The sequence below is a fragment of the Patella vulgata genome, chromosome 8 (assembly GCF_932274485.2).
Source record: "Patella vulgata chromosome 8, xgPatVulg1.2, whole genome shotgun sequence".
Classification (NCBI taxonomy): Eukaryota; Metazoa; Mollusca; class Gastropoda; family Patellidae; genus Patella; species Patella vulgata.
In genome coordinates this window covers 14,850,224-14,915,430 of record NC_065886.2, presented here as the reverse complement: position 1 = coordinate 14,915,430, position 65,207 = coordinate 14,850,224, and the positions used below count along the sequence as shown (strand labels likewise).

The window sequence follows — 65,207 nt, the reverse complement described above, 5'->3', positions numbered from 1 at the left end:
TATATAATACCAGTATACATTTTATATATAATACCAGTATACATTTTATATATAATACCAGTATACATTTTATATATAATACCAGTATACATTTTATATATAATAGTATGTGGATTTGATTTGCAAATATAGTGTAAATATTACTTTAAATATTGCCAATTTATTCTTTAATGAAATAAATGTGTGTATTTTTGAAAAACAACCCAACAAAACTATGCAATTAAAACTAGTGATAAAATGTTTTTAACAGATCATGATATTAATGTACTTGTATATATTGAAATGAAATGGTGTCTCTACTGCTCCGACTGGGCTAATGAAGATGGGCATATGAGGGAAAGTTTACCCGGACAGCAGCGCTACAGCCTACTCTTATATTAAAATCCAACTGCCAAGGGATCTTTTATGGTATTTCATTCCATCCTAACAACTATACGCTGTTCCTTGCCAGACCCTCTGTCTGGCACCACTGATAAAGGGGAATCACGTCAAAAAATCCTGATGAACTAGAGGAAGAAAAGATATTCTATGTTTGTGAGAATGTAGGGAGTAGGATCCATCCATAACAATAGTCTGCCAATAAATATTCCTGCTAAACAATGCCATGCAAGATTTGTCCACATTTTTCAATACATGGATGGAGTATAGGGAAAATCAAAGGCTTAAACCCTTCTTTATTCCAATTAATGCTTCACATCGACTGTTAAAACCAAAATCTTTGGGATATAAACTTATATTTTAAGTTTCATCAAAATCTGATAAAATGGTGACCTCTAGAGGGCCACAACCTTGGTATTACATGCTTTTACTCTATTTGCATAAAGGGAAGCAGGAAGTTTCAGTCTGATCTTCACGAAAATCGAACTCAACCACAAGCTAAAACTAAAAACATGATTTTTCGTACAATCAGGAGACAATCCAGGCGGTTATAGTCCGATATGCACCAATTCAGAAAGGAAACAATATCTGAATAAAATTTGTGACCTGTAGAGTGTCCACAACAAAATGTGACCAGACAGACAGGGGCGACAACATAATACGTTCACATATGAAATGTGTACAATAAATTGTTGTATTAAAGAATTAAAGCTGAACAGGACAACAGAGGACACACCAGTCGGGGTGTGGGGGGGGGGGGATAAAACAGACAAGAGTAGAAATACTTATATATCTTTATATAAACATCATTGCTGTAATTCTAGGAACACAAAAACGTTGAATACATTTCTCCAATAACAATTAATCATTATGAAAGTAAAATTTGAATAATCATGCAAATTTTCACATAATAGCTAAGCCAGGTACACCAAATAAAATACTTTATTTATATTGAATGAGAGACATACAAGCAGTTGTATCCAATGCAAGAACTGCTGTGTTCAAATGTTTCTGACTCTTTATAATTTCTTCAAGCAAACCAGAAAGTTATATGATACTTGATTTGCAATTATGACTCAATCTTATTAAAATTATATATCTTTATTTCATTTAATTTTTATGGTTTTGATTTTCTATACAATATAAGATCTAACATATATTAAAAGGAGCTCATTACAGATGGCCGACATCGGCGGCATTATGTTTGTGACTTTGGTGAGTTAATACATCAGCTGGGTTTTCATTGGCTGTTTACAGTACACAACTTAGAACATAAGACATTGATGAAACTTGTCAACTGAGCCCGGTAAAATATAAAACAAAAGAAAACAAATTCTAATATGTAATTTTAACAAGATTGAAAGAGAAATGACGTAATTTTGAAGTTGGAATGTGTTGTCAGGATACACTAGGTTGGTCTCTTAAAAAAACAATGGGAAGCAACTCAAGCAACTGTCCCATTTAGTTAACCTATTTGTCTGATTTGATTTGGTGTACCCAAGCAAATATATCTATCCATTCATATACATCATATTATATTTGTACAATAAAAAATACTGAAATTATTGTTTGTTAAAAAGGTATTGTTCTCCGAATTGTGTAAAATTAGGCACACTAATGAATTATAAAAAAGTTCAAAAAATAAAAATAATAGAATAAATATTATGTATATAAAATTATAATAATATATCTAACAAACTGTCAGTTATTTTTGTTATAATTGCTTCAATAATTATAGACTATACAAACAGTGACAAACAGAAGTCTGGCGATGCCCAGGGCCAACTCACTTATTGTATATCCCCGAGACTCAAATAAAGGGTGTAGTACACAGAAATGTGAGAAAGGAAGACATTTTATATACGTAAAAACAGATTCATATTAATTAGGACTGCTTGTACAACAAACTTGATTATATTTTCACTCTTTGATAGGATGCCCCAGGTCGTCGGCCAATCTGCACATCACTGTATAGAAATTCCTGGCATATAACCATGTTATTAGATAATTTTTAGAGCGCTGATGATATTTTTGACAATGTACATGAAAATTTGAACTAATATTTTGATTTTACAATTGCGAGTCTCAGTTTTCAGAAATCTATAATGTCTATAAACACCGAGACTGGCGATATTACACTAGTTTGATTTGAACGCTATAGCTTTTTTGTATTTCTGGCTTAAATTTTAAGAGCTTAAAATTGCATATTGGTCTGGTTAACACACTTATCAGAAATAAAATTTAAGGATTTTTTCTTCCAGTTAGTCAATTCAATAAAACTTAGTTTATTTTTATTTAGTTGGAATTGTTAGTCTATGTAAGATCTTACTACTTCTCTACCAGTTAGATGTTCTCTTTTAAGTCTGATTGGAGTCAAAGCAAAATCATCTCTTCCTTGTTGGACCTTAATGTAGTGTTAATATAAATGTCATAAAAACCATAGTACATTCAGCATTTTTTTCAAAAATTGTGACACGACTGGTGCTTCATACTAAAAGTATTACCGCACGCTAAGATGGATTAATTGTATAAGAATGATACAATGACAGGAACTATTGTGGTATATATAATTAGAAATATATAGTTCTTCAATCAATAAGGAATCAGAACTTAAAAAGAAAAAGCGTTCATTTCAAACTAGTATGACGTCAGCCAGACAATAGTTTCCGTAAAAAAAAAAAACCTTTCATTCCAAGAACTGAATCTCTCTCGGTCTAAAATAAACCAATATTATAAAATAGAAAGAAAACTAACGACAATACCCTGGTATATATTCATTTGACACTGGACGATAACATCATAACACACAATACATAAATAACATTGAATATATATAGAGAATAGTCATGTTCATAGTACCGCAGTTAGAAAATTTTGAAAATATCAGATTTCAAGTAGATTCAATATACCTTGCACTTTGAGCATGCTCATGCTCATGCATATATACATCGCAATATAAATATACTATTATTATTATCCCAGTTATATTCTGAAAATACTGTAAAATATACTTCACTGAAAATATTATCTATAACTTAACTAAGTGAATCTAATCAGCAGAAAAGTAGGACAGTAAACGCTATATCATTTCATTTCTAATCTGAACAATCATAAAAAATACTCTTAGTAAAGCTATATTTGACTGATATATATATATATATTACAAAACTTTTTTCTTGATATATAGTAATGGGGATATAATTTGTGCACTTATTCATTCATTCCTTTATTAATTAATTCATTCATATGTCTAATGTGTTGTTTTAATAAATTATTTAAATTTTTATAGATTTCTTTTAATACCAATTCTACTTTGAGCCATCAATTTTATATGACTAAATGCTTGGTAACTGACGGTGGACAGCCAACTCATTAATAATTTGAATTGTATGATAAGCTTAATCCTTTTTATTTCCCTTTTTGGTAATTAATGTCTTTTATTTTTATTGTTACCCACGTTTTTTAATTGTGTAAATTTAAATTAATCCTTAGATACTAGCTTCTTTAATTAAATACCAAATTGTATATTCATTCAAGATTCTAGGTTTTATCCCGTTTCCAGGACAGTCACTCGGCCTGCGGGACGTTTATATGATATTTCATGTTTTCTGGTATTGAACAGTTTAAAGGATAATTCCAGTGTTTATTTATTACCAAAGATTCTCGCTGCTACAATACATGTATATTATTAGTAGCAGTATTAATAACATCACAGTATATATTAGAAATATTTTTCATCCTGTATTTTGACTATGGAATGATATGAGTATTGCATCGACTGATAAATTCACATTACATATCTTGTTTACCAACAAAATCAAAAGTTAATCCTGGGTCAAAATATCAGATTAATATTCAAAGCATTATTAAAATATATACATTAGACATATATATAAAACTCCAACCTCGCCAAAATAAATGAGTAATTATTCTTCCATAAGTATGTGTTATAGATTATAATAAGACGTCTTTCTCAATCGGCTGAGTGAGGCATTTCTTTTTTTTTTAAAAAACTATAGGCCATATGGTGGTTATTCTAATTTCCATTACAACAAGTTATTTTTAAAACATACATATGTATTCTATATATTACAGAAAGATTAAACATACATTATGCAAGAGCTGAATCTGCCTATTGCAGGTCTTTCTTATGCTTTAAATGTTGTATAAACTATTAATTAGATATTAATTAACATGATAAGACCATAATCGACACTCGATGCCATCTGATAGGTCCGATTTTAAGTAGATTAGAGCGGTTCAGCCATTTAATAATTGACCTACCAATCAGTGCACACAGCTAGTTACACGTTCAAAAGCTATTATCTTTGCTCAGAATAAAGTAATTTGAATGAAATTTTCAATATATTCATTTTGCTTTATCTATTTTTGAACTATTATAGCAAGAATGGCCAGCTCTTTATCTAAATCTTACACAATGTATCTTTAATAAATAAATAATAAATGTCATATAGGTTCAAAGGCGCTTACAATCAGTGGCTTTGGTTTCTAAACCTTGTCTTATTATATTCCTAATTAAATATTTTGAGTGGAAAACTTTATTCAAGCCCCCTACCACCACTTAAATTCACTATCTTGGTAACAGAATGCAAAACACTTGGACAAGGAAACAATTTTTTTTTTTTAATATTTGATATTTTACCCTTTCGTTTCATGATTAGTGCTTAATTTTCTATCTAACGTCTCAATCAGTCACTATTCCTTCCTATCACACAAAAATAAAGATAGGTTGCCAGGCAACGAAACATACGCCCACAGCAGCTAAATCGTCCGGGGAGTCAACACGAGTCGTCGCATATTCTTACTTTTTTCGATAATGAAACATTTATAATACACTAAAATCTGATTAAGAGCAACAACTCATGAAGTAATTATCAGAAAACCATTAGAATTTGTTTGGTTTTTATAAAGTTCTGCCCCATGCTTACCTTTTGTATACAAAACTTTTAATATCATGGATTTGTTCAAGTCATAAAAATTCATTGAAAATCAATATACTTGTTTGTCTCAAGATCTTAAACTCTGTGTATCAATCTGAAGTCAATCGGATGATAACTTTAGCCTTTAGAGCGGAAATCGTTGAAAATCAAGGGCCATAACTCTAGCAGTAATTATTGGAAATCGCCGAAAACCAATAGGCTTCTTCGTCTCATGACCTTAAACACTGTGTATAAATTTAAAGTCAATCGAATATTAACTTTGGCCTCTAGAGCGTCCACAAGATTTTTCAAAGTGATCAAGGGCCATAACTCTGGCAGTAATTATTGGAAATCGCTGAAAATCAATAGGCTTCTTCGTCTCATGACCTTAAACACTGTGTATAAATTTAAGGTCAATCGGATATTAACTTTGGCCTCTAGAGCATCCACAAGCGATTGTGGACGCCGGAACGACGGATTGACGGACGGACGGACGGGGGCGACGACAATATACGACCACATTTCAATGTGGGCGTATAAAAACCCTACCAACAACGGTTTATGGTTCATACTATTTCAGTCTGATCACTGAATATATATATTATCACAAATTCTGTAAACTGATTCACACTCAATTAATAGTTCCTAGAAAGGCAATTTTTGATTTTTGTCACAGTATTAGAATGGCGATTTAGTAAGTATATAATATATATATAAGTTTATTGAACAAGATAAGGATTTAAAAAAGACATTACCATTGTCAACTCTGATTCAATTGATACAGTATATACAGTTAGATTCACTGTAATGTGTCAAGACTGATAATAAACATTAAAACGCCTATATCTTGGCAATTGATTAGTAGATCTATATCAAATTTGGTGTGCAATCAAATATATATACACCCAACATCAACATATAGACAAATCACAGCATATAAAAATTATTAGTGATGGTACACTTTAGATGTGGTCTAATTTGAACAAACAAGTGACAATAATAATTAATGGTGGGTGTAAAATACAAACTTCAAAACCCAAATTAGTCTTGATCATATAGTGATTGTATCCATACTAAAGTATTCTAGTATTATATAACAACTTTCTTTAACATAAAACAATCATGTATACAGATTATGATAAAAGTGACGTGAATCAACAAATCATGTCAATTTCCAAATATATCAGTCTTGCTGCATATCAAATATAGTATGAGCCTTGATGGATATCAAATATATCCACCTTGCTGGATATCAAAATATATCCACCGTGCTGGATATCAATTTACCTGGCTGGATATCAAATATATCTAACTTGGCAGATGTAAAAAGATATCAACCTTGCTAGATTATGTAGATCTCACACAAGGTTTGGTATTATGCCCACTAAAGCTAAAATTCCACTTTGCTTGATATTCCTGACCAGTCAAGTTCTAGGGATGATCTTCATGCCACTTCACGACCAGTAGGGCAGGCAAAAGACAATGTTCATTAACCAATTAAATAAATATCAATCGATATGCAGAATGATGCACTTTGAGTAGATACTGTGCTATTGAGCAAGTTTACATAATAATAAATATATACATTATACATGTGTTTTAAAATATTAATAAATATTGATTATGGTATATGTATTGTTACTATTCACAGGCATGACATTAAATCTGACTAATTTCTCCCGATAATAGTGAATCAAGGGCAGTAAGTACATGTAGATACTAAAAATTAACGAAAGCAAAAGGAAAACACAAGTTATCCTTCTATATAACTTAAAGAAGTGACGAGTGATAACAGATACTCATTTCTCCCCACTAATAGTAGTTCCTTCGAAGACCAAAAGTTGTGATATGAGACTGTGGGAGGATATCTGACAATTCAAAAAAATAATAGACTGTCACTAGATAAGAGAAAACCAGAAAATAGAAATAGTCCATACATTTGCTTGTTTTTATTCATTCTATTTTTTTCATTTTCTCTTATCTAGTGACAGTCAATTATTTGTTTGAATTGTAAGATATCCTCCCACAGTCTCATATAACAACTTTTGGTCTTCGAAGGATTTATTAGTGAGCAGAAAATCGCCCGAGTATCTGTTATCACTCGTCACTTTTTTTAAGTTATATAGAAGGATAACTTGTGTTTTCCTTTTGCATTCGTCACTTACGCATCTATTGTAACAATGATCTCTGTGTTAAAATAATATTTGGTACACATATATGACTGACACCAATATTGTCTTTTAAAAATGAGAATTTCAAATTGTCAAAAAATCAATTTTAACTTTACTCTTTGATGTGATGGCCTCCTGAAATGGTTGCCTGGGCCCAAGGCCATATTTTTTCTTGTCACTAGTTTTTGAGACATAAATTTGCACATTTGAACACAAAGATCTAGTACCACTATCTCCTCACATTAATAAAAAAATCTTGACACATACACTCATTAAATTTTATTTTAACTATCTTATTATAATAACCCTATTGATAAGCCATTGAAAAACCAACAGTGGGAAAATTCAATGCCATTTGAGTAAAAAAAAAAAACAATATAAGAAACATCTGTCATTGCCTAACTTCAGTTCAAGGTGCCGCCAAACTTTTAAAGTACTGTAAATAAATACATGGAATGAAAAGCTTGTATAACACATGCCATATCAACAATTATAAACTGGTCCAGTCGAATTTCAATATAAAATTAATAATTTAGCATTTTATTCTGTTTCATTTTTGATTGTGAAACCAAGACCATAATCAACTCTCGATGCCATCTTATGCGTCCGGTTCTCATTGGATTTGAATCGATCTGCATTGATGATTAACCGCAAAAATGTATAATCGAGACTTTGTTAATTATTATGACAGCGGTAACTATGACAATCAAGGCGACAGTGAATTTCAAAATAAGTTTTTTTTCGGCTTAGAGTGAAGCAATTTGAAATTTTCAGCATATTCGATTTACATTATCTATTTTTTTAACTAAAAAATTAAAGAAATTAAATATATATTTAAAGAAATTGATACCAAGTCATGTAGAAATCATTCAGAAAATATTTGGCTGAATTGGTGTTTTGTAAATATATTTTTAACAATTACATACATGTAGATTTAGCAAATAACTATATTAAAATTCATGTAAACAATGAAACTAAAACATAAATATATTAAACAAGACATAAATAAACAAGACATAAATAAACAAACAAACAAACAACAAACTGTACATTATGTAAAATGTACATTATGTAATAATAAAAAAACTTATAAAATGAAAATGGAAAAAGAAAATGGAAAAAATATCGTAATTTTTTTTTTCAGTCGAGTTACTTTAAGTTAGCAGAGTAAAGAGGATTGAAATATTCTGTTTAACCTCCATTCAGAGATGCTGTTCCACCCGTATATGCTAGACATGTTCAACACGAGTGGATAAACATCGTTCAAGATATGCCGAATAATATCCAAAATATTGACTGTTCTATTAAAGGGAATGGAAGCTTTATTTATCCTATTACCTGAAGATGACGACGACTTCTGACTCTGGCCTCTGTTAACTTTAAATAAAATGTCTGATAAGCAATATTTTGAAACAGCATCCCTGAATACGACCCTAATAATACCCAATTGTTGATGTAAGTTTCTGGTCTTTAAAACAAGACCTTTTAAATTGGTAATTTATCTTTAGTAAATGGAAAGTACAGTTTTCTTCAATGTGCTGACATTGAAATTTCTTGTAGCATATTGCCGAACAACAAAAGTTCTGGTTTGGCCTTAGTTTAAGGTGCATGCAGAAAGGATTACTGTATTTGAGGATAATCTCCACGATCTGCCAATCCTTGTAGCTTCCGTAATATATCACTAAATGCAGGTCGATTCTCTGGTTTCTGTAATAAAAACAACATATAACCAACTGTTTATCTTTAAAGATGGCTTTTTTGTGCCAAACATTTTTCCATTTCAAAATGAAATAAAATGGGGTTTAAAGCCCGACTGTTCTGCTCCAACTAGGCTAATAAAGATATAAGGTTCACAAAACAATCGTTGAGTTGCCTAACGAATGAGTTACTAAATTAGATTATTGATCTAGCTTTCTGTAATGTTTCGTAGAAAAGTCATGATTATCCCGGCCTGTCAGCTTCAAAGAATAGTCAGTAGATTGGTTAAGAGGGACTAATTTCAAATCATGGGCAATCACTTGTTAACTTTTTCAGTCTTTTTTTTTTCATTGATGTTTAAATGGTTATAACTTGTTAAATACAACACAACCGTTTATTTAGGGACTTGTTATATATATACAGTGCTATAATTGTCAAAATATATGGAGACATTTGGAGATACTTATTTATGGTGGGGCACCCTAACATAGGGCCATAATTCAGTAACAAAATACCACAAAACGTGAACTTAATCTCTAAATCTGTTTTATACAGTAGTGTACCAAATTTCAATCAAATATCCAGAAAGCAAAATAAAACCAGACAGATGGACGGAGAGACAATTTATAGCATAGTCTCCACCAATTTCCCTGGAGGGCACTAATCATTTACATACCGCTTTCCAACATTCATTCATTAAAATGTATAAGAATTCTGGACATGAATCAGGTTTTTCTAATCTTTTATTGTACTCAACAATATGGTCCACTACCTCTGCATTCCTCATTTTACCATAGGGTGTTTCTCCAGCTGTAAATATCTCCCATATTAGTATACCTGTTATAATACAAATGATAAATACATGTTAATACCCAGCAATATTACAAATGATAACTTAATACCCCAAAATGTTTATATTATCACCATATATAAATGATAACTTAATACCCCAAAAATGTTTATATTATCACAATATACAAATGATAACATGGTAATACCCCAAAAATGTTTATATTATAACAATCTATAAATGATAACATGTTTATACCCTAAAAAATGTTCATATTATCACAAAATAATAACAGCATGTTTATACCAAGAAATGTTTATATTATCACAATATATAAATCATAACTTCACGTTTATACCCAGAAAGTGTTTATAATATCACAATATACAATTGATAACAGCATACACAGCAAGTGTATACCAGGGATAAGAAGGGAATTTCCACTCTCTAGAGAACCTCACATTACTTCAACTCCCATGGAAAATTCACATAGTCACTTTTTGTTACTGCTTTTTAATGTAAAACTTACCAAAAGCCCATACATCTGACTTGCTGCTGAATAAAGTAAAACTCAAGACTTCGGGTGCTGCCCACTTGACAGGAAACTTTGTTCCCACAGAACTTCGGTATTCATCATCTAACACATATCTAAAATATATTTATATATGATAAATACCAAATTATTTTGAAAATTTGATAATAATATTTATCAGCAAATCATGATTTGCCTAGTCTTTCAGCATACTGCACGCAGCGACCCATCTACGTCATACTTCCTATTCTCAGCCGGAGCTAGCTGTAGATAGGCAGCCTAAGTTTGGGATGAGTCTTTCAGATGGGACAAAACAAAAAAAACGAGTTCAGCTCGTGTACAGATTCATGTCCACTTTGAAGAAGAGTTAAAATTTCTAGAGATAAAGAGAAATGGGGTTTAACGTCCACTCAACACAAACTAGGTCATTTCGGGACTAACACATGGTTCAATTTTATTTCAATAATTCGCTTGCGCGTAGGGGTCCTAAGCAGTGGGAGGAAACTGGAGGACCCAGAGAAAACCCACGAGGTTGGACAGGCGACCCTACTCCTTGTCACGTACAATCGGGGAATCAAAACTCCGCCAGTTGACTCAATGACAGACCGTATGATACAGCGCGCGTGCTAACCATTCGGCCATCCAACCCCCCTAAAACTTCTAGAATTGCGCACACGACTATAGAGAGATAACAGATTTAATGTCCACTCGACACAGTGGGGGGAAGTCGGAAGACGCAGAGAAAACCCATGAGGTTGGACAGACGACCCTATTCCTTGTCACGTACAACCGGGGAATCGAAACCACGCCAGTTGACTCAATGACAGACCTTATAATGCAACGTGCATACACTAACCATTCGACCATCCAACCCCCCAGAGGGTCACGGTGGCTAAGTGGGTAAAACGCTGGCTCGCCTAGAGGTCGGGTGTTCGATCCATGCTTTGGCCGAGAAAGTTCACCAGATTTTCTGGCGTGGTTCTCCCTTGTCAGTGATGCAGGACAGAGAACCTGACAAGGCCAGCTGTTTAGTCATTCGTATGAGACGAAAAACCAAGGTCCCGTGTACACATTGGCGTGCACATAAAAGATCCCTTGACAGTTGGAATTTGATATAAGAGTACGCAGTAGTGCCGCTGTCCGGGCAAAATTTTCCTCATAGCACACTGTATGGCGTATGCCCGTCTTCATTAGCCCAGTTCAAGACTAGTTCGGAGCAAAACATTAGGACGTTAAACCCAATATCATTTCATTTCATTTCCAACCCCCCACATGACTAGAGAAAAGTAACTAAATGACTAAAGTATAGTTTGGCTAAGACATCACAGCTCCATTTCTTATAATTTCTAACAAAATGGCCTTCACACTATAAAGCATAATACTAGAAGATGCATAAGAAAAACCTATTGTGATAATAGAATTTAAAACAATAATATCCACTTACGCATGCTTGTATATTTTACGTGTTGTATGAAGCCACAGCGAATGGAATTCGACAATCAAAATATAATTTTTTTAAGACGAAACGATATATCAAATAATCACCGCTTGGATTAATTAATAATAATGACTTGCAATCAAACAATCATTAATCCATGACAATTGATTAGTATTACTCAATGACATGGTCATGCTAGTTGATTAATTTATAGCATGCCAGTACACAGTTTCGGTTGACACTCAACGGCAATCTATATGTGATTAGAATTTTATGATTTTTTTCCGCCACTTCTTATAAACAATCGGAAGTACCACAAAATATTATTGCCAAAATCAAATTTGTATTGCCACTTACATTTCTTTATCGCAAATTGCGACCTGACAGTGTATACTGTGGTATCAAGGCAGGGTCCAGAGCTAACACTGTCAGGTCGCAACCATTCAGCCACCAAAACCCTCACAGAAGTATGGACATACCTAGTTAAACCAAAATCAGCCACTTTAACCACCTGGTTCTCTCCCACCAGACAATTTCTAGCTGCTAAATCACGATGTATAAATCCTCGCTGTTCTAAATAAACCATTCCTGAACACACTTGTAAACAAAAATCTAACATGGTTGCCGGCTTCTTTAATGTTGCTGTCCTATGACGTTTCAAATAAGTTGATAATGCGCCTGGAAAGAAAAATAAAATGCATTTTTCAAAACAGGTATGCATGTGCTATAAACAAGGAACCAACCTGCCATCTTGAAATTGTGATGTCATATCAAAATTCAAAGAGACAGAGAGAGAAATGGGGTTTAACATCCACTTGACACAAACAAGGTCATTTAGGGACTAACATATGATTCAGTTTTATTTCAATAATTCACTTGTGTGTAAGGGTCTTTAGGACCCAGAGAAAACCCACGGGGTTGGACAGGTGACCCTATACTCCTTGTCACGTACAAGCGGGGAATGAAAACCATGCCGCTTGACTCACTGACAGACTATATGATTTCACACGTACGCGTTAAACCACTAGACCGAGGAATAAGCACGCCAAATTTATTTCATTTGGCTGAAACTCAAAGAAGAGCGTCGTCCATAAGAAAAACAACAAGATGAGTAGCACTTGAGGCCGAGTTCCTGGTCTAAAATGAGAGAATCTTTAACAGGCATGCTTCAGTTAAATTGTGTCCAACAAAGTCTCACAAAAGAATGTAAAAGATTGGATTCGAAATATAGCCTGTATGTAAGAATGTATTACACTGGGAGAAATGAAATGAAATGAAATGGGGTTTAACGTCCTACTGTTCTGATCCGAACTGGGCTAATGAAGACGGGCATACGCCATACAGTGTGCTATGAGGGAAATTTTGCCTGGACAGCGGCAGTACGGCCTACCCTTATATCGAATTCCAACTGTCAAAGGGATCTTTTACGTGCACGTCAATGTGTACACAGGACCTCGGTTTTTCGTGCCATCCGAATGACTAGACAGTTGTCCTTGTCAGGCCCTCCATTCAGCATCACCGAAAAGGGGGAACCACGCCGGGAAAAACTGGATGAACTTTCTCGGCCAATGCAGGAATCGAATACCCGACCGAATTATACCGGGATGATTTCATCTTTAAACGTGTATGAAATTACAACATACCAGATCTCATTAATTCTGTTATAATACATAATGGCTCATTCTTCGTAACAATACCATATAACTGTACAAGGTTGGGATGACTTAATTGTCTGCAAGAAAAATAATCAACAATAATTTTAATATCTATAATCAGCTGCCACGGCTGAGACGTCCATTTCAAGGTTTTGGATATGTCTGCTTGAAAACGTTGAGAGAACCCTCAACGAAACGTCGCTTTAATTAAAATAGTAATTGTGTTCCATGTTATGTTTTTGTGTTTTATTAAACAAGGACTACTTAATCATTTTTGGATTTGATTATTACTTTGGCAGATATAGTACAATTGCAAGGCAGGTCTGTTCTTTGTTCTGGCCAACTATACTGTACATCATCATTGTCTATAACTCAAGTCAGTACTGTCTGCTAAATATGTAGAAGAATTTTACTTACGTCATTGTTCTAGCCTCTTCTATAAATCCAGCCTCAGACATACTTAAATCTTTTAATGTTTTAACAGCCACTGGTTTACCACTCAACAAGCCTTTAAATACAGTCTGAAAATTGAATTGAAATTTGTTTAAGAGCACATAAATGTAGGGTGACCCACCATAAATAAATATCTCGACAATTACACCACAATATTTATATATATGCCAAGCCTCAAATCAGTTTCACACAATTATAGTCACTAAATAAACGATCATGTTGTACTTAATAAGCTATGACCATTAATCATCTATAAATAATAGACTGAAAACTGGTTCCAAGTGTCGTCCATAACATCCAGACACTTTTGAAGAAAAGATAGGTTACGTGCCCTTGTTTTGAAATTAGTCTCGCTTAACCAGTCTATCGACCATTCTACGTCTGATTGACAGGTCGGGATAATCAAGACTACTTTTTTACGAAACATAACAGAAAGCTAGAACAAGAAATTGAATTTAGAAATAAGCACTTTAGACAACTCAACAATTGTTTTAAGAAACTTGTAAAAGTAAAATGAAACTACTGCTAGTATCATGTTCTTGTCTAACCCGAGTGTTTCAGAGATATTATTTGTACTAAACCAAAAGATGCGGCTCAACGGTACAGTTAATGATAAAACAATTTAAAAAATAAAACAAACGTAATTTCTAAAGCTGCTGTAATAACCAAGAAGCTAAATTTTACTGCTATTCAAAATTGTCAACAATAGATTTTTTACGGCTGTAACATACTATTCAAAAAAAGTAGGGGATATTTGATTTTTAAGTGTTATTAAAGTCACCTAATGAAACTGACGAAGAAACAAATGACAAAATGAAATGAAGTTCACATTCATCGATTTATTCCAAATGATCGTTAGACTAAGTAAGGCACAGACTGACCATTATAAGGGTAAAATGATACCCGGGGTCAAACAGCAAAGTTACCACAGCATCACAACCAAGTCAGTAACGGGTAAATCCTCCTCTGTTTGCCAAACAAGCATTGATCCGACGTGGCATACTCCTAATGAGACGTCTAAGGTCATTTTGGTCCAGATTGTCCCATTCCTGTTGCAACGCAGCAGCAAGTTCTTGGACATTGGCAGGACGTTGTTGACGTTGACGTAACCTCTGTCCAAGCATGTCCCAGACATGCTCGATGGGGGAGAGGTCGGGACTCAGTGCTGGCCAAGGTAATGTGGTGATGTTCTGTTGTTGGAGGTAACCTGTAACGATCCTGGCCCTGTGACATCTTGCGTTGTCATCCTGGAAGATGAAACGGCGGCCATGACGTCGTGCGAACGGCACAACATGGACTGCCAAGATGTTGTCCCGGTAGTACTGGCCTGTAACACGCCCTGCAACAACATGTAAAGCTGTTCTTCAAGCAACAGTGATGCCTCCCCACACCATAACAGAACCACCCCCAAATCGATCATGTCTGATGACGTTAACGTCTTGGAAGCGCTCGTTTCGACGACGCCACACCCTCCTACGTCTGTCCAAAAAATCAACAGTGAACCTTGACTCATCTGAAAACATCACATTGCTCCAGCGTCGATTATCCCAGTGTTGACGATCCCTACACCAACGACGTCTTGCCTGAATGTGATGATCTCTCAAACAAGGGATCACGCGAGGACGTCGGGCGGGAAGGTGACCCCTATGCAGTCGATTCCGAATCGTCTGGCCACTCACTCTCACACCAGTGTCTGTTTGAAGACGAGCGCTGATCTGATTTGCTGTGATGACACGATTTCTCAAGGCCAAGGTACGGATAAATCGATCCTGGGCTTGAGTTGTCGCCCTTGGTCGACCTGAGCGTGGTCTGTCCTGTACAGATTGTGTATCACGGTATCTGGACCATAGCCTGCTTATGACAGACTGAGAAACATTCATCGTCCGCGCCACAACCGCCTGTGTTGTGCCGATCTGTAGCATGCCAAGGACACGTAACCTTTCATTTTGGGTAAGCCGACGCATATCAAAATTTGTTTTCTGGTCACTAAAACAATTAAACTGATGTTTCCACCCTGGAATTCAATGCTACAATGACTGTAACATTCCAAGTCAGAGTCGTGCAAATCTTGGGTTGGACCCCCATGATGATCCCAAGCATCACCTGCATTCCATGCGGTAGCTATTGGTGCGTTTGGGCGTCACATGTAACTGGAAATGTTTCTTCTGTTAGGTTCTATAGTGACTTTTTTCGTAGTCATTTGCATATTTTAGTATTATGCCCCCAAAATCAAATATCCCCTACTTTTTTTGAATAGTATAGTTGATATATTTGTAGAGAATTGCACGTGCCATGGCTATTTAACGACTCAAAGAGAGTGCGGGGTAGTCAAGAATCAGTTCGAGACACGCAACTGAAGCGTGCACATTTAGCCGTGTCGAGACCAACTTTCTGTAGAGTGCACGGGTCACCCTAATAAATGATGAAATAAAATTCTATGTGATTATAGCTAGTGTTTACTATATTCACTTTATAACAATTCTATGTGATTATAGCTAGTGTTTACTATATTCCCTCTATAACAATTCTATGTGATTATAGCTAGTGTTTACTATATTCCCTTTATAACAATTCTATGTGATTATAGCTAGTGTTTACTATATTCACTTTATAACAATTCTATGTGATTATAGCTAGTGTTTACTATATTCCCTTTATAACAATTCTATGTGATTATAGCTAGTGTTTACTATATTCCCTTTATAACAATTCTATGTGATTATAGCTAGTGTTTACTATATTCCCTTTATAACAATTCTATGTGATTATAGCTAGTGTTTACTATATTCACTTTATAACAATTCTATGTGATTATAGCTAGTGTTTACTATATTCACTTTATAACAACTCAACATCAATCTGATTAAAATTATTCAATATATTGTCGTTTATGTGTCAGTTTTTAATTTTTATATTACAACCTTAATCCAGTCGACTGGCGTGGGACGTCACTTTGGGGATGCTCGATTCACAGTCCAAAACGTCCCGAATTGACAGAATTGTGACGTAAGTAAACACAGCGAATATGTTTCGGCTGCATAGTTGATTGAGATATTAACTTATTCAGTCATGACGCATGCTTTGTAGCCCGAAATCCACCTTTTCACTCGATTGTCACTATTTTTGGGACTGAGAGAATTCAATTCCGGAACGTTCAATCGAGTATCACCAGGGACTACACATACGATATACACCAATGTTTATTGACAGTTCAATTAACATACAAATGACTAAAATAAGCGTTACATAATTATGCCACAAATTAAATAAGCAAACACTATATAAGGCAGAAGCATAGAATTGTTAGAGAAATCTCACGACAGCAATTTTAAAACTATGTTTTAAAGTGACTTTAAGTAATAAGATATACAATAACTTTTTATTTTTTAGCATTTTTACCTATATTCTATATATTACTCATTCATATGTAAATAACTTAATTAAATTAACCTGTCCATAATATCATGCCTTATGTATTGGACGTTAAAGTTGTAATAAACAACAACAACAATTGTTATAGATTGCCTGCGATATCACTACTGTGGAAGGGACGTAAAATCAATTATTCAACAACTATCTAAATTGTTATAGATTACAAACGGGTGACTGCAAAATTTTACAGTGAATTTTAATATGCCACATTATCTTTGTGTTATTGTGAGTTGTGAGTTGAGAGAGAGAGAGAGAGAGAGAGAGAGAGAGAGAGAGAGAAATGGGGTTTAACGTCCACTCGACACAAACTAGGTCATTTCGGGACTAACATATGGTTTAATTTTATTTCAATAATTTGCTTGCACATAGGGGTCTTTAGCAGTGGGTGGAAACCGGAGGACCCGGAGAAAACCCATGAGGTTGGACAGGCGATCCTACTTCTTGTCACGTACAACCGGGGATTCGAAACCACGCCAGTCGACTCAATGACAGACTTTACGATACAGCGTGCGCACGCTAACCATTCAGCCACCCAACCCCCCTTGTGAGTTGTGGAAATTCTAACAAACAAAAGGGACATACTGCGCCTTTTTTCCGATACACAGTATCTGGCCAGTTTGTACTGAATGACACTTCAATTAACATTTGACTCTTTAAAATAATTAATACTTATTCCCTACCTAAAAAATCAATGTGTCTTTATTGCGATAAATATCTAAATATAAATTGATAAAGTTAAGAATACACATGACAAATTATAATTTACAAACAAATAAATAAATGTATTGCTAATACACGACATAATAAATTGTGCAAAGTAAGTACTTACACCAAAACAACCAGAACCAAGCTCTTCACCAAGTTGTAAATTAGCTGGATCAATTTCCCATTTGCCTGTTATAGAAATAAAATGTAGTGTTACAGGTCAACTAAAATATACACAAACCAGCAGCTCGCACTGGGATTGGGGTATCATTTAATCTTGTGTAAACAGCGTCAATTTCTCTGATGCGTTGAGAAATTCATTACTATAGTGAAAGGCATCATTATAGTATATTATAGTATAAATTAACGGAGAAATAATTCTATAACTCCGGCCGAATGGATTGGGCTGGTAACAATAGCAATTTGTTGAATTTGCAGAACCTTTTAGTACAGTTTATTAGATGCCAACAGTTTTAAAATCTTAGCCGAGTTCAAGCAGATGAGAAACCTTTAACAAGACCTGCATACTGATAAAAATAGCCATTTGAAATGAAATGAAACAAAATGGGTTTAATGTCCTACTACTGTTCTATGAAGACGGGCATACGCCATACAGTGTGCTATGAGAGAAATTTTGCCCAGACAGTGGCACTACGGCCTACTCTTATATCGAATTCCAACTGTCAAAAGTTCTTTTACAAGCACGCCAATGTGTATACGGGACCTTGGTTTTTCGTCCTATCAAACGACTAGACAGCTGTCCTTGTCTAAACATTTGAAACACTTTGATAATTAACTACACTAATGGTAGTGTGCCATTTAGGAAGAGAGACTTGCGATTTTCTTTGCATCAAAAATATAGTGAACTGCTAGTGATTTCCTAACGTCATGAACCTGGTAAAGGAAGAGAGACTTGCGATTTCAAAAAGATAGTGAAGTTCATTCAATTTTCTAGCGGCAAAAACCTGGTAAAATACTAGCGAATTCTTAGCACGTTCAAATTATTTTGTACCCACAGGCCTTAGTTTGAATAACGACATGGTTTCCCCTTGTCAGTGGTGCAGGACGGAGGGCCTGACAAGGACAGCTGTCTAATTGCTCGGATGGGACAAAAAACCTAGGTCCCGTGTATACATTGGCGAGCATGTAAAATATCCCTTGACAGTTGGAATTCAATAGAAGAGTAGGCTATAGTACCGCTGCTCGGGCAAAATTTCTCTCATACCACACTGTATGGCATATGGCCGTTTTCATTAGCCCAGTCAGAGCAGAACAGTAGGACGTTAAACCCCATTTTATTTCATTTCCTTAGTATGAAATGCTCGGAATGTGCTGTAACAGATGAAATACCAGTGGTATATCTAAGAAAGACTTTTCGCTGTAAAATGTATAATATATTGACTTACTATGACCCAAACCAGCTGTTGATGGTTTATTATTCTGGTTTGGTGGTTCTCGCAATCTGGTAGTTAAACCTAAAATAATATATTTATTACATATGTAAATTGCCACAATAAACAGGAGAGAGAGAAAGAGGGAGATCGAGAGTGGTCGGGGGGGGGGGTGACATCCACTGACATAAACTAGGTCATATTGGGGCTAAGATATGATTCAATTTTGGTGCAGAAGAGAAGGACGTTAAACCCCATTTCATTTCATTTCATTTTGATTCAATTTTATGTCACTAATTTATTTGCATATAGGGTGTCTTTAACTATGGGAGGAAACTATATAAGTTAGAGGACCCAAGAAAAATCCACTAGATCGGAATAAACAAAATAATCTATTACAATCCAACCTAATCTCGGTTATCTCATATGTGTGTCTACTTGGCAATCTAGACTATCTTGTCAAAACTTCAAACACTCATTTGGTGCAAAAATGTAGGAAGTTAAATTCTCTTTTTTTTAGACAACGTTTGTATAACCAGTCATTGCAAAATATACTGGTGGTGGTGTTTTCCAAGCTATATAATTAGATTTATCTAAGATTAAAGATGCCTTCCCGTGTACAAACTGGGTGATTTGATGATATATTTGGATGACGCGGTACCTAGCAACAGGTGTCCTTAATTGTTGTCCATTTATCATAAATATCAAAGCCTAATTAAATTCTCGGATTATCCACTGCCCACGTCTTTTTCTGTGTTTTTTTTTATCTCAGAAACTGTTGTAATTTAAGCTCACCATTAAGTTTATTATCATATACATCCAGCCACACTAAGGCTGGGAGCATGGACAATCTCCGTCTGCAACCTTTGACTTCACTCGAGCAGACATCCCTAATCGTCAGGTTGCCAGTTAGGGAACATTTTTGTCCTGTATGCGCTCCATGGGTGTTTTTCAGGGAATCCAGTATTTTTCTAGTAAGATTGGGTATCTATACTTTCCATATATACCAAAATTGCCATACTTTTATTGGAAATAACCACCCGATAAATAATTTTATGGGAAAGTAACTTTAATTTATATGTTAGTGAAATGTTTATCCTACCTCCGGAATTATGCTTATGGTAATGTATAAGTTCTGGAATGGTTTCAAAACAATGTTGATGAGAAATGTAAAACTGCTCATTGACATTCTTCCTAATATGGTAATGTGATACACTATCTCTCCTGAAATAGTCAAACATGTGTATAACCATTAAATATTGTATCCTGTAGGCAACCTTTCTAATCCAATTGAATCTAAGCCGGGAGATTTTTGATTTTGTATTCTTCATTTAATGTTAAACATACATTATGCAAGAGCTAAATCTGCCTATTGTACAGGTCTTTCCTTAGGACTGAAATGTTATCTACATTATTAGACTTTAATTAACTTATCCAGACCATAATCAACTCTCGATGCCATCGCTAGGCTGTGATATTTAGCAGATTGGAATACATTTTTCTTAAAAATAATTAAATGTAAAAATGGATAATCGAGACTTAGTTTTTTATCGTACCGACTTTAGTAATGATGATCGAGACTAGGCCTAAATTCAATGCTAATATCTTGGTTTAGAGTGGAACTATATGACTGAAATCTTCAGCATATTCTCTTTACGCTATGTTTTAACTTTTATAGCGAGAACTGTCAACTCTTTATCTAATCGTCCATAATGCCCCCTTAAGGAATCAATTTGAATACATTTTAACATGGATTAAGTCATGGAAAATTTGATATTTCTGTCTGTTTTGATACCAAATCCAAGTCTCATCACACCTGTTTTTTAGTTCAAATGTTCTATAAATCATTAATTAGGCATTTGTTTACATGACAAGTCCATAATCAACCCAGGTGGCCATGATATTAAATGGATTAGAAAACACTCACTATTTAATAAATTAACATTAAAATGGATAATAGAGACTTTGTTTATTAAAGGCTCAATACACTCTTGTTGTAACTGAATAATATGTCCCAATCTTTATTCTGGTCAACAAATTGTACTATTTTACAATATTCCAATTAATTGATGATACAAATTTCATCTTAACACACCTAATTTAAAAAATTGGAAAAATTCAACTAAATGATTTGAAAAGCCTGGCGTAAAGCTTTTCAAATGTGACATGGATTTAAATATATTTTTGAACCCTCTCGACAAGTAAAATAGGATTTAATGCATAATTTACACAACAGGTAAGACACTAATACATCTAGTACTTAGAATAAGGCTATTTTTTTATTTTCTGGAGCTGTCAAGCCAGCAAGAGTGTTATTGTCCCTTTAATGCAGTGGTACTTGACAATCAAGACTATCTTGTCAAAACTTCAAATACTCCTAACTTGACTTAGAATTTTGAAATTTTCAATATATTCAATTTTCATTAACTATTTTTTAATTATTATAGCCAGAATGGCCAGTTCTTTATCTAAATCTCACATAATGCATTTTTAAAGTCCATTTCTATGATACCAACACTCATATCACTTGATCAAGGGTAATAATTTTAGCACCATTATGCTTTCTGGTAAGAACGGTTTGTTCTAAACTTACCCGACTTTACCGTTCTCTGTGTAAACAGACACTGTGTACAAACCAGGAGTACTGGTGGAATCACGAACTAAAAAACCCCCCTCTTTTGCCTGCTCCATTAAAATAGATTCTGTTCTATCGCGAGTAATATCTTTATAATACCAGCTATGAAAAAAAAAAAAAAATGTAATTTTAAACAAACTATAATTTATATCTTAATAAAGGCACAACAGGTCAGATCGTTCACATATATCAAAAAAAAAAGAAAAGAAGAATAAAATGAATGTAATTATGCACATCCTAATATAAAAACATAGCTAGCCAGGTAACAACACATAATGTCCACTACAGGTAATTAGTGGTCCAGGTGGTCCTTAAAAGTTGTCACATATTTTGTTATTAACCCATTGTACGCTAGGAGCGAATTAGCAGAACACCTTTCTAATCCCTACAGATAATTAATCCAACAGGCTTCCTTCTATAGCTAATTAGTGGAATTGTAATAATTCAAAGTCCTTCTTTATAATTGAAAATAGCCCCCCGCCCCCCCCAAAAAAAACCAAAAACTATTTTTAATACAAAAAAATACTTTGTTACAAACATGTACAGATCATTGAATATTTTAGAACGATATAAAATACAATTGTATAAAAAAGCAATTATATTACTATAAATCATATTGAAAAGTCTGTTCCACTAAAAGTATGACTTTTCTCTATCTTAACGGTAAAATAACGTGAACAAATATCCTCAAAGATTTTTTAAAAAACATAAAACAGTGTTCAGAGTAAATATCAATATAACTCACACCAACTGACTGTCACTTTATTGCTATCAACATTTCTGTCTTCAGATATTTCGCAGGGATTGTCGAAATTAAAAATACATAGTTCAAATTTTCGAGAGAAACAACCCTTGAAGTAACAATTATAATTAATTAAAATTTGATTGCCTTCTAGCTTTTCCTAAAATTGATGGTTACATTTTTCTCAGAATTGCTCAAATGTTTATTACTGAAGAAGTAATTTTATAGCACCTCAGATGAAAGCAGTGCTCACTCTGGGTTTCATTTTTTTTACGCCAATTTTTCATTTTAATTTATTAGCCATATATTTTCTCTGCCAAAATAAAGAACAAATATCTATTACATTTTTTCATTATTTTGTTTTACATAAGTACATACAATATACATATGATATTACAATTTACAAAATTCTTCTCTGCTTTGCAGAAGCCCATTTTTTGAGAGCCTTTTCAACATCTGGGTTAACCACTTTTCCATTACTTAGTAACATTAAATTACACAGTGTATTTGTTTCTAATGAATCTTATCTGTATATCTGAAAATTGCCATTCATCCTTAAAAGATCTACCTTTTCATAATGTGCTTAAACAAAAATGGATAATCGAGACTATGTTTTTTTTATTGTACCGACTTTAGTAATGATGGTCGAGACTAGGCCTAAAATTCAAAAGCTAATATCTTGGTTCAGAGTGGAGCAATTTGACCTTTCAGTTTTTTGTATCTAATCTCCCATAATGCCTCTTTAAGATTTTTCTTTTTCGAAATTTTTCTCAGTCGCGAACTTTTGAGATACCGTAGCCTACATGCAGACCTATTGTAGAAGTTGATATCGCTTCAACATTCAAGGATGTAATAACATTAGATGGACGAGAGCTGATCATGTCAGTATCATCTGTAAACTTGGAGCATTTTGGTGGTGATATACTAAAATAATCTGACATTCTTCTATCGAACGTTGATGAAGGCTGTTCAATTTTTCGCTTACGACCCACGGCATGTGATTTGATGATAACTGACTTTCGGCAACCCAAAGAATATATACGCAATTATAAACTGTAACAAAAAACCTGGCTTCATTTATTATCGATACGGGCAACAGGAGTAAGAAAAAGATAAATCAGGCGTCATAATTCAATAATCCCAAACAAATCGAACAAGTATTATTCACAGTGTCCGCCATTTTGAATATGTAGAAACCGTGAAAATATATTTAAAGACAAATAATTAAATCTTTTGTCTCTTAATTAGTTTATAACTACTCTTACTGTAAATACTAATCAACATTAATCCGAGATTGATCAAGAGACAAAAGATATTTCTATTATTGGCACCTAATTGATTGATAACTGACTCAGCCAAGCGCAATAGACTGTAACGTGTATGCACAGCGTGGAAATAAAGCTTCGTGGCAAGAAAAATTTATTGCCAATTTTAAGAAAGAATCGCCATACAGGAAAAAGTTATCACCAAAAATTTTGCCAGAACGAATATTTTATCACGAAAATTATATTTTTTATCGCAATTGACGGCAATGGCAATCGACAGCGTGAGTGCTGGATGAAAGTAACCGCTTCATCTTCTTTGCTAATGACTACAACTAAGATTACTATTACCCAGAACAATAGCCATTCAAGACCAATAAAGTCTGAAGCTGTACTTTTCACAAATAATACAAATACATACCCATATATTTCAAGACCAAATTTTTTTTTAACATAATTTGCAGGGATATAACCACTTCTCCTGAAAATAACATAAAATTATATTGGAATTTTCATTGGTCCAAACCTAGCATCAAGATCTTTTAACATGTCATTTGCTTATGTAGTATTAGCTGCAATTTTATAACATAGGACAGAAGAAAATATCCAAGATCAGATCAGATGTGATTTTCATACATCACATGCTCAGTAACACTATAACATAATTGTAAATTACTTAAGAGTTGATAAATATTTTGATAATTGTAAATTACTAATTGAGTTTATAAATATTGAGATAATTGTAAATTACTAACAAGAGCATCGCTAACGCAGCAATATACGTCCACATTCCTGTTTTGTTTGATATGGTCCAGTTTGCATTGAGGGTCTGTGAAATAAAACTGGGTTGTAGGACTGCTATCAGTTTAACGTTTCGTTCACATTAACAGAACACAATTTTTATTTTAAAACAATCGATGTCTTTATTCTAAAAGCATGACGTTTAGAATAGGTATCCCCATTTCAAAAGGATCGGTTAAGAATTGCGGCCTGTAGGCAAAACACAAGACACACAAACATTAGGCGTGACTCTGTCCCAAGGGGTTGAGCATGCACCAAAAATAATAATAGAGGCCAGCCTTAGGATTAAGGAATAAGTGTAAAAACGTAGCCTTAGGCTATAAGGAATAAGTCTAAAAAAAATTTCAAGATGATCGATTAAGAAATGCGGTCTGCAAGTGACACACAGACATAAAAAAAGAAAATGGGCGTAGCTCTGCCCCTGGGGGTTGGGTATTCACCACAACTAATAGGGATGTTCCTTAGGATAGAAGGAATATGTATGCTAAGTTTCAAGGTGATACGATAAGAAATGCGATCTGTAGATGACAAACAAATAAATAAATATAAGGGATGGGCGTGGCTCTACCCCTGGTGGTCGGGCATGCACCAAAAACAATAGGGATCATACTTAGGGTATAAGCAATTCATATGAAAAATTTTCAAGACGATTGATTAAGAATTGTGGCCTGTAGGTGACACACAGACATAAAAAGAAAAGAAAATGGGCGTGGCTCTGCCCCTGGGGGTAAAAAAACAATAGGGGTCATCGTTAGGGTATAAGCAATTCATATGAAAAAATTTCAAGACAATTGATTAAGAATTGTGGTCTGTAGGCGACACACACACATAGAAAAAGAAAATGGGCGTGGCTTTGCCCCTGGGGGGTGGGCATGCACCCAAAACGATAGGGATGTTCCTGAGGGTACAAAGAATAAGTATGCAAAGTTTCAAGATGATACGTTAAGAAATGCGGCCTGTAGACGACAAACAAACAAATACAAAAATGGGCGTGGCTCTGCCCCGGGGAGGCGAGCATGCACTAAAAACAATAGGGATCATCCTTAGGGTATAAGGAATAAATATGTAAAGTTGATACGTTAAGAAATGCGGTCTGTAGATGACAAACAAATAAATAAATATAAGGAATGGGCGTGGCTCTGCCCCTGGGGGTCGGGCATGCACCAAAAACAATAGGGATCTTCCTTGGGGTATAAGGAATAAGTATACCAAGTTTGAAGAAAATCCAGTAAGAATTGCGCCCTGTAGGCGACACAAAGACACACGAAAAGAAAATGGGAAATGGGCGTGGCTCTGCCCCTGGGGGTTGGGCATGTACCCCAAACGATAGGGATGTTCCTTAGGGTACAAAGAATGTGTATGCAAGATTATAAGTTAAGAAATGTGGCCTGTAGACGACAAACAAACAAATACTAGAAATGGGCGTGGCTCTGCCCCTGGGGGTCGGGCATGCACCAAAAACAATAGGGATCTTCCTTGGGGTATAAGGAATAAGTATACCAAGTTTGAAGAAAATCCAGTAAGAATTGCGCCCTGTAGGCGACACAAAGACACACGAAAAGAAAATGGGCGTGGCTCTGCCCCTGGGGGTTGGGCATGCACCCCAAACGATAGGGATGTTCCTTAGGGTACAAAGAATGTGTATGCAAAGTTTCAAGATTATTAGTTAAGAAATGTGGCCTGTAGACGACAAACAAACAAATACTAGAAATGGGCGTGGCTCTGCCCCGGGGGGTCGGGCATGCACCAAAAACAATAGGGATCTTCCTTGGGGTATAAGGAATAAGTATACCAAGTTTGAAGAAAATCCATGAAGAATTGCGCCCTGTAGGCGAACCACAGACACACACACACACACACACACATACATACATACACACACACACACACACACACACACACACACAGACAGGGGCGACGGCATAATACGTTCACATTATGAATGTGGACGTATAAAAATGGGTTGATAAATATTAAATTCTATGTATAAGTTGACAGTTAGTGCATGAAAATTTTGAATGTTTTTTCCTTACTTGTTTCTGTCTTCTGCCTGCCACCAATGTTCTTTACTTTTATCTAATATTGTATATTCCTCCCCCTATAAAAATAAATATAGCAATAATTGTATAATCCTCCCCTAAACAAGCCAACAGTGATGCTGATGTCCCCCACGGCCTATACTATATACCGGAAAACACCGGAAAACAACCGGAAAACAACCGGAAATCACCGGAAAACACCATGTTATACTGAATACTGGAAAACACACTAAATACCGGAAACCACCCTTAATACCGGAAACCACCCTAAATAGGTAACCTGGAGAAGGGCTATACTACAAACCGGAAACTAACCCTAACCCTAACCCAGGCACACAGAGGACCAGGCTCCCGGTTACCTATTTAGGGTGCCAGTCTCCGGGTTACCTATTTAGGGTATTTTCCGGTATTTAGTGTTTTTGCGGTGTTTTCCGGCATTCAGTATAAAATGGTGTTTTCCGGTTGTTTTCCTGTGTTTTACGGTTGTTTTCCGGTGTTTTCCTGTGTTTTCCGGTATATAGTATTGCTGGCCCCCACCAAATTGAAAAAGGTAATAAGATGATACACATTCTATAATTGCATATTATCGAAGCAGAAAATGTTTATTATTGAACATAGTCAAGCTATTGGTGTAACAGAACTATATGAAATGCGCATTATCGAATTTAGTCATGGTATTGATGTAATGATAGAAGTCAAGTTTCAGGATTCTCACTCAATTAGAATCAAAGTTGTTGAGGTGCAAAGTCTCAACCAATCCAATTGCTCATCATCGAACTTAGTCAAGGTATTGATGTACTGAAACTATACTCTGAGTTTGATGTAATGAAACTACAGTAGAATCTGTACAAGCAGCCACTCCTATTCAGCAACATCTCCTTGTAAGCGGTCACAAGAAATCCCCCCCGTAGAAATTCTATTGCTTCATCTCTTTAATCAACAGTCACTCCTCTAACACGACCACCGGTCACTATTTTACTAATAAATTTAGCAAAATAGCGCTTATTCAACGGCCATTGTTGAATGATACCATATTGTCGTACTTCGTAGCATCTCCTCTAATCCTGTGATTAATAGTTAATTATCTACTCCCCCACCGATCAGGTAAAACGAACTGTGAAAATAACAATAAACCTGTGATTATCTGTTAATTAATCTTTTGTTTTATTAAATGACAAACCCTGATCATTGTTTTCACACGTAACGAAACACTATTTGATACTGATTAAATGAACAGAAAGTACCGTCAAAGCCGAGTTTTGTCACGATCATTTAGTATCCATTTTCCATTGCTACTTTGTTGCTAAACAGAAGTTTTAGTGCCTGCTATATTATATAAGAGTTACACCCCCTGAAAATTGGTGACAAATTCAGCGATGGTTTTTTGGACATGTGCGTTTTTGATAAAATAAAATTAATTCATGAATTGTCTTCACAAAAATGGATAAATATTATTGAATACATCACAATGGTAGACAGTATCAATGTTGGTACAAAATGACACCTTTACAGAAGATATATCAGAGATTTGAGTCAAAGAATTTTCGTTCTAAGCAAGTTTCAGCGACGGCCAAATTTACCGATGCGGGTATTGATGTTTGCTCCCAATAATGCACCCAAGCGTAAAATTTACTTGATGTCAGCACTAACAAACACTGAGATTTTATTAAGAGGTCACTCCTGTTAAGTGGCCAGTCATGAAATTTCCCTTTAGTGGCTGCTTAATACAGATTCTACTGTATACACCAAGTTTCACCATTCTTACTCAATTGGAATCAAAGTTATCCTGTCCCAAAACATTGTCGCAGAAAATGTTCATTATTGAACTCAGTTAAGGTACGGATGTAATGAAACTATAGGGAATGTCCCAACCAATCAAATTGTGTATCTTTGTTTAGCCTAAGCAGAAAATGCTCATCATCAAACTCAGTCAAGGCATTCAACTAATAAACACCTATACCAAGCTTGAACATTCTAGCTCAATTAGAAGCAGAGTTATTGTGTCCCAAAAAATGTGACGAACATGTAGACAAATCGACAGACAGACCAACGGATAGACCGATTTTAATTACAGTCTCTTGCTTTTCTCTAAAGGCGGGGGACAATAATAAGTTCCCTTTCAATGGTAAGAGCAATAACTCCTTATGAATAGCTGAACTATCCCAGCAAGTCTGAAAAAGTATTCTGAAATACAAATTCAGTGACAGGTGCAATAACACCATGGTAAACTGAATTTCCTTGCGACTTGCCAAACAATCTCAGCAAGTTTTAAAAAAAAATAATCAAAACTGAGAGAGAGAGAGAGAGAGAGAGAGAGAGAGAGAGATGGAGAGAGATAGATGGGGTTTAACGTCCACTCGACACAAACTAGGTCATTTCGGGACTAACATATGGTTTAATTTTATTTCCATAATTCGCTTGCGCGTATGGGTCTTTAGCAATGGGAGGAAACCGGAGGACCCAGAGAAAACCCACGAGGTTGGACAGGCAACCCTACTCCTTGTCACGTACAACCGGGTAATCGAAACAACGCCAGTTGACTCAATGACAAACTTTATGATACAGCGCGCACACGCTAACCATTCAGCCATCCAACACCCCCTAATCAAAACTGTAGTGTTTCCAAGAATTGTGCACAGACGTGACATAGGGCCAATAATAAAAAAAAAATTCTCAGGTGGACATATAAGTTTACTCACTTGTATTAATTCTAAATCACCATCTTCAGCTGGTTCAAAATCATAAATAGCTATATATACTAGTTTTTCTTGTTTTGCTTTTGCAGGGCCATTTGTAAGTGGTGGACTTGGTAGTTTTCTATTGATTACTTTCTTGCCCGTGCTTCCAGCTATTACAAATATAGATTTAGATTGTATGAATTTGACATTGAATTAATGTGAAAGAAATTAGTGCTAAATAATACACAAGATTAAATGATACCTGGATTACAGTGATATAAAACTTCTCCTTCCATTATCCTCATAAATTTACAAACACAAAGTAACGATTTTCTTGATTTATTCATTAGAAAAACTGCTTTATTTGGGGGGATCACGTGGAGGTCGGGTGTTCAATCCCTGCATTGGCCGAGAAAGTTCATCCAGATTTTCCGGCGTGGTTCTCCCTTGTCAGTGATGCAGGACGGAGGGGTTGACAAGGAAAGCTGTCTAGTCGTTCGGATGGGACGAAAAACCGAGGTCCCGTGTACACATTGGCGTGCACGTAAAAGATCCCTTGGCAGTTGGAATTCGATATAAGAGTAGGCCGTAGTGCCGCTGTCCGGGCACACTGTATGGCGTATGCCCGTCTTCATTAGCCCAGGTTAGGCGCAGAACAGTAGGACGTTAAACTCCATTGCATTTCATTTCATTTTTGCTTTATTTGGAGATTCCCTTATTGTGGTCATCTTCTGAAGCTAGTAATATCTCCTAGATTAAAGATGCGTTCATTACGTAAGAGATAAATCAGCCTATTGAAACACTACATGTACAGATAATAGAACATCAGTATATAATAAATGATATGAACTTTATCACTATAATCTGGGTATCATTTAATCTTGTGTATTTAACACTATAATTTCTTTCACATTCATTTAATATCATATCTCTGTTTAAAAATTTGTAAGAATTGTTTAAAATCACCAAAAGTCATCTAATTTGTACTTGTGTCCAGTTTAAAACTGACTGATTAATTTTAAAATGAGTGTCCAATTTACAAGTATTAAATTTTCTAACCACTGTTCAAAAATTAATCATTATACATCATTAATCAATTGGGTTGTTTATTTTTTAACAGTGATTGAGAAATTAAACACTTGTAAATTGGACACTCATTATCAAAATTGAATGATCAGCTTTAAACTGGACAGAAGTACAAATTCAACGATTTATGGTGATTTTAAACAGTTTTTACAAATTTTTAAACAAAGATTGGATATTCACATTCGTGAAAGAAATTAGTGCTAGATACACATGATTAAATGATACCTGGGTTACAGTGTTATTACAATCATGAAATAGCAATAAGTTGGAAGGAACCCAGCCTATTCTAAGTTTATATAACTGTAAAACTCATTGTTACAATGTATATACCTTCTGATAAGAGGGAAACTGGATATTAACATCTAATAAAGGAGATGGGTCTCAATACACCAGATTGCACTAGAGTCTTATATACCACATGTTATTAGCTGACCAGTATTAATTATTCATGTATTTAAGAGAGAGAGAAATGGGGTTTAACGTTCACTTGACACAAACTAGGTCATTTCGGGACTAACACAGGGTTCAATTTTATTTCAATAATTTGCTTGCACACAGGGGTCTTTAGCAGTACGAGGAAATCGGAAGGACCCGGAGAAAACCCACGAGATTGGAAAAGCGACCCTACTCCTTGTCACATAGAACAGGGGAATCGAAATCATGCCAGTTGACTCAATGACAGACCTTATGATACAACGCGCATGCACTAACCATTCGGCCATCCACCCCCCCTCCCCCCACATGTATTTAAGAAACGGCCATGATGCTGGCTTTATGTACATTGTCAATAACATGTGGGATTTATTATTAAGTCTGTAATGAATGTAGTGGTTAGTTGTTTATAGTAGTAAGTATTGGGTTTCAGTGCATCTAATAAATGTTACAACACTGTATTGTAACATACAGTCTAAGTTTGATAAAAGTTATAAATTATGAGGCACATTCTCACACTATTGCAGGTCTTGATTTTGGCTTCAAATGTTATATAAATCATTGGATGGCAGAGATTTAAATGGATCAAAACATCTGCTAGATTTTAACATCTAACAATAAAATGGATAACTGAGACTTGGCCTTGATTGTCAAGTACCACTGCTATAATAAACAATCTACGCTGCATCTTCAAACACCCACAACTTAGCTCAGAATAAAGTAATTTGAATGAAATTTTCAATATATTCATTTTTCATTATCTATTTATCTAAATCTTACGTAATGCATCATTAACAAGATTATGAAACAGTAACGTACCCGGAGTATGACATTGCGCACGAGTATCCTGCAGCATTTCACATCCTGGAGCATTTCTATCAATCTGGTCACAACAGTTATATTTTCCTTTTTTCTTTGTCCAAACACCTTTGTGATATTTATGTAGAAATTCAGCCTTATTTCTAATACTCTCTGAAATAAATGAAATATTTAGAGTTAAGACAGATCAACCATGTTTTCTGCAAAGCCTAGAACCGATTCCAGTCTACAGACATGGAATCTCATGCTTGTGAAAGAAGCTGTATCATAAAGATTTATTTTGCTTATAATCATAGCCTGCTTTCAGGGCGTTACGGTGGCACATGGTTTCAGGATGACTTACTAACCAGAAGGTTCAGGGTACGATCTCAGTGTTGGACAAGAAAGCTCCCAGAGATTGTCCTGTATGGTTTCCCCACATCAGTGGTGCAGAATGGAGGTGCTGGCAAAAAACAGCATCTAGTCGTACGTATGGGGACAAAAAATGAGGTCTTGTGTACACGTTCTCGTGTGCATGAAAAAGAATCAACAGAGTTATTATAATGGCTATAGGATTGGTGGGGCCTTACTATTGGTGGGAAGCAACAGAGTTATTATTATGACTATAGAATTGGTGGGGTCTTACTATCACTGGGAACAGAGTTTTTATAAACTATAGAATTAGTGGGGCCTTACTATAGCTGGGAAGCAATAGAGTTATTATAATGACTATAGAATTAGTGGGGTCTTACTATCGCTGGGAACAGAGTTATTATAAACTATAGAATTAGTGGGGTCTTACTATCGGTGGGAAGCAACAGAGTTATTATAATGACTATAGAATTAGTGGGGTCTTACTATCACTGGGAACAGAGTTATTATAAACTATAGAATTAGTGGGGCCTTACTATCGGTGGGAAGCAACAGAGTTATTATAATGACTATAGAATTAGTGGGGTCTTACTATCACTGGGAAGCAACAGAGTTGAGAATCACCACACTGTCCTAATCAATATTTGTAAGGAAATAATCAGGCCTTGAAAAAATGATTTTAGTTGAACCTGACATTTGGTCAGACACTACTGAACTGGCACCTGAAATTTTTTCTTCTGAACTTGTATAACACAGACAAGATGTCTGGCACCAGAGACATTGAACCGGTACCTGACACAGTCTGAATTTGTTCCTGAAACTGTCTCTGTTACAGATGTCTTATTATCAGGCATGGAGAGAGAGAGAGAGAGAGAGAGAGAGAGAGATGGGGTTTAACGTCCACTCGACACAAACTAGGTCATTTCGGGACTAACATATGGTTCAATTTTATTTCCATAATTCGCTTGCACATAGGGGTCTTTAGCAGTGGGAGGAAACTGGAAGACCCGGAGAAAACCCACGAGGCTGGACAGGCGACCCTACTCCTTATCACGTACAACCGGGGAATCGAAACCCCGCCAGTTGACTCAATGCCTATTACTTAATGTAATGGTACTTACCCTTTTTAATAGCTTCTATCCAGTCTTCTCTAGAAGTTTTATCTAATGCTACAACATACAGTGTGTATGTGTCACTATTCTCTTGATATACAATCTGAAATATGAAATGAAATGGGGTTTAACGTCCTACTGTTCTGCTCGTAACCTGGGCTAATGAAGACGGGCATATGCCATACAGTGTGCTATGATGGATATTTTGCCCGGACAGCTGCGCTACGGCCTACTCTTATATCGAATTCCAACTGTCAAGGGATCTTATACGTGCACGCCAATGTGTACACGGGACCTCGGTTTTTCGCCCCATCCGAACCACTAGACAGCTGTCCTTGTCAGGCCCTCCGTCCTGCATCACTGACAAGGGGAAAACACGCCGGAAAATCGGGATGAACTTTCTCGGCCAGTGCAGGGATCGAACACCCGACCTCCAGACTAGCGAGCCAACGTCTTACCCACTTAGCCACGTGATCCCCCCAATCTGAAATAAAAATTTTAAATTTGATTTAAATTCAGCTAGAACATAAAAATCTATAATCCATGCCGCATTATCTTAAACGTTGACAACGATTAAGCCTAAGGATCTACCAAGAGCAGGGGCCCAACAAAAACTGGGACCCAAGTAAACTTTTTTTTCTAAAAGTGCTAAATGTTAACATCCTGTGTGTCACTGAAATTAATTCATAGGGATTCTTTTTGATATGAGAGACTCCAAGGGTGTGTTAATCTATATAAAAAAAGGAATTATGGTTCAAATTTTATTTAATTTGGACGCAGTCAGGGATGGATAAGATGGATTTTCTTTGTTACTTCATTAATTATTTTATTTGTAATATTAGTGTTATAAATTGTACAAAGGGGGGGGGGGGGGGGTGAGGGGGGTCACAGGATGTTTAGGGGCCCAAAACCAGGCTGATTACTATAGCAACAGGCTGGTGCTGATTAATATAGCAACATATGTAGAACTGTTTACAATTGAATCTAAATTGTCTAATATTACAATCATTTCGACAATGCTTGTTACATGGACGAGCGAATCTTCCTATGGTATTTTCATTGAATAAGCAGATTGTTTTCCCTCTTGTAGATTGGATGGAGCTTAACTATGCAATAACTAGATAATTTCAATGTTATTGCACACATTTGCTGGTTTAGGCCAATTTTAGTAAAAATTACATAGAGAAGTGGGATGGGTTTTCTGTGCAATAACAACAAGCATGTTGAGCAGGTTTCAATGTTACAAGTCATTTATAGCACGCTTCATTCGTTAACAGCTTTAACACCTCGGCCTCGCAACCTCAATAGTTGAACCTGTTAACTCATGAAAGCCATGCTATAAACATTACATAGCCTCATAGCCTATTACCAGGAAGTATTCCTGGTCAATTTTGATATCATAAAACAGTGCTCAAATTCCAGTAAAACAGTGAGGTAGACAAACACTTTCTTCATCCAAAAATAAATAGATGTCACTCATTAATTACTAGCATATTTATCTTTTTATACAGCATCAACGAATCAAATGGCTTATGTCTGCTCAACCTGAGCAGAAAAGTCTCATAAGACAGAGGAACCCATATTAATAGTCCCCTGCTTTCTTTGACGAGGGACAACAAACAATTATAAGATATACTATTTTGGTTGAAAACTGTCTTAATTATATCTGTGCTATGTGGGAAATTTTGCCCAGACAGTAAAGTTTCTTTGTACTCAGCTTTGATTTCTGACTGCCAAGGTTCATGTGTACATGGGACCTTTGTTTTCGTCACATTTGAATGACTCATCGCCTTTCTCCTCGTGACAAGTGGAGAACATGTTCGAAAATTCTGAGGACTTTTCTTGGCCAGCACTGATATTGAACCCAAAACCCCCTGATTGGTGAGCCAGCATTACACTAACAGAGCCACCAGTGGCTTCTGAAATTCCTCGCAGGTAATATTGATTTAAAATATTGTATTGTGTAATAGTACGTACAAGCTATGTAAATCTGACTTCCCATTATATTTCTCAATTGAACACCGGGTGCCCAAATATTCCCCGAATAGGAAGTGAAATGGGGGGGGGGGGGGGTAACGTCCTACTGTTCTGCTCCGGACAGCAGTGATACAGCCTATCCTTATATCCAGTTCTAACTGCCAAGGGATCTTTTATTTGCATGCCAATGTGTACATAGGTCCTCAGTTTTCCATCCCATCCAAATGGCTATATGTTGTCCCTTGCTAGATCTTCTGTCCTGCACCACTGACATGGGGGTACCAATCCGGAAAATCCCAATGACCTCTCATCGCCAAGCAGGGATCAAATACAGGACCTCCAGGTTTGCGGGCCAAAGTTTTACTCACTGAGCCACTGTGGCTCCTCCCCTAATAGAAACTATATAAATAGTAACTAAATATATATAAAGTACAATATACCTGGAAGACATTATCTTTATTATCCAACATACCATCTTCTACAGCTTCAACTACTTTTATATTCTTTAACTCTATCTGTCCTTTTGGCTTTCCTTTTTTCTGAAATAATAATCAAATATTGTTAATATTGTAAAACTTATTATTAAAAAAATCCTCCATAAATTGACAACAATAATAATAATATGTCCAATTAAATTAAAGTCCAGTTACGTCTCGATTCATTTTAAATAGTCATACGAATGGGACAAAAAACTGATGACATGTAAACGAACCCTTGGCAGTTGGAATTCTATGAAGAGTATGCAGAAATACTGCTGTTCGAGCCAAATTTCTCTCATAGATCACGGCAAGGCGAATGATTATCTTCATTAGTTGGGTTGGATGTTAGGTCATATTTCATGTCATTTGTATTCAGTTACACGTACCTGTACACTGATGAAGTAACAGTAAACTAGGATGTTAAAATCTATTTCATGTCACTTGTAATCAGTTACACTGATGAAGTCACAATAAACTAGGATGTTAAAACTATATTTCATATGATTTGTAAACATTTACCATGATGAGGTAACAGTCAGTGTTTTAATTTGTAATTAAAGGTAAACTGAGTTAGTCAGGTTCAGAAGATCATTTCAGAAATTAATCTCATACTGGACAATGAATAAAATATTAAACAGCTGGACATTTCCTTTTAAAGGGACAATAACACTCTTGCTGGCGTGACAGCTCCAGAAAATAAATAAAAGCCTTATTCTAAGTACTATATGTTTAAGTGTCCTACCTGTTGTGTAAATTATTCATTAAATCCTATTTTACTTGTCCAGAGGGTTCGAAAATATTTTTAAATCAAAGTCACATTTGAAAAGGTTTACGTCAGGCTTTTCAAATCATTTAGTTGAATTTTTCCAATTTTTTAAATTAGGTGTGTTAAGATGAAATTTGTATCACCAATTAATTGGAATATTGTAAAATAGTACAATTTGTTGACCAGAATAAAAATTGGGACATATTATTCAGTTACAACAAGAGTGGTATTGAGCCTTTAAAGCAAGTGCTCAAAACACTACATACGTTAGATTCTGCCAAATAAGGCAAATAAGGCACCTGTCAGACATTGTCAGGCACCAATACAGGTTTTGTCAGACACAATCCCTCTCGTGCCTGTCATTTTATCCACTGATAATTTGTCTTTTTTCTGTTTTTATTGATATTTTTAATACATGTTGGATACAGTGTTCAACATGTCCAGTACTAGTTCAGTAATTCATGACATTTTGTCAGGTATAAATAGAAACTAGGGGTCACTGTGGATAAGTGGGTAAGACACTGGATCGCTAGTCTGGAGGTCGGGTGTTCGTTCCGTGCATTGGCCAAGAAAGTTCCCCCTTGTCAGTGATGCAGGACGGATGGGCTGACAAGGACAGCTGTCTACTCATTCGGACGGAACAAAAAAAAGAGGTCCCGTGTACACATTGACTTGCACGTAAAAGATCCCTTGAAAGTTGGAATTTGATATAAGAGTAGGCCATAGTGCCACTGTCTGGGCAAAATTTCCCTCATAGCACACTGTATGGCGTATGTCCGTCTTCATTAGCCCAGTAGAGAGCAGAACAGTAGGACGTTAAACTCCATTTCATTTCATTTGACAACTAAAACAGTTATTGCCAGTGCTTCAATGATTGTAGCTGACTGAAATTATAACATGGATAAAGACCACTTTACATATACATGTACTTACATCAGGTTTACCATCATAATATGAAAGATGGGTGTCAGTAAGAACAAATAATCTATTTCTATAATTCTCTCCTGTCAAGAGCACAGATTTGTTGATGGAACGTTTCAATAAATATGCTATTTTTAATTCATTGTCACCATTTCTTGCCATTTCTTATAGTTCATATCAGTTATCTCCCTTTCTTGCAGTAAAGTTCACTTTTCAGTCCATTAGAAATCTGGAAATGAAAGAGAAAAGGGGTATGACTTAAAACTTAGTTTATTTCAATAAAGTGGGTGGCAAGAGCAAGCAAGGTCCCTGAAGGAAACCTACATTTGTGTTCAATTCAGCAGGCAACCATGTGGAGGAAACCTACATGTGCACAGATTAGATTCAGTAGGCAACCATATTCCTGAAAGAAACCTACATGTACATGTATTTTACAATGTTTTAAGAAAGATTTGAAGCAAAATATTGATAGATTAATTATTTTGAATATCTTTTAGTCCTAATATATCATCAAATCACCCAGTTTGTACAGAGGAAGGTATATTTAAACAATAGTCATTAATCAGGGAGTGTTTAACTAGCTGTAAAAGATGACACTAGTATATATACCCACCACTGTTGAATACATAAACCAATAGTGGTGTATATATCACATAATTATAGTGATAGGCTTAACAATTTATTAATATACATGTTACATCTACATGTATTTCAAGTCCTCAGATTGATTATTTAGCCTATAATTAAGAAAACAAAATCAAAATACCAACGCTAGATAATGTCCCAGCTGGGATTCAATCGGATTTAAAAAAAGGCCTATCAATTTTTTAAGGTCATCAAAACGATAGCAGTATTACTGCGTAGCGAGCACCATGGATCAATGAAATTTCAATTCCACATATCTTTATAAATTCTTTGTGACTCTATTCCGTTAAAATGGTGCGTCAGGACTTTAATGAATACCAACTGATTGTCACCGGCCAGGTGTATCATTCATCACATTCACAAATAGGACTTGACTAATTATGTTCATCATAAACTTTATTCATCTCCTTAAAACGTATAAGTCATTACATAGCAGCACATTATATCTACATATAGGTCTGTAGGAGTTTCATATGGCTAACCGCCTCACAACTTCATTAAATTACTTATCGGCTGACCGCCGAGCTAACCGCTCTACACCATGTCTCATCTCGCATCGATTCAACAGCACGCGACAAACTCATCGCCACACAGTTAAAGGGAGGCAACTACAATTCCTTAAAGACTTCCTCATAGATCTCTAATTAATTAAAGGGACCCAAATCCTGACATTCTCCCACACTTAGCTTGAATGACATCCTCGTCATTATAATGTTATTATGAAGATGTACAAACATATTTAAATTAAACTTATTTTAAAACAATGAATAATGCTTCAACATCTAATATTAACATTTCAAGTAATGATAGAAACTTATGGTTATTATTATTATGACTCCTTTGGAATTTAGCCTATGAGAGAGAGAGAAATGGAGTTGAACGTCCACTCGACACAAAATAGGTCCTTTCGGGACTAACATGTTGTTCAATTTTATTTCCATAATTCGTTTGCGCGTAGGAGTCTTTAGCAGTGGGAGGAAACCGGAGGACCCGGTGAAAACCCACGAGGTTGGACAGACAACCCTACTCCTTGTCATGTACAACCGAGGAATCGAAACCACGCCAGTTCACTCAATGATAGACTTTATGATACAGCGCGCACCTGCTAACCATTCAGCCATCCAACCCCCACCATTTAACCTATGAAGAGAAACAAGCAATTATATGTTTACCAAATAAGACAAAATAAGAAAATAAGACAAAATTCTATAACTATTTCTTATAGTTCTATATATTTACTATAAACTACGGTACTTCAAGTTTTAGATTATCTCAGCTTTCATAACAACAGCCATAACATCAAAATGTTTTCTAACCTACATGTACATGTATATTACAAACAGTTCAATTAGACTTTAGAGTTGTAAGAATTAACTATTATATTGTCCACATTTTGCTGCATCACCATATAATTAAAAACCATCATAATGTTTTGTAAAACGCTGTCTTTTAGATTATCTTAACACTGATTGTTTAACATATTCTTGAGGGTTAAAAAGTGTGTTTGGTAACAAATTATCATTACTGTCATTATCACACTGAGGAAATTTTAGTGGTATCTGTGTACATATTGGCGTGCACGTAAAAGATCCCTTGGCAGTTGGAATTTGATATAAGAGTAGGCCATAGCACCACTGCCCGGGCAAAATTTCACTCATAGCACATTGTATGGCGTATGCCCTTCTTCATTAGCCCAGTTTAGGAGCAGAACAGTAGGACGTTAAACCTCATTTCATTCTGTATACCGACACTTCGCACTATTATTAATAATTTTATCTGGGAATAAAGTTGGATTACACACTTTCTTCAATTTATTATGATGAATCATTACTTTTCTACCATCATTTCTCTCTACTTTATACAACACAGGGTTATCTTTGAATGTCTCAACTACACGACCACTGTGGTCCCACGTTTGATTAATACAGTCCTTAATTGTCGCCAACTTCTAAAGATTGAAATTGTACATGTTTATCTCTTTCTAATTTATAAATTACTATGCGCAAATTGAACTGCTTTTGCCAACTTCATTTCCAAATTCCTAGCATATTCATTTATACTCAAAGTTTTATTGTTATCATTCATTGTAGGAAACATAATATCAGCAGGAAGTTGTGTTTCACGACCACGATGTAGGAAGTTAGGAGTAAATCCTGTTACACTATGTACTGTTGAGTTATGCGCCAAAGAAAGAAAAGGCAACATACCAACCCAACGATAATTATTATCTGTGTACACTTTTAGCATACTTTTCAAAGTATTGTTCCACCATTGACAAAGCTTCTTGTCTATGGGCTGAAAATTGTCTCGAACCAAAAGCTATAGGTTTATCTTGACCATCAATTTAGTGATAAAACAGCGTCAATCACAAATCAACATGCATCGGTTGTCAACAGAAATGGCTTATCAAAGTTTGTATGAATTAGAATTGGGGGACTTATTAACAATTCCTTCAATTTTTGAAAAAGCATTTTGTCTTTCATCTGTCCAGTCTAGGCAATGACTGAATTGGCCTGGTATCAGGTTTTAATTGTAACTTGTGTGGTACGATGTCACATTCTCCCAAATCCCATTTATTTCTGGAGAAAACTTCATGATAATCAGCACATACATTTTCTAATTTCTTCTTACTGTCAGGAGAAATGTCAATGCTTTCAAAGTCTACAATTTTGTCATTTTTCACATCTTCAGGGCATTTAACAGTTAAATGATTTGAATTAAATTGAACTTCACTTGTACTTTGAACAATTCTGTTCAATTGGCTCATTGATTTCGAGTCTAATTCAGCAAGTTCATGGAAAAGTGTTTCTACTTCTTCAACTTCACCAAAACAGCTTCCATGCTCGACTTGAATTAGCTTGCAGGTTTTATTTACAACAAGAATGTTTACTAAGTCTCTTTCAGGTTTTACGAAACAATTAGTTACAACAAGTCCTTCTATCTGCAAATTACCATTCTGATTAATACTAAATTGTCTATTATCTAGGTTAGGCACATCTTCAATATCCCACTTTACTTTAGCTAGTACTACACGTTCTGAATAAGGGGGAATAACTGTGATTTTAACAAGTATTGTTTTATTTGAAAGTATTTGCTTTACATCGGTCAGGGGATTTCCATTTGAAGAAACTAACATCAAGTCTTGACCTTCAATAGTGAATACATTTCTCAGTAGATCTACCCATATCTTCTCATGAAATCGGTTCCTAAAATAAGATCACAATTCAACTTTTCAGTAACCAAAATTGTATGAGAATAGTTTTTATCATTCAGGGGCAAAGTGATTGCTGCAACGAATGATCCTGCAACTGGTAAAGTTTGTTCAGATGCTACAGAAACTTTAGTATTAATATGTTGCTATCTCTGGTAAATGTTTATTCAGCCACTTCAATAATGAAATAGAAATATCACTTCCGGTGTCTGTAAGCGCTCTGACATCAATTCCATTTAACTTAGTATTAATAAATACACCTTTATCTGTATTGGTACTCTGATTAGGGTTTTCTGGATGTCTCATTTCTGGTTGATTCAGGTAGGAATACTTGTAACTTGAACTATATTCAGAATCTGAATGTCTCTTCATGGTAGGGCACTCATTCTTATAATGTCTATAACCATAACAACCATAACATTGTAACTGTGGTTTTCCATTTGACCGTTTTATTTCAAAATCATTTGAATTGACGTAACTTGACTGGGAATTAAGAATTGAGTAACAGCCACCATCCGTATTACAATTCTGACTATAATTAGTTCGACGTCTTTCATAAGTGTTATGCCTTGGTTTGCCAATTGCCATAAGAATTTCTTGTTTAGTTTGTGGCGAGTATTTTCGTAAATGAAAGTTGTGTGGTTGAAAGGGCACCATAATATCAAATTTACATTCTAGATTTCTATTAGCAAATATTATGATCGCTTTATGTCAAATAGTACATTTACTCTCTATTTTAATAATTATTGGTGCTTTTGAGCATATACATGTAATGCATTGATCAATGTTCTAATTTGTCTGGCCAATAATCCAATCACAGCACTCTGTGCAAGCATTTATTATGATTGCTTTAATGGCAAATAGTAAACTTTATCTCTTTTAATAATTATTGGTGCTATGGCACATATAAGGCATTGATATTCTTAGTATATAATACAGAGCGAAGCGCGGTGCTTGAGCAAAGCTCTTTTTCAGTATCACAGGAGCATAACTGAAACTGTCACTCAAAGACTGTTGGCTTTAAAAAAATTCAGACCAGAACCAAGCAAAACTGGCGATGCGCATGTCAACTTACCAGATCTCGCCCAAGTCTCGCGTCTCATAGAACTATTTCTATGACGCGTCTAATCAATGACGATTGACGTTAATGAAAATAATTGTCAAGCTTTTTTGGTCTTTTTTTTTAAAACAAAATTAATCATACAATCTAAATTAAAATCAAATGGAAAAGCAAAATTATTTAACATTATTTGTATCACTTGAGAAGCTTAATTAAGAAGGTTTTATATTTGACAGCAATCACATCAGCTTCGCTCTACTCAGGCAATACCTATTACATATTATGTATGACTATAAATAACGCAATCGTAGCACCTGACAAGGTAGGTTTCTATAGGGAAGCATTTATTATGATCAATTTATGGCAAATAGTACACTTTCTCTATTTTAATAATCATTGGTGCTATAAAGCATATAATACATCGGTGTTCTATGAATCCAACATGTATGACTAATAACGTGATCACAGCACACTGACTGAGATCATGAAATCAATAATAGTAGTCTCAAGTCTGTATATCTTTGGATCTGCAACATATATTTCTGAAGAGAAGATTGTAAAGTTTTATAATCCAACGAAAAACCACTGACTATATACATATATTTTAATAAAAACAAACTACTTGTAATGAAAGACTTGATTTCCTGTGACAAAAAAAATATCAGATTAATCAGAATGTCAAATGAAAAACAAAACAAAAAAAACAATCATTCAATGGAATCAATTGGACACCTAACACCCATGACAGCCCTCTTCATCAATGGATTAGGATGAAAACCATGAATAAAAGTAAAAGATTAATTTCTTTTCGTCATGAATTACAAAATAAAATACTCAATTACCAGGAAGCGTAATGTATACCAACCTATTTCATTTCCTACATAAGTTATTAACTGGAACTCTCGTGTGGAGAAGAAAGAAATGTCAAGCTGTTCAATCAAATTTATACAACGACATTACAACGAAACGAAATATAACATGTCTAGATTGAAATCGAATAAAGTGCTATAAAATAGTATCTGTCTATTACAGTAGGTTTTTGTCTATATTTTCATCTAAAAATAATACAAGAAATTAATGTCAAATTGATGATAAAAAAATCCATAAATATCTTACCCTTTCCCGGTTATTTCTTATGCCTAAATTTTATTGAACGGCAATTTTGAGGAAAAAGAAAAACAAAGTAGTAAATTTATTTGCTCGAAAAATTACAGACAAACTGCATTCTTATCTTCTACTGCTTTCGATAAGAAATTACAATGACAGAAAACCAAGGAGTCAGTGCTTTTCCTCTCCCACCCATGCAGTATGCAAACATGTATTCAGATGAAAACGTAAAAAGAGGTCGTGCCCCACCACCACCACCACCTATTACAGTAAGTACAGTCAGTATTGCGGGTGGCAGTTAACTCGTCCACAAACAAACTTGTCCACAGTGAAGTCGCCCACAACTAGTGTCCGAAACATACATTTTCCAAGCAAGGGCTGACACAGGATCATGTGGGTCCTTCAGGTGACACGCTAGTGTGTTTAATGTTACAATAACAATTGATACAGTCAAAGACTCCTTATGCAAGTTCAAATAGGTTCAAACGCACAATTGTCAACACATATCATTACAGTTTGTATTGGAATAAGTAATTCTATGACAAATAGTGAACACTGGACCACTAAAATAGTTACTGAACAGTTTTTCTTTGTGGTTATGCGTTCTACATATTGCATAGCGATGTTTCTTGTAATGACGTATTACGCAAGGCCGCCATGACACCAGCCAGTTGAAATTTCGCGTAGCAGTTGGGTTTCATCAAATCATATAATTATGCGGTAAGGTTTCACCTTTATTTCAATGGGAATTGATTTATTATATGTTAAGGTATGTGCAGTACTGTTTTGGGTCAGTTTATGTGTAAATTAAGAGAGCTATAGATCAGTAACTTTTTTGTAGTGATTTCACTAAAAAATTTGCGCAAAGGAACTCTGTAGGATGAGCCACTACTGTGGCTGGAGTAAGGCGAAAGACATCAGTAGTGGAACCATTTCTAGTGACACGCAAGCCCAATCATTTGATTCATATGCAAACAAAGTGTACAATTAAAGATACTTTACTTTACTTATTTAGGATCTGAAGACAGGGCATTTCTATTAATTCAAAAAAAGAAAAAGACATATTTGGGTTGTTTAATTTTTTTTTATTATGGCCTCACCCAGAGTCAGAAGATGCCAGGCAGGACAAAATCATTTATAGCCTGACTCATCAGTAGTAGTACCGGTACTACTAGTGGTGGGGTTGTCTTTTGCTTGCACAAACTCAGGTCGTCTACTTTGATTTGGTTTAATAATTCCTCTGGGATCACGGTGGCTAAGAACAGTAGGACGTTAAATCCCATTTCATTTAATAATACCAGACAGGTGGAACGTAATACTGTATACATGTACGTGCTAGGTCACTCAGGCAATCACTATAATCCTAAGTACCGGTACTTGCGGTAGTGCCAACTTGGAAAATACATGTACGTTATATATAGTACTGGTGTTTTAAAGGCTCAATACCACTCTTGTTGTAACTGAATAATATGTCCCAATCTTTATTCTGGTCAACAAATTGTACTATTTTAGAATATTCCAATTAATTGATGATACAAATTTCATCTTAACACACCTTATTTAAAAATTTTGAAAAATTCAACATAATGGTTTGAAACGTCTAATGTAAACCTTTTCAAATGAAACTTCGATTTAAAAATATTTTCAAACCCTCTGGACAAGTAAAATAGGATGTAATGGATAATTTACACAACAGGTAGGACACTTAAACATTTGGTACTTAGATAGAGATATCATTTATTTTCTGGGGCTTTCAAGCGAGCAAGAGTGTTATTGTCCCTTTAAAATAATCTAAGAAAACCCAAAAAAACTTGACTATGTACGCTCACGTAATAATAATAATTATAGTGTCCATGCAAAGTGCAGAACAATCAGAGTAACCTTCAAACAGTTACAAAATAACCTTGGTGTCTGGTGATGATGGATTGGCGTTGGCATAAACTCGCTTGGCCAGCCCTAGATTGTTAGCAGGATTGCCTATGTCCAGCAACAAATCAGAGGCTGGTTACGTGAGTATATGTTTGGCAAAACAACAGCTTCCTTCATGTTGATGACAAGTACATGTAAACAATAACTGTCAACACTCGTACATGTATAACTACCATTTCTAGAATTGTCGTATGTTGACACTAACTACAGTATGTGAGATAACAAGGCGAAGGCCAGGCGGACCAGAGTGAAATAGGTGACTTCGGGCCATCGGACCGACGTTTGTGTCGAACACCGTCCACAACCATGGTTGTCGTCCACACGGTATTGGTTATGTCGTCCACAACTAATACATGTACTTGACTCGTACACACTTTAATTGTATGGAATAAATAAGTTTTACTCATTGATTGTTTATAATTCTTTTTATTTACCCAATAATCGACTAGCTTGATTCAAAGGTTGACCGATCAACATGTATGAGGATACAACATTCATTTTTGTTTTAACATACATTTGTTCATCTTCCTTGGCTGATAAAGATATCAATCTACATTTAGCTAGTAATTTATAGATTAACAGACAAGTAGATTTATGATTAAGGAATATGACAGATTTCATGAATTAACTTGCTCCTTATGTGTTACTTATTGTGTGACAACTGTATTATACTGTATAGGCCTACTTTAAATCTTCAATGAAAATTATAATATCAATCTCCAAAAACATTTCAGATCTACCAATATCAGAACAGCTAAAATTTTAATTATGTGTTTCGGACCCTCAGTCGAATGACATATTGTTTTCGTAAGAGGTTTTGGGGTTTTTTTTGTGGATTTTAGTCAGAGTTTGCAGCCAAAACAGGGCATGGTGCAAACATTCTGCCAACATCGATATTATTGGCCTCTGTGGAACGATTTATTAAAATTAAATATAAATTGGATCATTTTTGACAATAAAAAATCTCAGATTGCCCATATCTCGTTTGTTTCTGAACGGATCTTCATCAGATTTTCATTTTTCAATTCTTTCGATGAATCCCATTGTGCCCTTGACTGACGTTTTTTTCAAAATTATTTTGGCATCAAGGATTTGCGATAGTTTTCGCAAGTAGCCTTGATTGTTATTGCTACCATTGTTAAGATAATAACAAAGTCGTGATTATCAATTTTCAAATTAAATCATTAATTGCCTTTCCATTCTAATCTACTTAAAATCGGAGCCATCCGATAGCATTGAGAGTTGATTATGGTCTTGTCATGTTAATTAATGTTTAATTACTAAGTTATAGGCAGATTTAGCTCTTGCATAATGCCTGATTAAGAACAGCATACTGTGAACGATGTAGTACTTTTGACCTTGATAAGCCAGTCAATCCAGCCTTTCTAAAGATTCTGTGTTATTTTCTGCATAACAGGTTTTGATTGGTAGGTTGATCTTGAGTTGACCAATCACAAACTGTATATTACTAAACATAGCTTCTAAAGCAATGTCTTTAGGCAAAAAAAATGAGAATAATGCCAGCAAAAAATAAAACTGAAATGAATTTTAACGACTGGTATCTTAACATAAATGACTCATTAAAAACTCTCTTCTATATATTTCAGGATACTTACACCATGTTTGGTGCCCAGTTTACAGCAGATGATGTCATCATTCGTCCTCTAGAAGCTTCAAATTGTCGAAGACTTTATCCAAATCATTACGATCCCAAGCGTGAGCTAAAGAAACTAAATCATTCCATTCTCATCAATTTCCTGGATTTACTCGAAGTTCTCATTCAATCACCTGAATCCCATAAAAGACAAGAAAAAATTGAAGACTTGCAGATACTTTTTATAAACCTGCATCATCTGATTAATGAGTTTAGACCTCATCAAGCCAGAGAAACCTTGCGCGTGATGATGGAAATACAAAAGAAAAAAAGACTTGAAATTGCTGATCGTTTTCAAAAGCATTTAGAAAAAGTGAAAGAACTTATTGAAGGATCAGTGAACACAATTCCCGAAGACATGGATTCTAAAGTTTTAGTAAAAAGTGAACTGTTGCAAAATAAAATAGCGAAACCAGATGTTCCTGTTGGATCAGAATCATGTGATAGACTGGATGAGATGATGTGTGACATAGTTGATGAAATGACTTGATTGAATGATGGTGATATACATGTACAGATACTGTAGTATAATACATGTATGTGATATGTTGTATCCTATTATCCATTGAACTATGTTCTCTCACATTTGGGTAGGGTAGATTTGTAGATCTTATTCCTTGAAAATTTGAACAGACATATTGTTTTGATCACATCAACATAAGGAGTATATACAAATGAGGGCTGAAAAGTGTTATTTACTGGCCTGTCGAATCGAAGGCTGTCAGCATAGCAAAGCCAAAATGGCATCACAGGGGCTGATTCCTGGGACAATTTTTACACTAATAAACCATTGTACCATTAAGAGTACCATTGATTGTGCATGGTCTTAAATTCTAGGTTTGATATTTTATTCTGGCTGGTTGTACAAGAACTCAATTGCTACATGCATACATGTATAGTTTGGCCAATAAAAATAAAATATATTGAAAATATCCTTGTTTAATGTTTTATAGGTTTCTGCTCTAAACATTAACTAGCCTTGGATCTACCAGGGGGGCGAATGCTCGATTTCAACATTATTTACTTTAAAGTTAGGAACAGATTGATAGTACATAAATATCAGTATAAAATTAATTAACATTTCTGAATATTATTTTAATATCTAATAAACATTCAAACGATCATAGTCATTCATGGAGTGTAAATCATAAGAAGTACATGTACACGTAGAACTTGATAATCCAGTCACACATGTACATGTATTTACACATGAACAGCTAGTCACATATATATTATATATATTTACATACATGGGAGCCACGTCGGCTAAGTGGGTAAGATGCTGTCGCATGTTCGATCCCTGCATTGGCCGAGAAAGTTCATCCAGATATTACGACCAGGTTTCCCCTTGTCAGTGGTGCAGGGGGGAGGGCTTGACAAGGACAGCTGTCTGGTCATTCGGATGGGACGAAAAACCGAGGCCCCAGGGTATACATTGGCATGCTTGTAAAAGATCCCTTGGCAGTTGGAATTCGATATAAGAGTAGGTCATAGTGTCGCTCCCGGGCAAAATTACCCTCATAGCACACTGTATGGCGTACATGGTATGCCCGTCTTCATTAGCCCAGTCGGAGCAGAACAGTAGGCCGTTAAACCCCATTTCATTTCATTTACATAGGGGATCAACTAACTACATGTATATTTACATTTGCGCATAATGTGTTGTTGTGCGTATTTCTTGCTGTTTTCTATAATGCTCAGCATCCTCTGTTTATTGCAGGCATTTCGCTTCGCTTGAGTCTGAGAACGCGTGAAGAAAGTGACCTTCACCCATCATGTCAAGGCATGGTTATGCTTCTTAGTTCCTGCCTACAATAGTTAGCATTTCTGCTCTGATAGCTCCTCCCCTTTTGGTATTTTGAAGGGTGAAATATTGAGTCGTTTCTAGAAATTGACATGATTTGGCGGGAAAATATATAGCAATTTTGGAACTTTTGGTCTTTGCCATTTGAAATTCTGTTGGGAGAGTAACAATGGATATTTTAAAGGTAATGTAGTATGTGATTGCTATTCTAAGGCTATAATAATATCTATTTATGGCACCACTTGTGTATAAGAATGTGCATGCTACTGGTGGACTATCCAATATAAATAATAAGAAAGAAACATATACAATAAATGGAATATATATTTTTATCAATATAAGGTACATATATCTATGGGGTATGGAATATATATTTTTATCAAGGTATAGGTATATATATCTATGGTGTATGGTTTATAATAAATATGGATGGAAATGATAAATTCTTATCACAGATATTTCTTTCAGACATAAAGTCTAATACATATTACCCTGTTAAACTATTTAATGTATTTATAGTATATAAGCTTTATCAAATTGAAAATAATACACACATCTACATAACCAATTGTCATTCTCATTTCCAATAGTATGATTGTTAAAATTGAGCTTTTTGGACTAAAGTGTCAATACCTGATATCTAAAATATACTATGCTAATATGTATAATTACCCAATTGAAATAAATTAAAAAATTTATTTACAAAGTGCACCAAAATATATATTTTTACTTAGCAAGTTGTTGTTCTCTATTGCACTTTTGACAAAAAGTATCATTAAACCTCCTCACAATCATTCAGACAAGCTGTGTTTTTCATGGCTAGTCAATATGGTCCCAACATACTGTGTTTATGATGGCTAGGCACTGTCTCTATTTCAACATTTAGAGAGAATTGGGGTTTACTGTCCACTCTAGTATAAATGTGGGATCGAAACCATGTGTTAGAACATTCAACCATCTGTATTGGTCTCAATTGAGTTATAAATAGACACAGGTACAATTTACAAGGCAGACTATGCTTACTTTTATTAGAACACCTGATACCATTACAGATTCTTTTGTTACACTCTTGTAATTATAAATACTACGATAAATAATGGTATAATTGTAAAAATAGAAATTAAAATAAATAAAAATATGGAAAAAATACATAAACCAGCGGCTGCCAGGCAGGATACGCCCACATTTTCGAGAGATGGATAGAGAACAAGCTAAAAAGAAAGTGATTTTTTCTACAATCAAGGGCCATAATTCTGGAAATTACAATTCGATATGCGCAAATATCGAAAGGAACCAAGATCTTTTGTTATAAACTTACATTTCAAGTTTCAACAAGTCTCAAATTTGGGCCGATTTACACGAAATTCGAACTCAGCCATCCTTAGGGTGTAACAGTGATATAATAATACGGCTTTTTGAATCGGATAAAAATTATGACCTCTATAGGGTCCACAAGCTAACAACACTATTTTTCGTACAATCAGGGGCCATAATTCAGGAAGTTACGGTCCGATATGCGCGAACATCAAAATGAACCGAGATCTTTGGTTTATAAACTTACATTTCAACTTTTAACAAAATCATATAAACATTCTGACCTCTATAGGGTCCACAACCTTGATATACTATATTTTTACGCTATTTGAGAACGAACGGTGGCCATTTTGTGTGTAAATTTTGATCCGATTTTCACGAAATTCGAACTCAGTCGTCCTTAGGGTGTAACGGTGATATAATAATACGTTTTTTTAAATCAGATAAAAATTATGACCTCTATATGGTCCACAAGCTAAAAACGCGATTTATCGTACAATCAGGGGCCATAATTCAGGAAGTTACGGTCCGATAAGCGCGAATATCGAAAGGAACCGAGATCTTTAGGTTATAAACCTACATTTCAAGTTTCAACAAAATCGGATAAAAATTGTGACCTCTATAGGGTCCACAAGCTGAAAACGTGATTTTTTGTACAAACAGGGGCCATAATCCATGAAGTTTCGATCCGATACATGCCAATAACGAAAGTAGCCGAGATCTTTTGGCGATAAACCTATATTTCTAGTGATGACAGGCCACCCTTTTGAAAGATCACATGTTATTTTAGCTTATGCTAATTGATCAAACATAAAAAAATTGCTCCAATAGAAATTGCTCATACACAGCAATTGATATACATCATCAGAGCAACAAGCAGTTGATAGCTTGTTTGATATTTGACAACTTCAAATTTTTGGGCAAGTAGACAATGCTTACAAATTGTCTAAGAACATTGTTTGTTTAATGTTTAACTGTTTCAGAAACATGATTTGACAAGCACTATTATTTTTTTTTAATCTTTTGTTTTAGTAATAACCATTCATTATTGTTTTTTAAATGGAACAAAAAAATATGTAACAAAATCAGGCAGTAGAGGTATGAGATGTACTATATATGAAAACTAGACAAATCCTAGTAAATTAAATTATTCAAAAATTCTGAAATTGAAAACATATATAACATAAAATATAAACAGTATCACAGTCAGAAAAAATGATGGGAAAAAAATAAAAATACATAAAATATAATGTCATATTAGCACACTTAAATAGAGGGACGGAGAAATTCAAGTTCAATTGTACAAATATGAACTTGATATAAAATAAAGTTATATTCAAAGCTGCTGATTATCATATGAATGATTTTGAATCCTTTGCAAACGACACAATTGTAAAAGTTGAATTTCTATAAAAGACAATTTAGCAACATTCGGCATTCTCATCAGATGAAAAAGCAGTGCCACTTATAAGTGTTGCGTGAAATTTTTGAACGGCTTCATTTTAAACTTACTGAATCCCAGCTAGGAGATTATCTACTGTTGAAACTTACTGAATCACACGTGGGAGATTATCTACTGTTGATATTTACTGAATCACAGCTTGGAGATTATCAATCTGGTTAAAACACAGATCCTATTTCGTTTTGTTTTTATAGTTCAAAATTTCGTTTTACTTGTCTTTACTACACTTGGATCTGGAAGAGTTGTTATTTAACTCGTGTTCTGAATGGTGTCAGGGATAAGCCAATGAAACGGTCTGTTACGGCCAGCTTTAGGCGTGTTTTTCACAGAACTGTGTGTAATCCACTAGTAACATCAATGCTGATTGGTTAATCAAATGTCTGACGTCATAGGGTCATAAGTCGGTCTTTTGACCCCTGACGTGACCTATCGCTATAACTTGTCAGATCTTCATGTAGTGTAGGCCATCAAAAGTATAAAAAAACGAAACGAAATATAGATCGGTATTTTAATCAGATTGGGAGATTATCTACTGTTGATATTTTTTAAAGTTTTCTTAATTAAATAATAATCAATGTGAGTTTATTTTAGTGTTGATTAAAATGTGAAAGTTTGATATTATTCAAAAAATGTGTAAATACTAATCAGCCGCTTTATTAAATACCTAGTTTGTACAGTAATTATCTATTGTACTGTGCAAGTTTTACTACTTTGTTCTGTTGCAGTTGCACCATTTTTACCACTATTTTTGTCAGTAGCACCGGTAGTTTCGTCCGCAGCATTAGCAATCTCAACAACATCAGCTGCTGCCTTGAAACTTGTTTTGGATTTTGCTCTTTTAACAGGCTCTTTGTCTTTTGAACTTTCAGCTGTGGAATCTTTTGTTTTAACAGGTTCTTTCTCCTTTGATGCTTTTTTGTCAGCATTTTTTTCTTCTTTTGGCTCTGACTTTGGTGCAGATTTGTTTTCTGATTCTGTCACTGAATATAATAATAAAAAAACACAAATAGTTATTTAAAACCTATACTTGAAATAAACTGTTACAGACATTGTTTGGGACAATCCGTCTGGTGTCTTTTTATTTACCTGGCACAGATCTGTATTTTTCCCAGTGTTTTTTAACGATATTTTTCATCCATGTCCAGAACATAATTCGAAATGTCAGTTACCAGTTAATTAGTACATGAAATTGTGTCAGAACACTTAAAATCATTATATTCAAGCCTGTTTAAAAGATAGAGAGAAATGGGATTTTAACATCCACTCGATACAGACTAGGTCATTTTAAGACTAGCATTTGATTAAATTTTATTTCAATAATTCGCTTGCGATTAGGGGTCTTTAGCAGTGAGAGGAAACTGGAGAACCCGTAGAAAACCCATGAGGTAGCATGTCCACATGCAAAATGCTTGGACCATTTGGCCACCCAAACCCTTTTACAGCCAACATTGGGAGAGAACCCGAGCCTTACAGGTTAGCAAGCTTATGTCTTACTCACTGAACCACAGCAGCTTCCCTTAGCTAGAGATAAATATCTATTATCTTACATGATGGTAAAACTACTTTAGGTGTTTTAGATATCTGAGCTTTCTTCTGTTTATAGATATCAGATTTCTCCATGTATTCTTTTAATAATATATCTTCCTGGTATAGATTTTTAAACGTTTCAGATGATCCACCGGTACCAGTACTTAGTTTGGTTATACGTGGCATCTTCTGATGTTTTTCACATAACCAGTAGATTTTACCACTTGGTAAATGACATCTAGAATAAAGAAAAATATTGTAGTACATCAAAATAAAATGGGTTTCAGTGTCCTACTGTTCTGCTCCGACTGGGCTAAAGTACATCATAAACATATTAGTGAAGTGTTATTGAGTATTCTGGAAGGATTAGCATAGACTGCATTGTACACCCACCTGTGATTACTAGGAATGTAGCATTGTAAGAAAGATGGCATGTACTCTATTATTCAGAGTAAAAGTGGATGCCTGTCCTTTTTTCTGTGTTTGTCAGGACATTTTGAAATAAGCATTAGTTAAAATGAATTAAGAACAAAACTTGGAATACTACTCAAGTTAGTGTTATTTTAGCTACTCAAGTTAGTGTTACTTTAGCTACTCAAGTTGGTGTTATTTTAGCTACTCAAGTTGGTCCTTTATTTAGCTACTAAAGTTGGTCCTATATTTTAGCTACTCAAGTTGGTCCTTTATTTAGCTACTAAAGTTGGTCCTATATTTAGCTACTAAAGTTGGTCCTATATTTAGCTACCCTATAGTTTGTTCTATATTTAGCTACGCTAGTTTGTCCTATATTTAGCTAGGGGGGTTGGATGGCTGAATGGTTAGCGTGCGCGCGCTGTATCATAAAGTCTGTCATTGAGTCGACTGGCGTGGTTTCGAATCCACGGTTGTACGTGACAAGGAGTAGGGTCGCCTGTCCAACCTCGTGGGTTTTCTCTGGGTCCTCCGGTTTCCTCCCACTGCTAAAGACCCCTATGCGCAAGCGAATTATTGAAATAAAATTAAACCATATGTTAGTCCCGAAATGACCTAGTTTGTGTCGAGTGGACGTTAAACCCCATTTCTCTCTCTTTATATTTAGCTACTCTAGTTTGTTCTATATTTAGCTACTCTAGTTTGTTCTATATTTAGCTACTCTAGTTTGTTCTGTATTTAGCTACTCTAGTTGGTCGTATATTTAGGTACCGGTACTCTAGTTTGTCCTTAGGTACTCAAGCTGGTTCTATATTTTGCTACAAGTTGATCCTATATTTTATTTAGTTACTCAAGTTGGTCCAATATTTAGCTACAAACTAAAAACATTACATTTATTAATATCTTGGACCATTTTTTTCGAGAACACCTGCACAGTAATAGACTATGAAAAGAATCTCAATCCCTCTATACCATACTTCCTTGGAGTTGAGAATCGATCATCTTGATTCATCTATCAATCAAGTTATACAACAACTTTCTAATGAGCCTATGTAAACTCTACTTACCGAACAAGTTGGTCTAAGAAAGCTATCATTTGGTCTGAATTATCTTCAATAAGAATACTTCTTAAGGTTTGGAAACCCTGAACGAAATCGGTATGATCCTTTGCTTCCTAAAACAATAACATGGATGATATTTAGGAAATAAATTATGTTCTTTGTCTGTGAATATCTTTGTTACATTATAAAACAATTGGTGAAAATCTTCATCAACCATGCGGCCAGACCTAACCCCTTTAAAATCTTATCTTTCTGCAACAAGCAGTCTAAATGAAGACGAACATACACCATATGCAATGTACACGTACTATGATGTTACGGTTTACGAGACGGATTTTATTTTTTGAAATAAAAACAGGGGATGCAACTCTTTTTATGTGATCTGGAATTATCTGAGAACCAGAATATTTTTTATACATGGCCTTAATTAGCATTTCTTTTCTCTCCTGTCTGTCCCCAATGATATCAGATTAAAAGACATCAAATGTTCTGCACATCGAGATGGATTCCAGGTGTTGTATAAACTTCTTAGCGGATATGACTCACAATGGCATTATATACGTTTGGAAATTATTCCCTTATTGTTAGTTTTCGTTGTGAGTGAAGGCTGTATCACTACAAGCCCGGACTGTACAGTGCATTGGATGTTTACGGCTACCCCCCGGATCCATTCACTTGATCTGATATATACAATTGTTGATTGTGATGTCTGTATATTGTGTCTTGTCCATAGGTTTGTGATGTATAACTGTTTGTGTATGGTGCAGTCCCCCTGCACTTACTATTACTAACCTGTTCAACCCAACTAACAAACTTTTCACCATTATTACATGTATCGGATATACAGGTTAAATTGATATGACTCTGTCTAGCAATGGCGTAAAGACGTCCAAGATAAGGTGACATATTCTTCAGTTGTTCTTTAGCACTATCAGATCTTTTAAAATGGTAAGATTTATCACAAACATGCCAGCCCTGTAAATAAAAAATAAATAGAACTGACTAGAAATGATCTCAAGTTAATAAGTATGAAGTCAATAAATATATGTATATCTTATATTAAAGATGCATAATGTAAGATTTAGATAAAGAACAGGCTGGTTTCACTATAAAAGTTCACAAATAGATGATGAATATATCGAAAATATCATTCAAATTACTTTATCCTGAGTAAAGTTATCACTGTTTCAAAATGTAATGTAGATTGTTCAATAGAAAATAATCCCAGTGCATTAAACTTGACAAGACTAGGTAGATTAAAAATATAACTGGGTTTAACGTTCTACTATTTTTTACCAACTGGGCATATGCCATACAATGTACTATGAAGGAAATTTTGTGCGGCCAGCGACTATCAAGGGTTCTTTAATGTGAGAGCCCAATGTGTAAACACAACCCCTTTTTTTTATACAGTGTCCCTTGTCAAACCCTCCGTCCTGCACCACTGGCAACGGAGAATCAAGCCAAAAAATTCACAATGAACTTTCTCGGCCAACAGTGGGATTGAACACAGGACCTCCCTGTTACCGAGCCAACGTCTTACTCCCAGAGCCACTGCTCCACAAGGTCTTAAGTTTGTTGCTCAGAGATTATTTTCTTTGGGACTTTTACTTGAACTCTTCTACAAATTTGAGTGAAAGGTTTATTCATCACTACCTTAGAATTTCTTTTATATTAAAGGACCTAAGTCCGTAACTCAAAATCCTCCAAAATCTTCGACATTGAAAACACGAATTATTGGTCAATTTAAATCAACATTGATGATGTAAACTTACTGGGAAAAGATGAGCTTCTGATATCCGATATTTAAGATAAAATAATTTTTTTAACATTGGTACACGAATCGTGTACCATAATGCGCTTCAGCCCCAGTTGTATTGAGAGCCTCAAGGGACGAGGCTAGACACATTGCACCAAATCAAATGGAGTTATGTAGACTAGAATAACTAGAAGCTAGAAATTTGCACTCGATTGAGATTGCTGACTTATTTCGCCGAAAATAACTGATTTGAAATTGGAGTAAAAACGGAAACCATTAAATGTAAATCAGTTTATATACATTCATATTACAGTATTATATGCGTTGCGACCCACTTTTGTCAATTTCTAGGTCCCAAATGTTAGCGATTTAGCTCCTTTAACTGTCTCACACTTTGTACAAATTTTGAAGGATGCTAAATAATTGAAATATAATGACTGACCTCCTCATATTCACACATCATCTTAATACACAAACCATCTTCATCCCAGATATCATCTATATCAATCTCTTTATCTACATCTGTATTTATCTATAATATATATTATAGCAAGAGATGAAATAATTCTCTTTTTATTGATTATTTACTAAATGTAGAAATGTGTAAATAATGTTGTATTTGATATATTTATAGTAACGTCATGACGTTGCGTCTATTGTTCTACGTAATCCTTCATAAACAAAAATAGCCTGAAGATGTTGAGTACAAACAGAAAGCGCTAGCCGTTAAATTAGTATTTTGGTGTCTTTCTTTAATTTGTTATTTCTTGATCAAATGGTTAGGCAGTTTTGGGAACATTGAGAGGGTGTCAATGTACAAAAGACTCTGCAATTAAACGGTGGAAAAAGAAATGGACAGAAAAGAATTAAGAATTTACTTGGGCCTCAATAAGTATGGTAAATGGACAGTAAGTAATGAACAAGAGCATCGCTAACGCTGCAATATACGTCCACATTCCAGCTTTGATTGATATGGTACTTTTTAAAATGAAGAGAATGAAATATGAAATGGCTGTAATATGATCAGAGGCAAAGAAGGCTAGGCGTCTGGTTTGTTTTGCCAAATTTACAGAAATGAAATGAAATGGGGTTTAACGTCCTACTGTTCTGCTCCTATACTGGGCTAATGAAGACGGGCATACGCCATACAGTGTGCTATGAGGGAAATTTTGCCCGGGCAGCGGCACTATCGCCTACTCTTATATCGAATTCCAACTGCCAAGGGATCTTTTACATGCATTCTAATGTATACACGGGACCTCGGTTTTTCGTCTCATCCGAAGGACTGGACAGCTGTCCTTGTCAGGCCCTCCGTTCTGCACCACTGACAAGGGGAAACCACGTCGGAAAATCCAGATGAACTTTCTCGGCCAATGCAGGGATCGAACACCCGACCTCCAGGCTAGCGAGCCAGCGTCTTAACCACCCAGCCACCCCAAATTTACAGACAAAATACTAACAATAAAGTGGGTGTGACACTGCCCCAAGAGGTCGGGGCAAGTATCAAAATAAATAGTTGCTGTCTTTATGGTATAAGGAATAAATATGCAAAGTTCCAAGATGATCCATTCAGAATTGCAGCCTGTAGACGATAAATACAAAAATTGGGCATGGCTCTGCCCATGGGGGTTGGATATGGAAACAATATAAATAGTTGCCGTCCTTAGGGTATAAGGAATAAGTACTCCAAGTTCCAAGATAATCCATTCAGAATTGTGGCCTTTGGGCGTTAAAGGGAAAATTGGGCGTTGCTCTGCCCCTGGGCATTGGGGCATTCACCAAAATCAATAGTTGATGCCCTTAGGCTATAAGGAATACATATGCCAAATACCAAGTTGATCCATCCAGAATTTGGGCCTGTAAACGATAAACATAAAAATTGGGCATGGCTCTGCCCCTGGGGGTCGTGACATGCAGTTGTCGTCCTTAGGCTATAAGGAAAACATATCCCAAGTTCAAAGAAATCCATTAAGAATCGTGGCCTGTAGGCAACTCACAGAGACACAAAGAAAAAATGGGTGTGGCTCTGCCCCTGGGGGTTGGGCAATCACCAAAAAAATAGAGGTCAGCCTTAGGGTATAACGTATAAGTATAAAAAAGTTTTCAAGATGATCGATTAAGCATTGCAGGCTGTAAGTGACATACAGACACAAAAAGAAAATGGGTGTGGCTCTGTCCCTGGGCATTCACCACAAACAATAGGGATGTTCCTTAGGATAGAAGGAGTATGCATGCAAAGTTTCAAGGTGATACGTTATGAAATGTGGTCTGTAGATAACAAACAATGAATACAAGAAATGGGCGTGGCTCTGCCACTGGGGGTCGGGCATGCACCAAAAACAATAGGATCATCCTTAGGGTATAAGGAATTCATATGAAATTTTTTCAAGACGATCGATTAAGAATTGTGGCCTGTAGGCGACAGACACACAAAAAGAAAATGGGCTTGGCTCTGCCCCTGGGGGTTGGGCATGCACCCCAAACGATAGGGGTGTTCCTTAGGGTACAAAGAATAAGTATGCAAAGTTTCAATATGATGCGTTAAGAAATGCGGCCTGTAGACGACAAACAAACAAATACAAGAAATGGGCGTGGCTCTGCCCCTGGGGATCGGGCATGCACCAAAAACAATAGGGATCATCCTTAGGGTATAAGGAATAAGTATGTAAAGATTCAAGATGATAACTTAAGAATTGTGGCCTGTAGGCGACACACACACAAAAAGAAAATGGGCGTGGCTCTGCCCCTGGGGGTTGGGCATGTACCCCAAACGATAGGGATGTTCCTTAGGGTACAAAGAATGTGTATGCAAGATTATAAGTTAAGAAATGTGGCCTGTAGACGACAAACAAACAAATACTAGAAATGGGCGTGGCTCTGCCCCTGGGGGTCGGGCATGCACCAAAAACAATAGGGATCTTCCTTGGGGTATAAGGAATAAGTATACCAAGTTTGAAGAAAATCCAGTAAGAATTGCGCCCTGTAGGCGACACAAAGACACACGAAAAGAAAATGGGCGTGGCTCTGCCCCTGGGGGTTGGGCATGCACCCCAAACGATAGGGATGTTCCTTAGGGTACAAAGAATGTGTATGCAAAGTTTCAAGATTATTAGTTAAGAAATGTGGCCTGTAGACGACAAACAAACAAATACTAGAAATGGGCGTGGCTCTGCCCCGGGGGGTCGGGCATGCACCAAAAACAATAGGGATCTTCCTTGGGGTATAAGGAATAAGTATACCAAGTTTGAAGAAAATCCATGAAGAATTGCGCCCTGTAGGCGAACCACAGACACACACACACACACACACACACACACACACATACATACATACACACACACACACACACAGACAGGGGCGACGGCATAATACGTTCACATTATGAATGTGGACGTATAAAAATACATTTCTAAAAATGGTCCCTCCCTCAATGAAGTTGGGTGACAATCATGGCTTATGACAATAGTTTATTTTTAGCTTGAGACATCTTCCCTGGAATACAAAGTTTTGAGAGGGATCTGAAGCAAACTTTTGATAGATTATATAATTTGAATATGTTTTTAGTCCAAATATATCATCAAATCACACAGTTTTTACACGGGAAAGTATCTTTAAGTATGTTTAGTGAACATAGGGTCGATACCCAAATATCTCCTCTGCATCATTATCTTTGTTATAATAAAAAATACAGGTGGTCCATATCCTTGAAATCTACAATATCTTAGTAATTTATTATTTAATTACCTGTGTTTTTTCTCTAGTTGTCTTTCTTGCACTTATGGGCCGTTTCTGTTTTCTTCCTCTGCCTGAAAAAAAAAAATAAACAATCCGCTTTTTCTTTCAACAAGACATATTTACCCCATGAATTATCATGTCCATCCAATCAAAACTTTTATCTTTTTATGAATTATCATGTCCATCCAATCAAAACATTTATTTTTTTATTGAATTATCATGTCCATCCAATCAAAACTTTTATTTTTTTTATGAATTATCATGTCCCTCAAATCAACACTTTTACTTTTTTAAAAATTATCATGTCCATCCAATCAAAACTTGTATCTTTTTATGAATTATGAGTAAAATTTGCTGAATCCAGAGGAATAAGATGTTCAATTTTCACCCTTGTAACTCATATTTCTCAGAGAGAGAGAGAGAGAGGGGGGAGGAGAGAGAGAGGGGGGAGGGAGATTGAGAGGGGGAGGGGAGGGGGAGAGACAGAGAGGGTGTGAGTGTTTAATGTCTACTTGACACAAACTAGACTATTTGAGACTAACATGGTTCAATTTTATTTCAATAATTTACTTTAGCTGTGGGGAGAAAACCAGAAGACCTGGAGAACACCCATGAGGTTGGACTGGAGACCCTACTCCACCTTTGGTACAAGCTTGGAATCGAAACCACGCCAATAGACTCAATGACAGACCTTGTGATCTAATGTGCACGAATTAATCCTCATAGTCACAGATAGTAGAACTATCAATATAACTTGGGCCTTCACAGATAGTAGAACTATCTATATAACTTGGGCCTTCACAGACGGTAGAACTATCAATATAACCTCGGCCTTAACCTAATTACTTCATTTTTAGTACCGTAGGGTCTTCACAAATAATTACCCACTTGAGTCTCATGAAGGATGGTTTGTTTAGAATTGATAAATTTGGAAGTTATGAAATGAATTGAGGTTTAACATCTATACTGTTCTGCTAATACTGTGCTAATAAAGACGGGCATATGCCATACAGTGTACTATGAGGGAAATTTTGCCGGGATAGCAAGGATGCGATCAAGACATTTCTTTTTTTTTCCATGAACACCTCCGACAAATTCAAGCTGTGCCTTTTATGTGCGGTAGAAGCTTTTCATATTTCAAAGATCTACAAAATAGTTAAGATGATTGAACTATCAATACAACTCACCTGTACTTGCTGTTGTTTTTTCAATGTCTAAAACAATAAGTCGAGGCATGGGTGTCTGGTCCATTCTACTTATAAACGAGATGATGTGACGCATAAACTTTCTCTGTACTAATTCTCTCTCTTCCTGTTCATCATAACACAAATAAATTAACATATGTTATTACTAATACTGATCTGTTTTACAACATGTAGACAATTAAAAATAGGTTTCTTCTTTAAAAATCACAACATAAGTTGTTATATGAATTGTTCAAGTTACATACTTGACATCATGTTATTTGATTTTGAAGCTACCATTGCAAGGCAATGTCAGTAAGTTTAATTAATTCTAAATAAAGCATAGGTTTTGATACACCCAGGGATAGTAAGTAAGTATATATATTGTTGCCACGCCTGTCTGAACATGGCCCGTCTGAACATGGCCCATCTGCAATTCTTGTAAATAATACTATACAGTTTTGGTGATCCTTTTTTCAAACTCAGTGGGATAGTTCGGTTAATGAAATTGAGAGTGGATATTCGGCCTCCGTCACCAAAATGTAGTAAATGCTCTACAGGTCAGAGTTTTTGAGATGTTTTTGTAACATCACTGGAACTGTTCAGTTAATTCTATCGAGGAACCCTATCGATATTTAGTATTGTCAAACGATTTCTGCCAAGTTACTTACGTCGAAAACGTGTAAATGATATTGATGACTTTACTTTTTGTCATATACAAGCTTGGAATCAAAACCATGCTTCTTGGATCAATGACAGAACTTATAATCTAAGGCACATAACCTGGGCTTCTCACCCCCATCGCTGAAAACTTAAAAACCACTGTTAAATAAAGCTGTTCTGTACCTGATAAGAGACGTTGTTTTTCTGTTGCTTGGCAACCTGTTGATGTATTTCTGTGATATCCTTCTTCACTTTCATAGCCTCACTTTGTAGTTTCTCGGCAGCTGTTGGTAATCTTTCCTTTACAAACGAACATAAAGTATCTAAAGCTGACTCGTTTTGTTTTTGTAGATAAACTTTAGCAGAATTAGAACGTTGTTGTAAAATTCCAACCTGTAAATACAATACAGTGACAAAATTAACTAACAATCACTTCACTGATTGTATGGAATGGGATTAAAGAGAGAGAGAGAGAGAGAGAGAGAGAGAGAGAGAGATTTTAAGTCCACTTGACACAAATAAGGGCCTTCACTTGCTGAAGTTTGGACTGGCATCAAGACTCCTTGTCATGTTCAAGCAGTGAATCGAAACCGTGCCATCTGAGTCAATGATAGACCTGGATCACATATAGACCATAAGCTAACAGAGACCCGGGCAGGAAATACCAGTATTCAGACCCAGTATATTCTAGGTGAGAAGCCAGTGTATTTATTGAGTGAATGACGGATCCTGAATATAAATGTATATCTAATGGGGTTATTAGTTGACAAGAGCTAAAAGAGGTCTATTTTCTGACTCCAAGTGAAAACATATCTACTACTGCTCAAATTAGTGATGGGTATACTTACTCATTCTAGAACATCTATTACCAATTTACAATTATCAAAAATAGATAGTATTTTCTACTTTTGTTTATTTATCTAGAATTTATTTCAAAATTAGGATACATGAGCTTGGACTGAGGGATTAAATATGTTTTTTAAGAAAGTTAATATGCCTACCTCAGAGACTTTCCACTCTCGACCCGTACCTACTATAGCTAGCACTATCGGTAGATTTAATGTTAAAACAGCAAATCTTAACTCCATCATACAATTCTTGGAATTGACATACTGTAATAGAATAACATATATAAAACTATGGTAATAATTGTTAATAATTAACAAGTCCACTGATATATTAGACATGTTTGCCCTTTCCTTACAACAAGTCCCTGATATATTAGACTATGGCAGGAGCCATGCTTACCCATGTAATATAGGGAGTTCCCAGGGTATATAAGAGAATAGAACCTACCTGATCTGATACACAAGCTACCACAACTTTAGCATGTCTTAAACCTTTAGATATATTATCATATAAACCTCGATTCTACAAATATAAATAATATTACTAAATCAAACACCTGCTTATGGTTCAAGATACCAACAAAAATAGGTTGCCCGATAACACCCAGTATTCACAAGCTTAAATTTAGATAAAGTCTGACTTTTCCTTTAAAATTTTACTGCATCATGTTCTTCACTTCTGGCTCTTGCCTTTGAGTTTGCAGAATTGTTTGGGGATTGTTGCATTGTGCCTATACTGTTAGACCATCACAAAACCCCAATTTTTCCAAAACCACCTAGACTCAGATTTATAAAGAGGCCTTAGACCTATGTCTCAACCTGGATAAAGCTATTATTATTATTATCATTTGGTCATTATTTTTTTCTATGACAATGTGTGAAATGCCATGGACCAACTGGGCTAATCTTTAAAAGATGTTGTCCAATGGTGGATTCAGTTAGTCAACAGTATTGAATTCATCTTGTGGCTAAGTGGGTAAGACGCTGGCTCGCTAGCCTGGAGGTCGGGTGTTCGATCCCTGCATTGGCCGAGAAAGTTCATCCAGATTTTCCAGCGTGGTTCTCCCTTGTCAGTGATGCAGGAAGGAGGGGCTGACAAGGAAGTCTGTCTAGTTGTTCGGATGGGACAAAAAACCGAGGTCCCGTGTACACATTGGCATGCATGTAAAAGATCCCTTGGCAGTTGGAATTCGATATAAGAGTAGGCCGTAGTGCCGCTGTCCGGGCAAAATTTCCCTCATAGCACACTGTATGGCGTATGACCGTCTTCCTTAGCACAGTTCGGAGCAAAATAGTAGTCCGTTAAACCCCATTTCATTTTATTTCATCTTGTACTGATTGCCCGGGTTCTAGTAGTTAACAGTATTGAATTCATCTTGTCCAGGGTTCAGATAGTGAACGGTACTGAATTCATCTTGTACTGATTGCCTGGGTGCCGATAGTTAATAGTATTGAATTCATCTTGTATTGTTGCCAGATAAACTTACCACTGTTGTCTGTTCATAATCTAACCAGACGTTGATTCCTTTTTCAGCTAAATATTTTTTAATAGCTCTCGGATCATAATCACCCAATGCTCCTTTAATTTTCTTAGATCCTTTTTCAACAGCATCATGGGAGTTGGCCCAACAATAACTTAAAAAACATTCTGGGTGATCCTTCAATTCCTGAAAATATAATAGAATGGATAAATTATAAATATTTAGGATATGTCAGAGTATTAGCTAAAGTCACTTTAAATCTTTAAGAGAATCCTTGACAGTATGAGTTTGATGAATTGTACAGTTAAATCCCTCATATCTTATTGCATGACCAATACCCATCTTTGTTAGTCCAGTTGTTGCAAAAAAGTAGGACATTCAAGCCCCTGTATCATTAACAAAATAATTTTACCGTTTTAACTATACCAGCTAGTTTATCTGCTATGGCTTCTTTCAGTTCTGGTATTTTCTCTGCATAACGTTGTTTACTTTTAATCATAATCATTTGCTGAAATAAATAGATAACAAATAACCATGGGTAATGTGTACGCAGAAAAGATACCTAAAAATAATCTACTTCACATTTCATATACTTTACCATAAAATATAAATAAACTTGCACTACTCGTCAAACTTGAGGGGGCATGAAACAGTGGTAAAGTCAGAAAG

General features: G+C 35.4%; 2 protein-coding genes across 2 annotated transcripts; one reads left to right on the top strand and one right to left on the bottom strand.

Moving 5' to 3' along the window:
- Nucleotides 1-9,848: 9,848 nt before the first annotated feature.
- Nucleotides 9,849-43,504, bottom strand: LOC126830711 (tyrosine-protein kinase ITK/TSK). The gene is made up of 17 exons (XM_056102853.1): nt 43,465-43,504; nt 37,696-37,912; nt 35,958-36,056; nt 33,550-33,643; nt 32,078-32,230; nt 29,762-29,910; nt 27,057-27,121; nt 24,644-24,703; nt 22,177-22,320; nt 20,686-20,807; nt 19,599-19,667; nt 18,317-18,381; nt 14,020-14,123; nt 13,591-13,679; nt 12,427-12,625; nt 10,507-10,625; nt 9,849-10,024 (listed from the first exon to the last, which is right to left on the bottom strand). The coding sequence occupies exons 2-17, from the start codon at nt 37,843-37,845 to the stop codon at nt 9,852-9,854; spliced, it is 1,854 nt and encodes a 617-aa protein (XP_055958828.1). The 5' UTR covers nt 37,846-37,912; nt 43,465-43,504; the 3' UTR covers nt 9,849-9,851.
- A 251-nt stretch (nt 43,505-43,755) lies between these two features.
- LOC126829485 (mediator of RNA polymerase II transcription subunit 7) lies at nt 43,756-48,221 on the top strand. The gene is made up of 2 exons (XM_050559391.2): nt 43,756-43,975; nt 47,243-48,221. Exons 1-2 carry the CDS (start codon nt 43,859-43,861, stop codon nt 47,777-47,779), a joined length of 654 nt encoding a protein of 217 aa, XP_050415348.1. The 5' UTR covers nt 43,756-43,858; the 3' UTR covers nt 47,780-48,221.
- The last annotated feature ends 16,986 nt before the right edge of the window (nt 48,222-65,207 follow it).

What these genes read in the sequence shown, in the direction of transcription:
- LOC126830711 (XM_056102853.1), bottom strand. Translation starts at nt 37,845, where the DNA reads ATGGCAAGAAATGGTGACAATGAATTAAAAATAGCATATTTATTGAAA. An exon ending in AACAGAATTAATGAGATCTG is followed by an intron (nt 12,626 to 13,590) that starts GTATGTTGTAAT and finishes TTTTCTTTCCAG; the next exon opens with GCGCATTATCAACTTATTTG. An exon ending in GTCAGATGTATGGGCTTTTG is followed by an intron (nt 10,025 to 10,506) that starts GTAAGTTTTACA and finishes GTATTATAACAG; the next exon opens with GTATACTAATATGGGAGATA.
- LOC126829485 (XM_050559391.2), top strand. Translation starts at nt 43,859, where the DNA reads ATGACAGAAAACCAAGGAGTCAGTGCTTTTCCTCTCCCACCCATGCAG. An exon ending in CACCACCACCACCTATTACA is followed by an intron (nt 43,976 to 47,242) that starts GTAAGTACAGTC and finishes TATATATTTCAG; the next exon opens with GATACTTACACCATGTTTGG.